This window comes from Pongo abelii, chromosome 17 (genome assembly GCF_028885655.2).
Source record: "Pongo abelii isolate AG06213 chromosome 17, NHGRI_mPonAbe1-v2.0_pri, whole genome shotgun sequence".
Classification (NCBI taxonomy): domain Eukaryota; kingdom Metazoa; phylum Chordata; class Mammalia; order Primates; family Hominidae; genus Pongo; species Pongo abelii.
Window position 1 is genome coordinate 69,108,727 of NC_072002.2, and position 57,427 is coordinate 69,166,153.

General features: G+C 36.8%; 1 protein-coding gene across 6 annotated transcripts; it reads left to right on the plus strand.

Moving 5' to 3' along the window:
- The first annotated feature begins 2,571 nt into the window (after window positions 1-2,571).
- On the plus strand, window positions 2,572-28,600 carry POLI (DNA polymerase iota). Of its 6 annotated transcripts, XM_024236045.3 has the most exons (10): window positions 2,572-2,824; window positions 4,518-4,643; window positions 7,115-7,279; window positions 11,624-11,776; window positions 14,540-14,776; window positions 16,717-16,895; window positions 17,800-17,891; window positions 21,158-21,288; window positions 25,713-25,918; window positions 27,525-28,600. In XM_024236045.3, exons 1-10 carry the CDS (start codon window positions 2,710-2,712, stop codon window positions 28,341-28,343), a joined length of 2,223 nt encoding a protein of 740 aa, XP_024091813.2. In that variant the 5' UTR covers window positions 2,572-2,709; the 3' UTR covers window positions 28,344-28,600. The 6 variants fall into 6 exon arrangements, with proteins under 6 accessions (XP_024091813.2, XP_024091816.2, XP_024091818.2 ...); XM_024236048.3 differs by lacking the exons at window positions 4,518-4,643; window positions 7,115-7,279 and having other exon boundaries at window positions 2,659-2,824; XM_024236050.2 differs by lacking the exons at window positions 2,572-2,824; window positions 4,518-4,643; window positions 7,115-7,279 and adding an exon at window positions 2,869-3,195.
- The last annotated feature ends 28,827 nt before the right edge of the window (window positions 28,601-57,427 follow it).

The following is a 57,427-nucleotide window of genomic DNA, read 5'->3' on the forward strand; positions in this document are numbered from 1 at the left end:
ATGTGACTGCCTACGTCACACACTCATAAAGCCAGCCCTGCTTGCTCCCCTAGGATTTCCAAGGGTCTACTTTTCTATCCTTCCACAAAATTAAAAGCCACTCTTCAAATTAAACAACGGACGGGGAAATAAATGCAACTAACTAAAGAGGGCTTGATTATGTGCATTGTTTTTTAACACTGTCTCACTTAAGCAACATGTTGAATGTTAGTGAGCCTAGGACTCTTCTAGAGAGACCGTTTTCATCTGCCATAGTATTTTAGTGTTTATATCATTTTCTATCTGGAAGAATGAAAAGAAAAACAAACTTTGGTTGTCTATTAGTAATCGGACCCCTGAATGTTGTGCAAGAAGCACTTAGTGGACAAAGAGACACTCAATTCAAAAGCTCTCTATGTAGGCTGGGTCGCAGTGGCTCATGCCTGTAGTCCTAACACTTTGGGAGGCCAAGGCGGGCGGATCACTTGAGGTCAGGAGTTCAAAACCAGCCTGGCAAACATGGTGAAACCCTGTCTCTACTGAAAATACAAAAATTAGCTGGGTATGGTGGCACACACCTGCAATCACAGCTACTCAGGTGGCTGAGGCAGGAGAATTGTCTGAACCCAGGAGGCAGAGGTTGCAGTGAGCCCAGATCGCACCACTGCACTCCAACCTGGGAGACAGACTGAGACTCTGTCTCAAAATAAGTAAATAAATAAATAAAATGAAAAACCACCAAACAACTACCTAGACTTATCAAACAGCATTCACAAAGATAGCAGCATAGCTCTCTGAACAGGTAATTTATAACCTAGATAGCAGACTTTGAAAGAACTGGTCCAGATGTCTAAGAATTAAATATGCAAAGAGGAAGATTTTGTTTCCAAACCACTGAGACCCAGCTCTGTTTGTTATTCCTTTCTCTTTATGGACGCATCAACATATCCTTTAAAGCAGGGGTCCCCAATCCCCAGGCCATGGACCAGAACCAGTCCCTGGCCTGTTAAGAACCATGCCACACAGCAGGAGGTGAGTAGCGGGCCCGGGAGTGCAGCTTCATCTGTATTTACAGCCACTCTCCATTGCTGGCATGACTGCCTGAGCACTGCTTCTTGTCGGATCAGCAGCAGCATTAGATTCTCACAGGAGCCTGAACACTACTGTGAACTCGGCATGCGAGGGATCTAGGTTGCATGCTTCTTATGAGAATCTAATGCCTGATGATCTATCACTGTCTCCCATCACCCCAGATGGGAGAGTCTAGTTGCAGGAAAACACGCTCAGGGCTCCCACTGATTCTACTTCATTATCTATTAAAATGTAATAATAATAGAAATAAAGTGCACAACAAATGTAATGCACTTGAATCATCCCAAAACCATCCCCCTCCCTTCTGTCTGTGGAAAAATTGTCTTCCATGAAACCAGCCCCTGGTGCCAAAAAGGTTGGGAATGGCTGCTTTAAAGGGTTTCTCAAGGTGCTAATATTTTATTTGATAAGAAGTAGAATCATATAAAAAACAAAATATATGTGTTAATTTGGGTATTTATACAGATATAGTGTATATACATACATACAGGCAGGGAGGAATTTCCAAATTTCCTCTATTGTAAAACATACACATACACACACCAACACACACGTGCACAAATGGTATCCTAAAAGAAGGCAAGGAGAATAGACATTTACTGAGCACTTCCTATGTGCCACATGTTTTATATACATTAGGATATTACAGTATATGGTAGCTTTTATCCATTCATTCAATCTCAATACTTTTTTTTTTTTTAACAGTAGAGCAACTGAGGCTCACAGCAGTTATGTAACCTGCCCAAAGTCACACAGCATGATGGAGGGTCTGGATTGGAGACTTTGTCTGATTGCAACACTCATGTATCAAATCCTATTCAGTTTTGATGTTAAAAATTCTGTGGTTGAATTCGTCACAGTGTCTTTAAATAAAACAACAACAAACAAAACACAGCAAACCTTAACATAGTTGCTAATCATACCAGTTTACAAGGCCACCTTTCTCTTTACTATCAGTTACACTCTTTCCCACCCCATCATATTAATCACTCAGGTCTAGGGATTTGCAATTTTGCTAACAGCCGAACGGAACAAAGATAAAAAGCTAAAATTTGTGATGTGGGCCTCACTCCAAAGCCTTCAAGAAAAGAAAAAAAAGTTAGGACAGGCGCAGTGGCTCATGCCTGTGATCTCAACACTTTGGGAGGCCTAAGAGGGTGGATCACCTGAGGACAGGAGTTTGAAACCAGCCTGAACAACATGGTGAAACCTCGTCTCTACTAAATACAAAAAAATTAGCTGGGCGTGATGGCGCATGCCTGTTAATCCCAGCTACTTGGGAGGCTGAGGCAGGAGAATCGCTTGAATCCGGGAGGCAGAGGTTGCAGTGAGCCGGTATTGCGTCACTGTTGCCCACTCCAGCCTGAGCAACAAGAACGAAACTCCGTCTCAAAAAAAAAAAAAAAAAATTGCCATTTGTGCTTTCAATCTTTCCGCTTCCGGCCTCCACCCGGCGGGAAAAACTCCTGCACGTGGGCCTCCACGATTCCCTGGCATGCGCGTCACTCTGGGCAACAGGCTGGTCGGCCACGACTGCGCAGGCGAGAGGTACGGAGCGGCTGGAGACTGTCGTCCCCCGGTTTCCCTGGAGACCAGGCGGAAGCGGCCGGAAGTAGCGCTGCGGTTGGCAGCGGCAGGATGGAGAAGCTGGGGGTGGAGCCAGAGGAGGAAGGCGGCGGCGGCGACGACGAGGAAGACGCCGAGGCCTGGGCCATGGAACTGGCGGACGTGGGGGCGGCAGCCAGCTCGCAGGGTGCGCCGCAGCCAGAGGAGCCAGCGGCCTCCTTGGGTGTAAATGAGAAGGGAGGGGCAGGCGGACGCTCGGGGCGGCGGCCACTGGGGCGCGACCGTCCTCGCCCCACTCGGCTCCTCTAAGAGAGGGCTGCCTCCCTCTGCCTTGTGTTACGCGGCGGGTGCCTCTAGAGGAATGGCTTCACCCAGTAGGAGTAGGGTGGGGCGCGTCCACACTACAAATACGTGTCGAGGGTGCATCTGCACCGTCGTTTCCTCTGTGAGGGGCGAGGTGGGGCGGGAATCCCTCAGCCAGACCGACGAAAACTGCAGAGGCTTCCGGGCCTTTTAACTTTGGAGAAGTTGAGGACCTTGTCGCTCATTTGGCAGAAGGTGGGACCCGGTTCTCAGTCCTGGCAGGAAGGGATGGCTCAGAACCTCCGCTGTGGTCACGTCTCCGGTGACCCACTTCCAGCTCTGGTCTTTACCTTGTACCGCCCACCTCAGGGCCTGGATGCAAAGGCACCGGTTCTCATTTCCTGCTGGTTTTCTTTCATTCATTAATTTAGAGACAAGGTCTCCCTGCAGCCTCGAACCCCTGGGCTCAAGTGATCCTCCGCCCCAGCCTCTCCCTCCCGAGTAGCTGGGACGACAGGCACGTGCCACCACACCTGGCTGATTTTCAGATTTTTTTAGATCAGGTGTAGCTGTGTTGTCCAGGCTGGTCTCAAACTCCAGCCACAAGCGATCCTTCCACCTCAGCTTCGAAAGTGTTGGGATTACAGCAGTTAGCCATCGTGCCTGGCCTTTTAAATATTGGAACAACTTTAGGTTTACCTGAAAGTTGCAGAGCTAGATTCCCCCTAGTGTTAACATAAACTCAGTACATTTGTCAAAACTAGGAAATTAACATTGGTATAATACTATTAATTGAACTACACGCTTTATTAATATTTTACCAGTTTTTCTGCTAATGTTCATTTTCTGTTCCAGGATCCCAACCAGAATATTGTATTGTATTTTGCCTGTCTTGTTTTTAGCCAGTGTTGACAGAAGGAGTCGCCTGTGTCGTTCCCTCCCCCACAAATAATGACCTAACAACTTTTTAAAATCAAAGAACTATTCAGTCTTCCAATTTAGTGTGTATTTATTGGTGGTCTGTTATGTCCTAGACACTGTTTTAGGCACTGGTGATTTAGCATTAAACCAGATAATCCTGCTGTCATGGGAGCTAAAAATAGCCCACACTTGTACCCACTGGTTGTCTTTTGCCATTTTGTATTTCAGTTTTTGTTTGTTTGTTTGTTTTAAATGTAAGGGCATGCTGCTTAGAATAATTTTCAAGTTGTGTGAAAATCAACGTCATTTCAACTTTTCTGCCCCTTCTGGTTTACACTAAGAGCTACTATAAACTTCCAGGTGATAGTATTAGCTCTTGCATCATCCATTATTTATCACATTTTTTCCCTTCAAACTTATTACTATTCTGAGAAAAACGCAGTGCACAAAGAAACAGTAATTAAGAGGACTGAAGACCCTACTCTAAGTGGAGTTTCATGTCTTTGTAATTTTTCGATGCTTTTACACATAATCCAGATGAAAACTAACGTCACTCTGCATTCTTCCTTCACAGGTACCATGTTTTAAGCAACTGTCAGTTGCTCAGAAATAATAAGCAGCCTGAATTTCTTTTTATTTCTTTGCATATTACGCAGGAATTCATGATCAGGTGTTGCCTACACGAAATTCTTCATCCAGAGTCATAGTACATGTGGATCTGGATTGCTTTTATGCACAAGTAGAAATGATCTCAAATCCAGAGCTAAAAGACAAACCTTTAGGTAACTGTACATTTATAATATTTTTAATTGCATAATGATTAGATTAGCAACTCATTATGCTCATTATATACTGATTTTTTAACCTTATTAAGAAAGATTTTGGAAGCAGTTCTTACAGTGCTTTATAGCTGGTCATTTTTGCTTCACTACCAAGTGTAAATTTTACAAGCCTCATTTAATAAGTGGTGAATCTGAGAATAGTGTAGTCGGCAGAACAAATGAAGAGAAAGCAGAATAAATTTTCCTTTTCTGTGCTGGTTAGTAGCTTAGTTTGCTGGTCAGATTTCTTTTTCTCAGTATTTGAAATTTTACAGGTTTTGTTCTCAAAAACAACCTCTTATTACATTTTAGTGGAAGTGTTCATCTGTCCTCCCCTTTCTGAAATTAACTCTTAAAGTGTGTAACATCTAACAAACTAGTTGGATTTTGAACATAAACCTAAGTATTAAGACAGCAAACTTTCCATAAAAACATAAGCATCATTTTAAATAAAAGCCAAAATAAATTTTATATAGGATATTTGTTGATATGCTGGCTTGTTTTATCATTTTTATTATTCATATTTTAAATTGAGAAAGATAAAGAGATTTTCTTTCATGCATGCAGGAAAGATTCCTCTTTTAGCGTAAGCATAAAGAACATTTTTGGTTCACTTGCTGCTACCCTCTTGTGCCCACTTTGGCTTAATAAATCCCAATCTGGCGTAGCTGATTTACTGAAGAACAAAGGGATGACTAGTTTTTGCTATGCCAAGGTGAGTCTAGGATCTTAAAACTTATTCTAAGGGTGCCAAGGAGTTAGAATCAGGGGACCTAAGTTTTTTCTCCTGAAGGCATTTCTGAGTAGTAGCCCTGTGTTATAAGATGTTCTGTAGATAATGCTTAATAAAAAAAGTGTGATTAAGTACAAATGAATGATTATTGGGAAGTGAGGGATATGAATGCTTCACGTTTTTTGGGGAAAACTAAAGTAGTCTTTCGTTTTGTTGTTGTTGTTGAGATGGGGGTCTCACTCTGTAGCCCAAGTTGGAGTGCAGTGGTGTGATCTTGGCTCACTGCAAGCTTTGCGTTTGGGGCTCAGGTGATTCTCCTGCCTCAGCCTTCCAAGTAGCTAGGACTAGAGGTGTGCGCCACCACACTCGGTTAATTTTTTTGTATTTTTAGTAGAGACGGTTTCACCATGTTGCCCTGGGTGGTCTTGTACGCCTGAATTCAGGCGATCCACCTGCCTTGGCCTCCCAAAGTTCGGAGACTACAGACATGAGCCACCGTGCCCGACCAGTAGTCTTTCATTTATACTCAACAAATACATGACAAACTCAGGCTGGTGACATGCAGTGATGAGGCCGTATAATGTAATGCTCTATAAAAAGACTGCTTTTTTAGTTAAGAAACCTACCAATCTGATTTTTTATGTAGTTCACTGAGGAATCTCAAATTATTATTACCTTTGGTTCCACGATTATATTTTTGGGCATTACCTGATATATGAAAAAACTTTATAAAAAAATAACGTTTCTTTGCCTTGTTTATGATATTAAAATTTTAGAAACTGTCTAATAGAGAAGTGGACATAACCTTTTTTTTCCTACGTTTGTATTTTACATATTTTAGGTGAACATTTACAGTGGTAGGCAAGTAGTCAACTTGTATAAAAAAAGAGCAAATAATTTTTAGCAATCTTGAGTCACCAATAAACTAGAATTTTTATGCAGTCTGTAAATGATCATAATTTAATTATTTTTGATAGAACAGTTCAATAAGTAGTACATAACTATTAGATCCCTAAAAATTGCTGTAGCCCAGCACTTGTTTTATATATTTTATATGCATATTATATTTTATATTGCTTTATATTAGCAAGTTACGCGGAAGAGAAGTTGAGTTTTTCTAGCAGCAACCAGTATGTAGTTGTACTCAATTATTTTCATCTGGTTTTTTTTTTTTTTGGTGGAACATGCCCTATTATATGGCAGTATAAATTAATCTGCTTTTATATTGTCTGGAAAAAATTCCTAGAGAGATTTGATTTGTATCTTATCACTGAAGATTCCATAGAATATATTGATTTAGGTTCATTTTTATTAAATTTTAGAAATGTAATACACAGATTGCCTTTTGTGTATGAATAATTGATCTATTGTCTAACTTGTAATTCTGTTATTCAGTGTTTTGTTATTTAATAATAACTTTCCTTCTTCAAGGAGACAAAACAACCAGAGATTAAAAGTGGGGTATGGAAAAATAATACATTGGTATATTGTAATTCATAATTAGGAGATAGCTTGAAAACCTAATGTTTCTGCATTATAGAAATTTGATATATGGAGGCTATGTTTTTTAATTGAGAGAGGGCTTTTGATTCTTATCAAAACTGATTGTCTTACAACTTAGACAAATGTAATATGGAATTAATAATATCTTTAAATGTTTCTTCAATTGTGCTTGGGTTTCTCAAAATATTTTTTATAGGGGTTCAACAGAAATATTTGGTGGTTACCTGCAACTATGAAGCTAGGAAACTTGGAGTTAAGAAACTTATGAATGTCAGAGATGCAAAAGAAAAGTGTCCACAGCTGGTATTAGTTAATGGAGAAGACCTGACCCGCTACAGAGAAATGTCTTATAAGGTTACAGGTACAAATGATAAGCCATGTACTTTTAGCATTAATTTTTATGTAGGATGCCAGTTCATTACATGAATTTTTTAATAAATGTAAAATAACATAAGTCAAGGTGCTTTTTCCTAATAACTTCTTATTTTGGGTCTTGTCAACTTTAAAAATTGTATAAAAGGATAACTATGCTATGAATAGTATTTTTAAGAAGATGTATAGTTGGAAGTAATTTTAACTCTGTTATTATTGATGTTTATATAACAGGGAAAAATGGAAAACAAAGTTTAAAAGTGAGAAGATGGGAAACCGTACTGTAAAAGATGCCAGGTCTTTAAAATTTTAAGTTTAAATGAATTATGAAGGAATATGTTGTTTTCTAATGCACTAATGATAATTGAAAGAGGCCTAACATTTGATCAACATAATTAAAAACTGATTTCTTAAATATTAATAAAAATAATGGATATATTAATATTTTCTTAGGTTTTATATATATACTAAATATTACAATGTAGCTAAACTTTCCTATGCTAAAGTTTGGGTTTAAATCTTATAGTAAATTACAGGAAAAATGAAAATGAGTGTGCACTGGCACATTGCAAATATAGTAGGTTGGTGCAAAGTAATTGTGGCTTTCACAATTACTTTTAATTGCGAAAACTGCAATTACTTAATATATAGTGTAAAAATGTATAATGATCAGCTTTGCAATTATTTGTCTTTTTTACTTTTTTTTGTTTTTCTTTTATCATAGCAATTTTCAGATGACTGGATTAAATGTCTTTAATATACAAAGAGTTCTTAGAAATTAACAGGAAAAATAAACCTAATAAAAAAGGACAAAGGATATGAATAGGCAGTTGACAAGAAGAGCCTAACCCAGTGTCTAACAATTACAGAGAAAAAATGCTCAAATTCATTAGTGGCCAAGGAAATTTGAATTAGTAAGATATTTTGTATCTATCATACTTGCCCAAAATTAAAAGGAATGTGAGAAAAAAGTATCAAGAACACTTACTGAGTTTAAAGATGAATGTTCTTCAATCCAGTGATACCATTGCTGGGAGTTTATCAAATATAAATAAAATCATAAGGCTGGGTATTGTGGCTCATACCTGTAATCCCAGCACTTTTGGAGCTGAGGTAGGAAGATTGCTTGAGCCCAGGAGCTCGAGGCTGCAGTGAGCCATGATTGTGTCACTGCATTCCAGCCTGCATGCACATGACAGAGTGAGACTCTTGTCTCTAAAAAAAGAAAGAGAACTACAAGTACGTAAAGACATATGTACAACAATGTTTATTGTAGCATCGTTTATGATTGTCAAAAGTATGGAAGGAAAAATGCCCATCAAGAGGAATAGCCAAATAAACTAAGACATCTGTATAATGGATATTATATAATCATTAAAAAGAATGCATTGGTGCAATACTATTTGACTGATGGAGATAGGCCTTGTTGAGTGCATAAAAGGCAAGGTACAAAATCATGTATCATGTTTTTCCAAATGTGTAAAATGATGGCCTAAATGCCTCCTCTCATATATATGTGTATATCTATTTATGAACAAGAAGAGAAACACGAGAGGGTATATTACAGGTTTTTAAGTTTGGTTAACTTGTGGCGGGAAAGGCGCAGTGCTGAAATGGGAGGAAAGAAGAAGGGATATTGAAGCAGAAAAGACAAGATTATACTCCCAGATATCACTTATTTTGTTATGCAAAATTGTGTGTGTCTTAAATATTAAAACTTTAGTTTTTAGAACTTTCCCTTTGGAGAAAAAATAAAAGCTTGAGTTTCATTGTACACAGAAGTGATTATATAATACATACAATTCTGTATCTTGCCTTTGAGCTCAGTGATCTTCCTTATCATTCACAGAGATCTTCCTCACTCTTTTTAATGCCTGCACAGTATTTCATTGTATTTATTCCATATTTATTTAACCAGTTCTTCAGGGATACGAAGACAATATGTCCAACTTTATGCCTGTTGTTGCTACATAATTAATAATTGCAACTTCTTTCACTCAAAAAATGCCTTGTTTTGGATGATAAGTTATGTGGTTTCCCTACATAGTGTTGGATTATTAGGCTGTTACCAGATTTTTGCTCTTGGACATTTTCATATAGAAATGTTGGCATACTTTTAAGGGGATTTCCATAAGGTAAGTTCCTAGAGGTGAATTGTTGGATCAAACATGATTTGCATTTAAAAGTTTGGATACTGTTATATGTTACACTTGAGATTGCCCCAACATATTGCTAGTATATATGAGAGTGTTAGATAAAAAATCTTTGCCTGATAGACGAAGAAGAGTAAGTCATTGTTTTGATTTGCAGTTTTCCATGAGTAAGGTTGAGTATTTTTTCATATATTTTTGGTAATTTATGTATTTTTTTCTGTTAACGTATTCACTTGCGCCTGTTTTTAATTTGGGTTGCTCATCTTTTTCTAAGTACTAAGTACTTAGTACTTTTTGTGTTATGTATTTTTTGAAAAAAGTTTTTTTGAAAACAGTTACTTTATCAATTTTTCTCACAGTATTTTTCTGAGTTGAAGTAGGAGCATAGCCAATTAGTCCTTTACTGTATTTATCTCTGACCTGTTTATAACCTTATTATTTCATATTTTGATGCTACTGCGTATATACCTTTCTTCAAGGTAGTTTTTTTTCTCTAATTACAAACTCCTCTTTTGGGCCCTATATAATTATATGTTTAATAAATGTGTCTTGCTTATGAAGTTGATACCAAGAAAGAGGTTAACTTCAGGAATGGAGGCTGGGCATGGTGGCTTATGCCTGTAATCCCAACACTTTGGGAGGCTGTGGTGGGGGATCATTTGAGGCCAGTCTGGGCAACATAACATAGCAAGACCCTGTCTCTACAAAAGTAAAAAAAAAAAAAAAAAAGAAGTTAGCTGGTAGCATGTGCCTGTAGTCCCAGACGCCAAGGTAGGAGGATTTCTTGGGCCCAGGAGGTCAAGACTGTAGTGAGCTGTGGTGTGCTACTCCAGCCTGGGCAACAGAGTGACACCCTGCCTCATTAAAACTACAGCAACAACAAAAACCTTCAGGAATGGGATAATTAGGGATTTGTCCTGTGACCTAAAATCAGTCAATATTTAGTGATCCACCAGCTTCCTGCATGATTCTGTATTTAACTTGCTTTTCTATTTAGTACTTAAAGCCTTATCCTTTATTTTTCTTATGTAGTATTCTTTTGATAAACTCTTTTGTTTTCTACATGTTACTTTGCGTATCAGGTGTGTACTTTTGAAAATAAATTGCCGAAATTGATGAAGGAAATGCAAAACAATCATTTTCTATGATCAGACATATTGTCAGTCTGTCCTGAAAGGAGGTAATAGTTTTCTCTAGGTAATAGTTTTCTTAGGAGTGATTTTTGGTGTTCACCATGTCACGTTGTTACCTTTATTGGTTTCCCCTTACATTGTCAATGTTGACATCAACAAAACAAAAAAGCATTTTTGGTATTTGTGAAAAAACATGATCTATGTGGAATGAGATAGTCCTTTTTATTTCTGAGCTTCAGATTATATGACCTTAAGAATCTATGCGTTTGTTTTCTCTTATCCAGCTGGTGTCAGTAGAAGGTGATTCAGAGGGAAGTGAAAAACTTTCTCAATGATTTTAAAGTTATTAGTCTCAATGTTAATATATGAAAATTGATAGTTTTTTGAATTTATTTTGAATTTTGGTTCAGCTTAATCTGGTAAACATTTGACTTGAGGGCTAGATATTGTGCTAGACGCTGGGCATTTGAATACCTGTAAGTTGTGGTTCATCTCTGCTTCTCTGTCCTAAGGAATATGCTTGGGAATGGCTAATAAAAATACTGCGTTACAGTATATTTTGAAAGTTGACTGACTTTCTGTTTTATTCAGTAATAATTGGACATTTTAAATGTTATTTTGTTTTGCCTCTTTTAAACTCTTGGGGAAAATATAGCTAAAATATACTATTACTTGTTTTTAACTTTCCTGAGCAGCCTATAGTTTATTCTTTGACACATTTCTTCAAGGTCACCAATTTACTATAAGCATTGATATTTAATGTACTACAGATATAAAAATTATAGGTGTAGAAGATTGAGCTAAATATATTGCCATGAATAACTGCCCTAGGAATGTCATTTTTAGACTTTTTGGAAAATATTGCCTCTATTCAAGATGTGGTACAGAAAAAAAGTCAGTTAACTGAGGGCTTTATTAAAGATATTATGGAACTATGAATGTATATAAAAACTTTAACAATAAATTTGATAAATTTTTAAGCACTAGATAAATTTATCCTAGTTATAACTTCATTTACATCTGTGCTCCAATATTATTTCAATTTAGAATTACTGGAAGAATTTAGTCCAGTTGTTGAGAGACTTGGATTTGATGAAAATTTTGTGGATCTAACAGAAATGGTTGAGAAGAGACTACAGCAGCTGCAAAGTGATGAACTTTCTGTGATGACTGTGTCGGGTCATGTATACAATAATCAGTGTGAGTGGGTTCTTATTCATTCTACCTACTAACTAAAAGTACATACATTTCTTAATGTTCAGTGAGTTTGCTGTGTGATTCTGAAAGATTCATAACTTTTGTTGGAGGTATAGTTATATTTAGTCAGTAATCTGTCTAGGACAGCTAAAATTAGGTGCTGCTATTCCATAATAAGTATTAAGATTTTGGTGACATGTAGCTCAATGCTCTGTGCACTTTTCATTTGCACAGAGCGTTGTTCCTGTTCATCTGCACAGAGCATTCATCTGTGCAGTTTTCATCTGACATAGTTCATCGGTTCCCATTTTAGAAAGCCATACCCAGCTGGGCACAGTGGAACGCCCCTGTAGTCCCAGCTATTTGGGAGACTGAGCTGAGAAGATTGCTTGAACCCAGGAGTTTGAGTCCAGCCTAGGCAACAGAGCAAGATCCCATCTCTTAAAGAAACAAAAAGCCATACCTCTTTAGGTCATTCTTAAGTTACAAGAGTTGGCTTCTTAATATGCTTTTTGGAATAATTTTTTATTATTCTAAAACAATCTCTAAGCAGAGTTTTCAGGTAGGCTAGATTTGCCTTTGACGTGTCTTTTACATGTTTCCTTCGATTCCCCTGAGACCCTCATGTTGCTCTCTGAATTCCCAAGTTAGCACTTTTGGAATGTGTCCAGGCCTATCTGCCATGTGCTGGAATCTTCTCCAAGCTCCTATTTAATCTGTTCAAGTAATCTTTTTCAAAGTTAGCAAGAAAGCAGAATGGTTTGTCTCCTTCGTGTATTGAGATATGAATGACTGATGTTGTTTCCAGGAATATTTACATTTGAAAATAAGCTGCAGTAAGCACCAGTGAATATCTAATTAGGCTTTCAGACATCTTATGACTCTGCTGGTGACTCCCTTATCATACCACATACAAGACAAGGTACTCTGCTGCTGTGTAAGACTTGTCTGACCCTTTTGCTCTTAAGCCTCCCCATGCATTTCCTCTTATCCTCTTTTTTGAGAACTAGACATCGGTCTACAGAATAGTTCTCCACTGAAGAAAAGCGGCAGAACCACAGTTTCTAGAATACGTGGAGCTTTTCATGTATCTTTTGTACTTGTGCTCATTTGTAACTTAAAAGGGCTAACTAGCAAGAATATTTCAAATATATTTCTATATAATTTTTAAGGCAAACTTGGATTTTATTGGTTAGAGTACTTTATAGAGAGCTAGGTTTTATATCCCAAAAAAGAAATGTGGAATTACTGCTTAATTCTTCCTCTTTCACAAAGATTTTATTAAAATTTTTTTCAAACCTACAAAAAAGTTGACAGAATAGTACAACAAATACCCATTATGTCCTTTCTTTTTTTTTTTTTTTTTGTTTTTTTTTGTTTTTGAGAGAGTCTCACTCCGTTGCCCAGGCCGGAGTGCAGTGATGAGATCTCGGCTCACTGCAACCTCCACCTCCTGGGTTCAAGCAGTTCTGCTTCAGCTTCCTGACTAGCTGGGACTACAGGCACGTGCCACTACACCGGCTAATTTTTTTATTTTTAGTAGAGATGGGGTTTCACCATGTTGGCCAGGCTGGTCTTAAACTCAACCTCAGATGATCCGCTTGCCTTGGCCTCCCAAAGTGCTGGGATTGCAGGCGTGAGCCACTGCTCCCGGCCCATTATGTCCTTTCTTGTAGATAAACCAGTTATCATTTTGCCACATTTGCTTTCTCTTGTTCTCTCTATGGATTGCTTGGTTGGTTGATGAGCTATTTGGAAGTAGATTGCAGACATCCTGACATTTCATCTCTGAATACTTTTAGTGTGAGTCTCTTTGAGGTTAGGATGGTTTCATGTAATTCCAATCCTGTTTTACACCTAAAGCAAATTTATTTTTATATAATTTTCTTACACTTTTCATAAAAGAGCTCTAAAACTGTGTACAGGTCAGAGATTGTTTCTAGCAGCATATACAGCTAGTGTGTAGTTAAGATTTAGATCTTTAAAGTATAATGTTAGCTTTCTTGTTATATAATAATACTTTTATGCTTACTTACGGGTAAATATGAGTAAAAGTTTTGCTAATGTCAGTAGGAATTTTTTTATGAGATCAGTTTTCATAATGTGTTAATTATTAAGCACTCCCAGTATGCAGTCACTATCACAGGACCTTGGAATTTGCTTATTGAATTTGTTTACAGTATTCCTATGAAGCATGAAAGAGATTAGTCAAGTGGATAACAGGGTGGCAGTGATCTCTTAGTCCATTTAGTGTTGCTTTAACAGAATACCTGAGACTGGGTAGTTTATAAAGAAAAAAAGGTTTATTTGGTTCATGATTCTTGTGGCTGGAAAAGTCAAGGTTAGGCCTCTGGTGAGGGCCTCAGGCTGTTTCCACTCATGGTGCAAGGCAAAGGGGAGCCAGTGTGTGCAGAGATCACATGGTGAGAGAGGAAGCAAGGGCTGGGGGAGGTGCCGAGCTCTTAACAACTGGCTGTCTCTGGAACTAATACAGTGAGAAACTTACCCCTGAGGGAGGGCTTTAATCTGTTCATGAGGGATCCACCCCTGTGATCCCAACACCTCCCATTTGGCCCCCCCTCCAACATTGGGGATCAAATTACAACATGAGGTTTGGAGGGGACAAACATTGCAACTGTACCAGGTGATGGTGGTGGTGGTGGGGGTGGTTGGATATAGACTAAGCCCTCTACCTTTTAAAAATTATTTTGTAAAAAAGAAAAAGGTTTTTCTTGTGACTTTGAATGACGTTTGTTGTTTTTAAAGCTATCAACCTGCATGACATCTTGCACATCAGACTACTTGTTGGATCTCAGATTGCAGCAGAGATGCGGGAAGCCATGTATAATCAGTTGGGGCTCACTGGCTGTGCTGGAGTGGCTTCTAATAAACTGTTGGCAAAATTAGTTTCTGGTGTCTTTAAACCAAATCAACAAACAGTCTTATTACCTGAAAGTTGTCAACATCTTATTCATAGTTTGAATCACATAAAGGAAATACCTGGTAAGACAAATATATTTGAAAAGTACATATACGTCTTATTGTATTTCTTTTAATTTAAAAAATTGTAGATACAATGTAATTAATTCCTAGGTAGAGGTGTCTGTGAGTTTGTGTGCATGTGTGTGTGTGTGTGTACTTGGTTCCTGGAAAAAACTAAGAAAACCTGCAATGTTTTCTGAAGCAAATTTGGATTAAGAAATATGTGAAGGCACTTTTCTTATTTTATCTACTTTTGTATGGTTAGAATATGGTCATGAAAATTATAGCCTAGAAACATATGGTCCTTTATTTCCAGTCTCTGGGTCATACTCTTATACTGTACATTGCCTCTAGAGAAGGGAGTTCGTCTTTTACTAACTCTCTTTTGGGATTACATATAACATATTAAGGCTACAATGGACTTTCCAAAACATCTAGGCCAAGGTCCTCATTTTAAAGATGAGGAAACTGATTTCCGTGAGTTCGGTGACCTATTTAGGTCATGGGGCAAGTTTGTATCTTTGAAAATTAAATACCCAAGTTTTTATAGGCCATCAATATGTTGAACTACATTTCTGTGGTATTGCTAGGGAATAAGATGTTATAAAAGAGTTCTCTGGAAGTGAATTTCTAATACCACTGAAACTTAGATGTCATACTTCACATTTTTAACTGATACTTGTGTGATTCCAAAATGTATTATACACTGCCTTGCCTTCCTTAGTATAGTATAACTATAATTTGAAGTTTTTTGGATGACTTTGGTTCTGCATTCTGAAGAACAATGGTCAGTTTGTAATAAATTGAGGACTATATACTGGTGCAAAACATTCTTACTTGGCTTTACTTTTGAGTTCTTGTATCTTTTTTTTTTTTTTTTTTTTTTAACAGGCTTTCTGCTTTCTCACTTATTGCCAAATTGCCAACCTTCTTTTATTTTTGCTGTGAAAAATCTGTCACTCTACTTTAATAATTCCCCCTACACAGCCATCTCCTCCAACTTAAGTGCTTTTACTGTGCAAGAAAACCAGATAACTGTGGAATTATTATTTTTGAATGAAAAGAATAAGGAGACACTAAATGGCCTATTTTCTCTTGTAAATAAAGTATGACTGAATTTTAGTGCAAGAACTTTGTGACAGTTTTGCTAGCAAGATTTTTTGTTTGTTTGCTTTCTGGCTCATAGTTGTATTCTGGATGGTAAATGTTAGATATGACTTATGGATAAATGTGTGGTGGTGCGTATAGGAATCAGTTAGGTTACCTAATATGTACACTTAATTTATTTTAATTGCTCTAGTGGCAGCCTTTTTGTATATTAATAATAATCATGATTTCTGAATATTTCTGGAATATTACATAACAGGTGGTAAAATTTTTATTTTAGTAAGACAGCATTTATTGGCTGTCTCTGTATTCATTTTATTTTACTGCATTTTGTGAGGACTTCAAAGAGGTGCATATAATTCAGGAGCCCTGAGTGGAAGAACAGCAACCTAGTTTGCAATGGGGTTTGATCTTTGCAAAATACAGTAGTCCCCCATTATCTGCAGTTTCACTTTTCACAGTTTCTATTACCTGCAGTCAGCTGTGGTCTGAAAATAATAAGATATTTTGAGAGAGAGAGGCAGAGACCACATTCACGTAACTTGTATATTGTATATTGTTATAGTTCTATTTTATTATTATTGTTAGTCTCTTACTGTGCCTAATTTATAAATTAAACTTTATCATAGTTATATATGTAATGGGAAAAACAGTACTGTATATATAGGGTTTGATACTGTCCGTGGTTTCAGGCATCCACTGAAGGTCTTAGAATGTATCCCCTGTGGATAAGGGGGGACTACTGTATAAATTATAGAACTTAAAGATATGATTGATATATTTATAATATTTTAATTAGCTTTATTTTAAGGAGAAAAGCTATTTTAACATTGTATGCATTTCTTTTTATTTAGGTATTGGCTATAAAACTGCCAAATGTCTTGAAGTACTGGGTATCAGTAGTGTGCATGATCTCCAAACCTTTTCACCCAAAATTTTAGAAAAAGAATTAGGAATTTCAGTTGCTCAGCGTATCCAGAAGCTCAGTTTTGGAGAGGATAACTCCCCTGTGATACCCTCAGGACCACCTCAGGTACATGATGATATTTATTTTAATTAAGTACTGGTTATCACATTATTTGAGATAAAGATTTCTAGTTTTAGTACCATGTTCTTACTATTCTAGTTTGCTTAGTATGTGATCCCTTTCCTATTAGAAGGCTGATTTATTATTAATAGATTGGATTAATAAGTATTCTTAAATGGAATCTTAAGCATTGATATTTTGATATCTTAAGTTAGCTACTATGATTGAAGACAGTGCAACTTAATTTTAATAGCCTATAATGCATATATGAGGCAAAATATTTTAATCTTTTAAAAATCTTGTTTTCAGAGTAGTCCAGTGATTTAGCAAATGGGAAAGGTATAATCACCCAGTTAACACTGATTTTTTTGCTATGGGACAAGCACTTTACTGAGTGCTTTAAATACATTAGTCCATTTAATCTTCACAACAGAGCATCAAGGTAGGTAGTACTGTTGTTTGTCCATTCCTTCTTACCTCTCTTCTTTCCTTCCTTCCTTCCATTCTCTCTCTCTCAAGATGAGGATACCGTACTTTAGAAAGGTTAAATAACTTGTCCAAGGATAAACTTAGATTCAAGTCCTAGGTGATTAAGAACTCTTGCCATAATCATACAATAAAGTTTGGAGTTGGTACTAGAGCTTTAGAAGTTTTCTTAACTTTGAACTATTTTATATTAACTGTTTTATATTAACTGTTAATACAGTAATATTTTATATTAACTTTCTATTGCACTCAACAATAGCTTGCAGATAAAAAACAGTTAATATAAAAGTGAACTAAATGGCTCAAACTAAGGACAAGAGATAAGTTAGTGAAGAATGTATTGAATATTTATTTGACTATACACTGATAATAATTAGATAGTTATTTGAGTTTACGCTAATCCTTATTTATGCTTCTTTGATAGTCCTTTAGTGAAGAAGATTCATTTAAAAAATGTTCATCTGAAGTTGAAGCTAAAAATAAGATTGAAGAACTACTTGCTAGTCTTTTAAACAGGTGATTTTCAATCCATTTTGCCAAGTCATCCTATGTATTCATTCTATATACGGTGTGTGGAAAGAATATTTGATGTTCCATCTTGGAACTGACGGATTATCTGGAGACTAAACAATGTAAAAATAATTTATCATGGGATTTCTCTGCATTATAAAACATTGTAAAGATGGTAATAGGGGCTCTTACCTAAATTGAATTCATTGGTCTTAATTCTGTTAACACTGTGATTATACTATGGATCTAAAGCTGCAGATAGTTACCTAAAGGGGTTTTACAGATATTTCTAACATTTCTGGACTTACTCTAGTCTTCAGGTGAGAAGAAGAAGTTTTAATTTTTCCCTGTGGCAATTGCAAAGCCTTTGCCCTCAACCTAATAGTTACTTGCATTTCATTAAGTTAGTACTATGCTAAATACAAATACATGCAAAATACAAAACCTGTGAAATTAACCATTTATCTGTGTCTCTGCTAATAGTTACTTGCATTTCATTAAGGAGAAAAAAATGCGAAGAGGAATAATACTGTCATAATTCTAAAACCCCTGATACAGGAACAGCTATATAAATTTGTGATTGCTGAGGATAGGAAATTATTAAAATAACAGTGATGGAAGAAGCAGAAGAACCCTTGTATCTCTTTTGCCTCAGACTGTAAAATAAAATGGAGTCGAAGGAAAGAATGGCTAGCTGGGGCTATGTGTGAGTAGGGTGAGTGACTGCAGGTGTGTGCAGGGTTTCTGATCTGTGTGTAAGGAGTATCAACTGGGGTTATAAATATATGAGTAGCACAAGATAAACTGAAAAGGAAATTTAATTTTGTGGTGCTCTTTGTCATTATACATGTATTTCTCAATATTCCGTATTCCACAGATGAGTATTATTTGTTTTCGTCCCATTTCTTTGTTTCTCCTTTTCTTGTTAGAAATTTCTCAAATTGTGGTTTCAGGGCTCTAACAGTTTAGAGTAGTTGTGCTTCTCTAATGCTTCTAGGAGTACTAACAGTATTTAGAGAAAATGGCTTTTGGATGGTTCTAAGTCTGAGAAAACTGATGAAGTGAAATTTCCTCCAACTTTGCTGTCGTGTGCAACGTGGCACTCAAATATCTTGAGCAGAGCCATGCAGCTTATTGTTGGCTGCGTGCAGCCGGGGCTGGCTGTATGACTGGGCTCCAGTGATATGACTCAGGCTCGGCCTGCGAGTACGCTAGTGAAACTGGGTCATTTGCTTCAGCTAAATTGAAGACTACTCTGAAATGCCTAACCTTTGGAGACAGTTCTTCACATAGAAAAACCACAAGAAGTATAAGTTTTACAGATTCTTTTATTTGAAGAGTCAACCCAGAAGTGAGACCAGGTGCTCTAAACCTGCAAAATACAAAACCTGTGAAATCAACCATTTATCTATATCTCTGCTTGCCGGCTCCTTTTCACCCACACCACGGGCCCTTATTTCAGTGACTGAATTATAACACCATCTAAGTGACTTGCAAAAAAAAAATTACAGGAGTGAGTGTGTGTGTGTGTGTGTGTGTGTGTGTATTTGTGTATAATTACTTTTGTTTTCTCTAGAGTATGTTACGATTAATACTGTAGGTATGTAAGAAATGTAAAACCATATTTTTAATCCATCTTCTAGGCACTAGTTTAAGATTGCTTATGATACAGCTTTTTTCTAATGTGTCTTAATTAGCATATCATACTCTTTGAATTGCATAATTAATAGAACATGTTTAACTGGAAGATATTTAAACTAGTAACCATTTAAGGTATTTTATTATCCTAGTTAAGCAGCCATCGAGAAGTTTTGTCACAAAGCAATAAGAGATAGAAAAAAATTATTTACTACAGAACTATTTTTTTTTTTTTTTTTTGCGATAGGGTCTTGCTCTGTCACCCAGGCTGGATGGCAGTAGTGCAGTTACGGCTCACTGCAGCCTCAGCCTCCTGGGCTCAAGCAGTCCTCCCACCTCAGCCGCCAGAGTAGCTGGGAAGGCACCTGCCATCAAGCCTAGCTAATTTTTAAGTTTTTGTAGATGAGGTCTTGCTATGTTGCCCAGGCTGGTCTTGAACTCCTGGGCTCAAGTGATTCTCCCACCTCAGCTTCCCAAAGTGTTGGGATTACAGGTATAAGCCACCATGCCTGGCCCAAAACTATTTTTTTCAGATCAGAATCTTCAAGTTGAGTGTGTTTAACAATGTGCAATATTTGCATTTTATGTTTGACATTTGGTTTTATATGTATTGCCATGTGTATGAAAAGGGAAATGTTATCCTTTAATGACATTTTTCCAGTACTTCTTAAGTGAATTTGTCATATCATTAAAACCTTTGTTTCAACACCAAAACCAAGACATTTGCATGGAACTTTTTTTAAAAATGCATGTACACATATTGTATATTAATTACATACTAAATATAGTATATGATCTTTCAAGATATTGCTGTAATAAGCTGTCATATAATGGTAATAGTGATTACTCTTTAACAAAAGTAATATCATTTTGTAAAAAAAAATCTTTTTTGGTAATCTCGTTTTGTAAGAAAAAAGTTTGAAAAAAAATTCTTTTGTTATTTTTCACTTATTTGCTTTTGTCAGTGAATGATTCAGTTTCTTAAATTTCCTGCTGATTTTAATTTGTTGCCTTTTGGTTAGGTGTGGTGGCTTACGTCTGTAATCCCAGCATTTTGGGAGGCTGAGGTGGGGGATCACATGAGGTCAGGAGTTCGAGACCAGCCTGGCCAACATGGCAAAACCACCTCTCTACTAAAAATACAAAAATTAGCTGGATGTGGTAACACATGCCTGTAGTCCCAGCTACTCAGGAGGTTGAGGCAGGAGAATTGCTTGAACCTGGGAGGTGAAGGTTGCAGTGAGCTGAGATTGTGCCACCGCACTTCAGCCTGGGCAACAGAGCGAGACTCCATCTCAAAAAAAAAAAAATTGGTTGCTTTTAGTTTTGTTTTGGATTTGTATTATAAAACAGCTTGTTATGATTGTATCTTATATCTCTTCTGTTTCTGAAAGCACTCAATTCTGAGTGAGGCCTGAGAGCTTGACATCTAAACATTCAGAGTTTTAGTGCATAGACTTTGCAATGATTATTTGGATGCTCAGGGACCTTTATTGCTTACTATTTTGTTATCTGCTATATGTATAATTGTTATATTTAACAAAATCTGGCACCTTTAGATAAATGAGGTGTTACATAATTTAAAAAGATAATACTTTTCTAATTCCTTATTTCCACTTTCTCTTTATTTTTAGAGTATGCCAAGATGGAAGGAAGCCTCATACAGTGAGATTAATAATCCGTCGGTATTCCTCTGAGAAGCACTATGGTCGTGAGAGTCGTCAGTGCCCTATTCCTTCACATGTAATTCAGAAGTTAGGGACAGGTATGGACTAGTTTTCCAACAGTTTCATTAGCAGGTTGAACTTTTAAATAAGCCAACTTTGAACGAGAAATATGCTCCAAAAATGGAGGGTCTTCACCGGGAATTAGCAAGCAATTAAATGCTTTTATTCTATCATGAATTTTCACTGGAAAACTTTGTTGTTTGTTTGTTTATTTATTTATTTATTTATTTTTTGAGACAGGGTCTTGCTCTGCACCAAGGCTGAAGTGCAGTGGTGCTGTGATAGCTCACTGCAGCCTTTGTCTCCCAGGCTCAAACAATTCTTCTGCCCCAGCCTCCCGAGTAGCTGGGACAGTAGGTGCGTGCTACCAGACCTGGCTAACTTTTTTGATACTTAGGATAGACAAGGTCTCAAACTCCTGAGCTCAAGCAATCCTTCTGCCTCAGCCTCCGAAAGTGCTGGGATTATGGGCATGAGCCACTGCACCTGGCCTTGTTTTTAAATAGGTAATTAAGTAAAGAGTCATTTAAGAATGTTTTCCAAGTTCAAAGAAAACAAAACTGTGATAACTATATAGCATGAGATAACTTCTTTATGGGCATTTAGATTGTTTCCATTTTGAAGAACATTTAAGTGCAAGTCATTGGATGGGCATATGCATATGTTTTCATTTATGTTGGGTAGATTTCAAGGAGTGGAATTGCTGGATCATATGGTAACATGAACTGTTTAAGACACTGCCAACTTTTTTCCAAAGTTTGTGTAATTACATTTTCATCAACAATATTTGAAGATTCCAGTTTTTCATATTTTTGCCAATATTTGTATTATCAGTCTCTTTGATTATAGTTGTTCTAGCGGTATATAGTAGCGTGGTTTTTCTTTTATGGATAGTGTTTTTGGTGTTATATGTAAAAATTCTTTGCCTAACTCAAAGGTCACAGATATTTTCTTCTGTTTTCTGTTAGAAGTTTTATAGTTTTTAAGCTTTATGTTTAGGTCCATTTTGAGTTAATTTTTTATGTGTGGTATGTGGTAAGGGTCTTCATTCTTTGCTTTGCATGTGGGTATCCATTTGTTCCTGCATCATTTGTTGAAGACTACTCTTCACCCACTGAATTACCATGGCATCTTTGTCAAAAATTAATTGACCATAAATATAAGAGTTTATTTCCTGACTTTCTTGATTCATTGGTCTATATGTTTATCCTTACGCTGATTCCACCCTGTGGTGGTCTCTGCTGCTCTGTTTATTTTTCTGCAGTCTTTTTTTTCCCGTTCTTTCTTACAAAGTGGTTAACTTGTATTGAGCTGCCTTTAAGTTCTCTGATTCATCTGTCATCTCATAACTGCTGTTGCCCCTGTAGTGATTTGTTGGTTTTGGTTACTGTACTTTTTAACTCTAGAATTTCTGTTTGTCTTTTGTTTGTATGTTTGGTTTTGTTTCTTTATCGAGATTCTCCTTTTTTTGCAGTCATTATATTTTACTTTAATTCTTTAAACATGGTTGTCCTTAATTCTTTGGACATATCTATAATAATGAATTTGAAGTCTTTGCTAAGTCCAACTCAAAGTCAATTTATGTTAACTGCTTTTTCCCCCAAATATGTATCACACTTTGCTGTTTCTTTGCATATTTTGAACTATTTTATTGAAAACTGAACCTCATAGATAATGTATTGTAGCAACTCTGGATTTAAAATTTTTCTTGTAGGGTTTTTTCTTTTTTCTTTCTTGTACTTTTTTTTAGGTAACTTGTCTGAACGTAATCTGCAGAATTTACCTCCCCTGTGCTGTGTAGCCACTGATTTCTCTGCTCAGTGTTTTGTTTTGTTTTTTTTTTCCATTCAAATTTTTATTTTAATGCTGGCTTCTGGGAAGTTGGCCATGTCTGTATAGTTTCATGGTTAGCCAGTGATTGGCAAAGGTTTTGCTCAAACACTAGAGCCTGGAAGCCGTCTACCTCTGCCAGTGGATAAGTGTATGGGTTGGAGAGGGTTTAAAAAATTTAGGCCATTTTCTCATACTGCCCAAAGTAATTTATAGGTTCAATGCTATCCCCAACAAGCTACCACTAACTTTCTTCACAGAATTGGAAAAAAATACTTTAAATTGCATATGGAACCAAAAAAGAGCCCCTATAGCCAAGACAATCCTAAATAAAAAGAACAAAGCTGGAGGCATCACGCTACCTGACTTCAAACTATATTACAAGGCTACAGTAACCAAAACAGTATAGTACTGGTACCAAAACAGATATATAGACCAATGGAACAGAACAGAGCCCTCAGAAATAACACCACACGTCTACAACCATCTGATCTTTGACAAACCTGACAAAAACAAGCAATGGGGAAAGGATTCCCTATATAATAAATGGTGCTGGGAAAACTGGCTAGCCATATGTAGAAAGTTGAAACTGGATCCCTTCCTTATATCTTATACAAAAATTAACTCAAGATGGATTAAAGACTTAAGTGTTACACCTGAAATCATAAAAACCCTAGAAGAAAGCCTTAGGCAATAGCGTTTAGTACATAAGCATGGGCAAAGACCTCATGATTAAAACACCAAAAGCAATGGCAACAAAAGCCAAAATTGACAGATGGGACCTAATTAAACTAAAGAGCTTCTGCACAGCAAAAGAAACTTATCAGCAGAATGAACAGGCAACCTACAGAATGGGAGGAAATTTTTGCAATCTACCCATCTGACAAAGGGCTAATATCCAGAATCTACAAAGAAGTTAAACAAATTTACAAGAAAAAAGCAAACAACCCCATCAAAAAGTGGGTGAAGGATATGAACAGACACTTTTCAAAAGAAGACATTTATGCATCCAACAGACATAATGAAAAAATGCTCATCATCACTGGTCATTAGAGAAATGCAAATCAAAACCACAATGAGATACCAGCTCATGCCAGTTAGAATGGCGATCATTAAAAAGTCAGGAAACAACAGATGCTGGAGAGGATGTGGAGAAATAGGAACACTTTTACACTGTTGGTGGGAGTGTAAATTAGTTCAACCATTGTGGAAGACAGTGTGGCGATTCCTCAAGGATCTAGAACTAGAAGTACCATTTGACCCAGTGATCCCATTACTGGGTATATACCCAAAGGATTATAAATCATGCTGCTATAAAGACACATGCACAAATATGTTTATTGTGGCACTATTCACAATAGCAAAGACTTGGAACCAACCCAAATGTCCGTCAGTAATAGACTGGATAAAGAAAATGTGGCACATATACACCATGGAATCCTATGCAGCCATAAAAAAGGATGAGTTCATGTCCTTTGCAAGGACATGGATGAAGCTGGAAACCATCATTCTCAGCAAACTATGACGAGGATAGAAAACCAAACACCACATATTCTCACTCATAAGTGGGAGTTGAACAATGAGGACACATGGACACAGGGAGGGGAACATCAAACACCGGGGCCTATCAGGGGATGGAGGGCTGAGAGAGGGATAGCATTAGGAGAAATACCTAATGTAAATGAAGAGTTGATAGGTGTAGCAAACTAACACGGTACATGTATAGGTATGTAACAGAGCTGCACATTGTGCACATGTACCCCAGAACTTTAAAAGAAAAAAAATTAGGACATTTTCAAGTTTTTCTTGAATTTTAATTTCTGCTAGGCCCTCTTTATCTCCCCATGATGTGCATGTAGCCCTTTCAATAAGGAGTGTATGGAGAACTTGGGTCCTCTGTGGCCTTCCATTTATTTGCATGTAGCCTCCTAGTCAACTAGGGTTGTAAGGGGAGCCTATGTAGTCCCTCTTTGATTCTCTCATTTCCAAATCTCCTGGTGACATTTCTGGCTGGTCCACTGATCTGTCATTCACCCGAACCACGACTGAAGCTTCAGACTAGCAGAGCTGTGGGATCTTTCCATTCGTTTCCTATCAAGTTTGCCCATTTTACTGGCAACACTGCTGAGTGTGGGCTTTTGCTCGCTGCCTCAAATCAGGTCTGTCCCCTCTGGAAGTGAAACTGCTGGCTTTTGCAGCCTTCACCCTGTACCAGGTGAGCTATGTAAAGGGGCATTCGAACAGTCCCAGACAATGAAGCTGCTATCTCCTACTTTCTTAGCTAACATAGCAGCTCTTCATAAATCAGTAATTCTCACTTTGTTTGCCTTTGATTCATTTCCAGATTTCCACCAAAATGATTGTTTTTGAAAATGTTGTTCAGTTTTATAGTAGCTTTTTGAGAGAGGATTTTCTGACTGTATCAGTGTAGTATAACTAGAAATCCCATATTTCAAATCTTTTGAAAATTTTTAACCATTTAGTATTAATGTTGAAATGTCTTAAATTTGGTATATAATGTCAAGATACTCAGTGATACTTACTTAGGATTTTAATTTCTTAATCTCAGCAATATAAAAATATTATGCTCTTAATATTAATTATAATGTTTATTCTTAAACATTTTATTTAGGAAATTATGATGTGATGACCCCAATGGTTGATATACTTATGAAACTTTTTCGAAATATGGTGAATGTGAAGATGCCATTTCACCTTACCCTTCTAAGTGTATGCTTCTGCAACCTTAAAGCACTAAATACTGCTAAGAAAGGGCTTATTGATTATTATTTAACACCATCATTATCAACAACTTCACGCTCTGGCAAGCACAGTTTTGTAAGTACACTCTTTTTTGTTCAGTTTCCTAAGTATACTCTTACGGGACTTGTGTGGTTAAATTACAAATCTAAGTGCTCGTCTTTTTGATATAGTTTAGAGATTCTTTTGGGTGATACTGTTTAGGTGATTAACTTGTTTATAATACCTATCTTATGGTTTCTGGCCTTAAATATACTGTGATCTAAGAAGAAAACATAAGCATCACTGGATAAAAGACAGAACCATTATGGAGGTTCTCTATTTTGGAATTGTTAACCCATTTTATAGTATATAAAAATTTGATGGATTAGCTCATAAGTATTAAAATATTTTCAGATATTAGAAGTCACATCTTTTTGTCTTTTAGCTGACACATGAGCTACCAGTACCTTTCCCACAATTCTTTTGTTAAAGTATTTACATTTTCTTGGTTTTGAAATAGTATTGAATTTTGATAGCAATATTGATAGATTTGACTACTGATTTTATAGTTGTAAAGTTAACAGTGTGGCAATAGAAAGGCAGAGGCCAGTCACATTTTCAGAAGACTAAAACAAAACCCTTTTACTAATAGACAAACCACTATTTAGTAAATGTGGGTTGCCTTAAAAATAATTATTTTTTACTAAATTGTTCATGCCTATAATTAATTTAAAATACTTTTTTGTTTGTTTAGTCAGTATAATTTTAGTAACCTTTTCATTTTCATTTAAGTTTAAAGTGAGAACAGGATAGTGTATGGAAATAGTGAATTAATGCTCTCCTCAAATTACTTTTTTCTGTGACCCTTTTTATTCCATTTATTAAATTTAAAAAAGTGTTTTCTTTTTACATTTTAATTAATCTGTGAAATTGGAATTAAAAGTACACATTTATAGTGGCATTAGAAAAGTAAATATAAGTGAAAGTACCTTGTATGTATTTGTCACACAGTAGGTATTCAATAAATATAAGGGCCTGAATCTTTTCTACTCCTTTTACTTTTTTGGAGTTCATATTGTATTGATGTTTACAGAGTTATATTTGACTATGTTTGTATTTTTATGGTGCTTAAAACTAAAGGAGACATTTAAATGAAAAACTATAGAAAAATTACGCAAGTTAGAGTTGAAAGTGACTTTAAATTTTTATTTTATATAAATATAAACTAGTACTATATCTTGATGATGTTGGGTTTTGTTATAGGCTTTTATTTTTCTTTTTGTTAAAAGTTACCCTTTAAAATAGTAATTTTTGGAAAACTAGCCTTTGATGCTATATATGTATGTTTTTTTGAAAAATACCCTTAGGTGAACTTGCTTTTTCTAGGCTGCCATTCTTTTATTTATAGAATTGAAAGTTTGGTTGCATGATTGTTACAATCTTCCCAGGTCTCCAAATGCATATTTACCTCTGTCTCAGTACTATCTAGGAAGGAAACCTCTTCCTGGAATAGTGGGTAAAGATTCACAAAATAGTGTGACTAATTGTAGTGGATCTCTAGTTGTTTGGAACTGGCCACAAAGAGTTGTATTTGTTGAGTAGGTTAGAAACATGTCAGATAATAGCTACAGGCACACAGCAGCAGCAGCGATATTTAAAAGATATCAGATATCTAAATTAGTCTGTTATTCTTGTGTTCTAGAAAATGAAAGACACTCATATGGAAGATTTTCCCAAAGACAAAGAAACAAACCGGGATTTTCTACCAAGTGGAAGAATTGAAAGTACAAGAACTAGGGAGTCTCCACTAGATACCACAAATTTTTCTAAAGAAAAAGACATTAATGATTTCCCACTCTGTTCACTTCCTGAAGGTGTTGATCAAGAAGTCTTTAAGCAGCTTCCAGTAGATATTCAAGAAGAAATCCTTTCTGGAAAATCTAGGGAAAAATTTCAAGGGAAAGGAAGTGTGAGTTGTCCATTACATGCCTCTAGAGGAGTATTATCTTTCTTTTCTAAAAAACAAATGCAAGATATTCCCATAAATCCTGGAGATCATTTATCCAGTAGCAAACAGGTATCTTCTGTATCTCCTTGTGAACCGGGAACATCAGGCTTAAATAGCAGTAGTTCTTCTAACATGTCTAGCCAAAAGGATTATTCATATTATTTAGATAATAGATTAAAAGATGAACGAATGAGTCAAGGACCTAAAGAACCTCAAGGATTCCACTTTACAAATTCAAACCCTGCTGTGTCTGCTTTTCATTCATTTCCAAACTTGCAGAGTGAGCAACTTTTCTCCAAAAACCACACTACAGATAGCCATAAGCAAACAGTAGCAACAGACTCTCATGAAGGACTTACAGAAAATAGAGAGCCAGATTCTGTTGATGAGAAAATTACTTTCCCTTCTGACATTGATCCTCAAGTTTTCTATGAACTACCAGAAGTAGTACAAAAGGAACTGCTGGCAGAGTGGAAGAGAACAGGATCAGATTTCCACATTGGACATAGATAAGCATATTCAGCAAAAAGATCTGAAAAGCAAGGGAATACCATTATTTTCGGGTTAGCAGTTTATTAAGCTCTTCTATATTAAACACTAATAGATATTCAATAATGGAGTATATGGTTCCAGATAAAGCAAGAATAGTTGCAAGAAGTAAATTCTGGCACAAAGCATAAAAATATAACAGAAGAAATAATGTAAAATACTATCTTTTATGTCTAAAGTCATTTTATATTACTTTTCAATAAAAAGAATATCATGGTCAACATAGAATATTTTTCATTAATTGGTGGGGAGATGTATATGTTTGCATATAACAAATAGCCAAATCATTGCAATGATATGGTAAAGGACACTTTTTTTTTTTTTTCCTGTGAAATGTGGAGTATTTCAAATTCAGCCTGTTAGGCTGAATAGCAAATCCTACTGCCAACTAACCTATTAAAAATATAGTAGTTTTGACTGAAGTACTACATTACATTTAGTATGTTGACTTTTAAAATACCAAAGCAATTTATATTCAATTAATGCTTCTTCATACACCAAGAATCTACCACAATACACAGCACACAAAGGCCGTTCAATAAACATTGAATGAATGAATGGTTTGGCTAGGGCCAGGGTGAGGAGTTAAAGTGAGAGGAGGGTATATGTTGTAGAGAACAGTGGTAGAAGGAACTCTCCGTGCAAGTAAATTAAGGGAAAGATGTACACCAGAAATGCAAGGTGATGGGCCTATAAGCATACTGGGTAATGGAAGAAGTCCATTTCTTTCTGGCTAGTTTGAAGGGCCTAAAAGCACTGAGATGTTTTTGTATCTTCCCTACATTTGGAGATGATATTAGGTTGTCATAACAACCACAAATATAGACCATTACTAAATTGGTGGATGTCCTCTTTCTTCCATTGTTATTGCCTTCCTCTTTTGCCTGCTAAACTAAAAATTGGATGTAAGATTGAGAATGTATTATATAATTTGCAAGACATAGAGGATGTTTATACTGAAGTATCCCTCAGCACCAATATGGGAGTATCCTGGTCTCAAGTTTATAATTTTTGCACCTATAATCTAAAGAAGAGACTTTAAAAATAAGGTACACAAATATAAACCAAAGAGTAGCTTAAAAATTCTTCTAGGTCTGAAATTTTCTTTTCTTTCTTTTTTTTTTTTTTTGGAGACAGAGTCTCACTCTGTCACCCAGGGTGGAGTACAGTGGCGCGATCCCAGCTCACTGCAACCTCCGCCTACCAGGTTCAAGCAATTCTGCCTCAGCCTCCTGAGTAGCTGGGATTACAGGCGTGCCCTACCACACCCAGCAAATTTTTGTATTTTTAGTAGAGATGGCGTTTCACCATATTGGCCAGGCTGGTCTTGAACTCCTGGTCTCAGGTGATCCTTCACCTCGGCCTCCCAAAGTGCTGGGATTACAGGTGTGAGCCATTGCTCCCAGCCCCAGGTCTGAAATTTTAACTTAGTTTTGGATTCCTTGGAATTTGAAAATATGCTAACATGAAGGATTTTAAATAGGTAGTTTGAGGTTATCAAGAATAGTAACTTGGAGCAAGAACATCAGAAATTGTTCACCATGCAAATATTTAGTACTCTGAATCAAGGAACATAGTATTTTTTACATGGAGTATTCCAGTAAGGTAATTAAACTTATGAAAAGGATATATAACTTTTTGTAAATAATTCATTAAAACATTTTATAATCCTTGTAATGATTTCAGGACCTTGGACAGCTAGAAGGGTCTTAAGAAAAAATGGCCAAGAAAAGAAAGTAAATGGTTTTTGCCAGCTTAAAAAGAGAAGGTAAAATAGTTAAAAATACATTTCATAGATTGAGAATGTAGGGGCTGTGTCACAGTTATGCTACTTATTTTGTGGTTTTAAGTTAGTCTCAACATCTTTGGGCCTCAGAATCAACTTTTTTATGGGATCTTTTTTCTGTTTTTAAGATTATCTCTTTTTTCTTTGGTGTTTTGCAGGTTTACTGTATTATTTGGAAGTGTGAATTTCTTTTTATTCTTAGTATATACTGGCTTCTTCCTGTATCTTTTAATTCATGGTCTGTAAAATTCTCAACCACTAGCTCTTCAAATATTTCTTCTGTATTCTAGGACTATATACAAATGATAAACTTTCTTACTGTATCCTTCATGTCTCTTAATTTCTCATATTTTTCATCCTCTTATTTCTCTTTACTGCATTTTGGGTAATTTCATCAGCTCTATCTTTCTGTTTACTAGTTCATTTTTCAGTAGCATCTCACCTGCTATTTAAAACAATGATGGTTTTAATTTCAATAAATATATTTTTCATATAATTCTTTTTAACTTCCTGTTTACTCATTACAGTCCCTTGTAAGTCTATTTCTAATTTTTAAAAGTCAAATATTTGATATTTTTGATAATTTCAATATTTTAAGTCTTTATAAGTCTACATTTAAGGTTATTATTGCATATCATTGTGACTCATTTCCTTGAGTATGTGTTAATCTGCGAGAAGACAGAGGGCCTAAATTGTGTATGTTTTCCTTCAGTATGATTTGAGTTCGTTGCTTCTCTGGGTGAGGTGGTACAAACTCCTTGGCATACTCTATTCACCTCTGAGGATCCTGATTGAATGCCTTGTCTTAAGTTTAAGCTCCCTGACCCTTACTACTAGCCGAAGGTTTTGTCTCTGCAGGTCAATTCCAAACTAACAGGCAGATGCTGTTAGCTATCTGCCTTCAGGGATAAACCCCATGTTTCAAGCTTGCTTCTTGCTTGATGCTTCCTGCTGCTTTCTTGCTTTTGTTTCAGCTCAAGTTTTTTTGTTTTTTTTTTTCTGTTTCTGCCTTGAATGTAGCGGGTATTTTTATTTTTATTTTTTCTGTTTCTTTCTTGAGTGTATAGTGTAGAGGGGGTTTCTGTCTTGAGTGTAGGCCTGGAGATTTCCCTTATATGGTACAAACCAGCAATGAATTAAGAGGTCTGTTTTCTCCAAGATCTAGTGTTTTGTACTAGGAGAACTCCTTTAAAAAGTATCTATTCCACTGTAGTGCCAAAGTACAAATTTATTTGGATCTATTTTTTGCCATCTTATTTTTTAACGTATTTCTTTGTGTATGTTATGCTTCTTTCCCACCTTTATCTCTCCTCCTGTCTTTTGGGATCAGTTGGGTTTTCTATTTAATCATATATTTTCCCTTTACTGATTTGGAATGTCAATGTTACAAGTCCTTTTGATTATCCTTAAACATCTAAAAATGCTACCCTCTTTCCAAACAACACAAAGGTATTGAAATAACATTAATTCTAATTAAATTCCACAAGTTCTTTATTAAATCTCTGAATTGGATATTATTAGTATTTTATATAGTCAATGCTTATCTTTTTTGATGGGACATGGTGGGGGCTTACCTTTTTTCTTGTGTGTCAGATGTTCCTTCTAGGTAGAATTCTTTATACTTTCTGAAATTGTCCTTAGAGCTGTAGATTTAGAACTGACATCTCTTGAGCTGTTCTAAGATAATATCTTTTACTTTGGAGATATGCAGTTTTTATTATATGTCTAGCTATAGATTTATCATGGATTTAGGTTCATTCTGAATCTGCAGATTTGTGTCTTCCATCAAATCTGGATTGTTTTCAATATTAAAAAAACTTCTATTTTAAAATCTGTATATAGAAAGGTACATAAACATAAATGAACATGTTAATGAGTAATTGTTAACAACTATGTAACTATCCAAGTCAAGAAATAAAACATCAAGTAATCAAGAAGTCCAGAGTTTTCTTTGGGGTTTCATTACGTAGGCATGATTTATTAAAACCTTTACTGTGTGATTGAACTTAATCTCCAGTTTCCCTCCTCTGTCTGGACATCAGGCTGGCTCAAAGTCTCAACACCCTAATCATGGTTTTTTTGATGTGAGCTACCTCCATCCTAAATCATCTTGTTAGCATTAGCTGTCTAGGGCCCACTGTGGGTCACATCATTAGCATACACTGTCAGGGCTTACCATGAATAATGAAGGCACTCCTGTTGTTTAGGAAATTCCATAGGTTTTAGGAGCTTGGTGTCCAGGAACCTTGAACGAAGACCAGACCAGTTATACTACAGAATGTTTTTTTTTTTTTGAGATGGGGTCTCGCTCTGTTGCCCAGGCTGGAGTGTAAAGGTGTGATCTTGACTTACTGCAACCTCCATCTCCAGGGTTCAAGTGATTCTCCTGCCTCAGCCTCGAGTAGCTGGGATTACAGGCACCTACCACCATGCCCAGCTAATTTTTGTATTTTTAGTAGAGATGGCATTTCACCATGTTGGTCAGGCTGATCTTGAACTCCTGACCTTGTGATCTGCCCGCCTCGGCCTCCCAAAGGGCTGAGATACAGGCGTGAGTCACCACCCCTGGCCCTACTACAGAACCTTTTAAAATAAGTTTTGAGATGTATTATGGCCCCAAAAGTGATCTACTTTAGTAAATATAGGTATGACTTGACTGACAATGTGACTGTGCTCAGATAAGCCCATTGTAAATTGAAAATATCATGAGTGAAATACATTTAATACATCTATGAAACATAGCTTAGCCAGGCCTACCTCAGACATGCTCAGAGCAACTCACATTGGCCTACAGTTGGGCAAAATCATCTAACACAAAGCCTGTTGACAGAGCCTGGGCCAGGCGTGGTGGCTCATGCTTGTAATCCTAGCACTTTGGGAGGCCGAGGCGGGTGGATTGCCTGAGCTCGGGAGTTTGAGACCAACCTGGGCAACATGGTGAAACCCTGTCTCTACTAAAATACAAAAAGTTAACTGGGCGTGGTGGCGCACGCCTGTAGTCCCACCTACTTGGGAGGCTGAGACAGAAGACTCGCTTGAACCTGGGAGGTGGAGGTTGCAGTGAACCAAGATCGCACCATTGCACTCCAGCCTGAGTGACAGAGCAAGACTCCATCTCAAACAAAACAAAACAAAAACAAAAATAAAGCCTGTTTTATAATAAAATGTTGAATCATGTAAGAGTATCATGCTGCATATCAGTCACAGAATAGAATTAACAGCAGATACTACTGAAGAAAAAATTAGTACACTTGAAGTCAGAGCAATAAATTATTCAGAAGGAAACAGAAAAAAATAATAAACAGAGCATCTGTGAGCTATGAGACAACTTCAGGCAGGCTAATATATGTCTTATTCAAGTCCCCGAAGAAGAGAAGAGGGTGGGAGATGTAAAAAATATTTGAAGAAACAATGGAGAAATTTTTCCAAATGTGAGGATAACTATAAACCCACAGGTCCAAAGAGCTTGGCAAATCCCAGGTACAATAAACATGAAGGAAACTATACCAAGGAGTATCCTAATCAGAGCTCTTAAAACCAGTGATAAACACCATCCCTTCAAAAAGACATACTATTGCAGAAAAACAAGCAAACCCAACAATTTTGAAAATATTGGAAGCCAGAAGACAGTGGTCTAACATCCTCAAATAAAGTAAAGAAGTGGGGGAAAAGTCTGTTAACTTAGAATTCCAAACCCAGTAAAAATGTATTAAAAAAAAAAAGAAGTAAAATAAGAACATAAGGCATACATATGAAAGAACTCATGCCCAGTAGACCTACATTACCCATAAAATTAGAGGAAGTCCAACAGGCAGGAAGAGCACACCAGATGGAAATACAGATCTACACACAGAAATGAGGCACATCAGAAATGTGGGTATATTTAAAAGCTTTTTTTGTTTCTTATTTCTAAGTGTCTTTTTAAAAGTTAGCTATATAAAACAAAAATAAAAATTATTAAAAATATATTGTAGGGTTACAATATATGTGGGAGTAAAATGTAACAGTACAAAGGCCAGGAGGGGAAGTATATAATTTTAAGTATATAAATGGTAGTATATTATTGTAAGGCCCTTAAACTAAACATGAAGTGGTGGGTTACAGCTTGAAGACAGACTGTGGTAAGTTAGAGACGTATAATATAAACCCTAAAATAACCACTGAAATAGCAAAATAAGTTTTAATTAATAAGCCAGTAAAGAAGATAAGAAATAGAATGACTTTAATAAAAAGCCACAAAATTCAAATCCCAAAAAAAGCTTAAAAGGAGAGAAAAGGGGAATAAGACACATGGGTAAAATAGAAAACAAATAGTAGGTTGGTACGTTTAAGTCATATCAAAATCATGTTAAATATAAATGATCTAAAAACCTGAATTAAAGGGCAGAGATTATCAGATTGCACGAAAAAGTAGGACCCAACTGTCTGCTATGTATATAAAATTTTTTAAAAAATAAAAAATATGTTAAAAGTAAAAATTGAATAAAAGACACGAGTCTAACATTAATCAAAAGAAAGATGTAATGGCTTTCAACAGGAAAACTGCTTGTTAGAGCAAAGGAATTTATCAGAAAATCATTTCAAAATGATAAACGGGTCAATTCATCAGGAGAATGCAATAGTCCTAAATGTTAATGCATCCTCAAAATACATAAAGCAAAAGCTGATAAAACTGCAAGGGGGAAAAATATCCACAGTTGTAGTTAAGAGATTTGAGGCTGGGTGCGGTGGCTCACACCTGTAATGCCAACACTGTGGGAGGCCAGGGCGGGCAGATCACAAGGTCAGGAGTTCAAGACCAGCCTGGCCAACATACTGAAACCCCGTCTCTACTAAAAATACCAAAAATTAGCTGGGCGTGGTGGCGGGCACCTGTAATCTCAGCTACTCGGGAGGCTGATACAGGAGAATCACTTGAACCTGGGAGATGGAGGTTGCAGTGAGCTGAGATTGTGCCATTGCACTCCAGCCCAGGCAACAGTGCGAAACTCCCATCACACACACACACACACACACACACACACACACACACACAAAGATTTGAATACTTTTTTCTCAATAATTGCTAAAATGAACATACAAAAAAAATCAGTAAGGATACAGAAGACTTGAACAATTGACGTTTATACAGAAGTCCACACAACAGCAAAACATTTTGTTAAAGTGCACACAGAATACAGATGTTCCCTGACTTACAATAGTTCAACTTAAAAATTTTCAACTTCATAATGGTGCAAAAACAATGTACATTCAGGAGAAACCATATATTGGATTTTACATTGTGATGCTCCTTCTGCTTCTTTCAGGTGCTTCCTTTCTCAGCGTTCATATGCACATAATAATCAATACTCAACTGAGGACTTAAGGGGTATTTTCTGCAGATTTCTGCAGCTATCTGAATTCTGAACTCTAGCTGTTCGTGTCTCCAGACTCCCAGGTCCTTAATTCACAGAGACTGCTAGGCTCTCTCTGGCTTCTCTCCTCCAGGGCTGCACCCTGGAAACTTCAGGCAGTAAGCTAAGGCAATTTTAGGGCTCACCTCATTTGCTGACTTTTCATTTCTGTTATTTTGTTTTTATTATACTTTTTAAAAAAGTTCTTCCTTATTCTCTAACTGTTCATTTCCATAGCATCCTGTTCTTGTTCATTTTTTCTCAGATACAGTATCTTCTCATCTCTAAAGATGTGATAGAACTTCCAAAGATTTCCTTATACTGTATAGTCTCTCTTGAAGTTGCTTTTATTTGTTTGATTAAGAATGTGGGACTAAAAGTATGACTGGAAGCTCTGATAGCTTGGGTAGGACTTGTCAACTTTGAGTTACATACAGGATGATCTGGCTAGGCCATTGTTGGGGGAACTCCTGATGTCCGTATCATTGGATCTTTCCTTTGGGGCTGGTTATGTTTATCAAATATGATGATTAAAATATCTTACTTAGATTACGGATGTCTGGCTGGCTGGCTGTGTTATAGGAACAATGTGGGGAAAGGGACTAGAAATCTCAGCATTCAATATGTATACTCATTTAATCTTCCTGTTCTTAGTATACTTCCTAGGTTCTCAACTGAACCAAACATTCTCTAGTTCAGAGACCATTTGTTTTACTGTGCTCTAGAGGAGAGTAAAAAAAGAGTTTTACTCTTTTACAATTCTCTAGAAAAAAAACTCCAGCCTTCTGTTGGATTTGAGGAGATAATTTCTCAAATTTTTTATCTTTAATTTTTGTTGGTACATAGTAGGTATGTATATTTATAGGGGTACATGAGATACTTTGATACAGGCATGCAATGCATAATAATCACATCATGGTAAATGGGGTATCCATCCCCTCAAGCATTTATGTTTTGTGTTTACAAACAATCAACTTATAATCTTTTAGTCATTTAAAAATATACAATTAAATTATTATTAACTATAATCACCCTGTTGTGCTATCAAATACTAGGTCTTACTCATTCTCTCTAATTATTTTTTGTACCCATTAACTATCCCCACTTCTCCCAACCCACCTCCACTACCCTTCCCAGCCTCTGGTAACCATCTTTCTACTCTATCTTCACGAGTTCAATTGTTTTCATTTTTAGCTCCCACAAATAAGTGAGAACACGGAAAGTTTGTCTTTCTGTGCCTGGCTAATTTCACTTAACATAACAACCTCCAGTCCCATCCATGTTGTTGTAAATGTTTCTCAATTAGTTTTCACCCACTTCTCCTTACCAAGTCCCATTAGCATCACATCATTGATGTGGAATTAGCCCTGTGGGTTATCAGCTTGGGGATGTCCAGTATTTGTGAAAGCAAAAGTAATGATGTATTGCTATTTGAATTACAGCTGTGATATATAGTCTTGCATTTAATGGTTCCAATTTAGACTTAAAGGTAGAAGCTCTCACGGTAGGACACCTACATAATATACTTGGAGGCATCCCCAAGAGCCTAGAATCTGCCCTTCCCACTTTTCCAACAATGCCCTAAGTACCTAATTAGCTGTACTAAATTCACCCCTTTCTGCCTAAACTACCTAGATTGTTCTGCATTATTCCTAGAATGAAAGAATGATAGAAAACTCTGTTCTTTTAAAAATCTGCTTGAACTTTTTCTTATACTGTCTGTGTTAAAGCTGTCATGTTTTAATTACTATTTTCAACAAAGTCATTTTTATTCTGTATGAGGTAATACAAATATTTGAATTATTTGGTGGGGGACTATAATTCTTTGTCTTATTTATTATTTCTGCTGACAACTCACACATGCTGGCATTTTTCCTCATGTGCTCTGTGATTTTGGAGTGTGTGTTCATGTTTGCTAGCCTTTATTTGTGGAACTCCTGTAAGGTCTGGATGAGGATGTGTCACTCCAGGAAATATTTGCACTTGCTTCTGCTGGCACTTAGACTATTTTGTTAATTTCTTATCTTGCAAATTAAACCTCAGATCTTGGCAGACTGCAAGCATGCATTCTCAAATGATACTTCCACCTCTCTCCCAGTTCATTTTTCTTTTCTTTTCTTTTTATTATACTTTAAGTTCTAGGGTACATGTGCACAACGTGCAGGTTTGTTACATGTGTATACATGTGCTGTGTTGGTTTGCTGCACCCATTAACTAGTCATTTACATTAGGCATTTCTCCTAATGCCATCCTTACCCCATCCCCCCACCCCACAACAGGCCCTGGTGTGTGATGTTCCCCGCCCTGTGTCCAAGTGTTCTCATTGTTCAATTCCCACCTATGAGTGAGAACATGTGGTGTTTGGTTTTCTGTCCTTGCGATAGTTTGCTGAGAATGATGGTTTCCAGCTTCATCCATGTCCCTACAAAGGACATGAACTCATCCTTTTTTATGGCTGCATAGTATTCCATGGTGTATATGTGACACATTTTCTTAATCCAGTCTATCATTGATGGACATTTGGGTTGGTTCCAAGTTTTTGCTATTGTGAATAGTGACGCAATAAACATACATGTGCATGTGTCTTTATAGTAGTGTGATTTATAATCATTTGGATATATACCCTGTAATGGGATTGCTGGGTCAAATGGTATTTCTAGTTCTAGATCCTTGAGGAATTCCCACACTGTCATCCACAGTGGTTGAACTAATTTACACTGCCACGAACAGTGTGAAAGCATTCCTATTTCTCCACATCCTCTCCAGCAGCTGTTGTTTCCTGACTTTTTAATGATCGCCATTCTAACTGGTGTGAGCTGGTATCTCATTGTGGTTTTGATTTGCATTTCTCTGATGACCAGTGATGATGAGCATTTTTTCATATGTCTGTTGGCTGCATAAATGTCTTCTTTTGAAAAGTGTCTGTTCATATCCTTTGCCCACTTTTTGATGGGGTTGCTTGCTTTTTTCTTGTAAATTTAACTTCTTTATAGATTCTGGATATTAGCCCTTTGTCAGATGGGTAGATTGCAAAAATTTTCTGTCATTCTGTAGGTTGCTTGTTCACTCTGATGGTAGTTTCTTTTGCTGTGCAGAAGCTCTTTAGTTTAATTATATCTCATTTGTCAATTTTGGCTTTTGTTGCCATTGCTTTGGTGTTTTAGTCATGAAGTCCTTGCCCATGCCTATGTCCTGAATGATATTACCTAGGTTTTCTTCTAGGGTTTTTATGGTTTTAGGTCTAACATTTACGTCTTTAGTCCATCTTGAATTAATTTTTGTATAAGGTGTAAGGAAGGGATCCAGTTTCAGCTTTCTCCATATGGCTAGCCAGTTTTCCCAGCACCATTTATTAAACAGGAGATCCTTTTCCCATTGCTTGTTTTTGTCAAGTTTGTCAAAGGTCAGATGGTTGTAGATGTGTGGTGTTATTTCTGAGGGCTCTGTTCTGTTCCATTGGTCTATATCACTGTTTTGGTATCAGTACCATGCTGTTTTGGTTACTGTAGGCTTGTAGTATAGTTTGAAGTCAGGTAGCATGATGCCTCCAGCTTTGTTCTTTTTGCTTAGGATTGTCTTGACTATACGGGCTCTTTTTTGGTTCCATATGCAAGTTAAAGTATTTTTTTCCAATTCTGTGAAGAAAGTCATTGGTAGCTTGACGGGGATGGCATTGAATCTATAAATTACCTTGGGCAGTATGGCCATTTTCACGATATTGATTCTTCCTACCCATGAGCATGAATGTTCTTCCATTTGTTTGTGTCCTGTTTTATTTCGTTGAGCAGTGGTTTGTAGTTCTCCTTGAAGAGGTCCTTCGCTTCCCTTGTAAGTTGAATTCCTAGGTATTTTATTCTTTTTGAAGCAGTTGTGAATGGGAGTTCACTCATGATTTGACTCTCTGTTTGTCTGTTATTGGTGTATAGGAGTGCTTGTGATTTTTGCACATTGATTTTGTATCCTGAGACTTTGCTGAAGTTGCCTATCAGCTTAAGGAGATTTTGGGCTGAGATGATGGGGTTTTCTAAATATACAATCATGTCATCTGCAAACAGGGACAATTTGACTTCCTCTTTTCCTAATTGAATACCCTGTATTTTTTTTTTTTTAATTTCTTTTTTGAGACAGAGTCTCGCTCTGTCACCCAGGCTGGAGTGCAGTGGTGCTATCTCCGCTCACTGCAAACTCCGCCTCCTGGGTTCACGCCATTCTCCTGCCTCAGCCTCCTGAGTAGCTGGGACTACAGACGCCTGCCACTACGCCTGGCTAATTTTTTGTATTTTTAGTAGATACAGGGGTTTCACCATGTTAGCCAGGATGGTCTCGATCTCCTGACCTCATGATCCACCCGCCTCAGCCTCCCAAAGTGCTGGGATTACAGGCATGAGCCACTGCACCCAGCACCCTTTATTTCTTTCTCTTGCCTGATTGCCCTGGTCAGAACTTCCAACACTATGTTGAATAGGAGTGGTGAGAGAGGGCATCCCTGTCTTGTGCCAGTTTTCAAAGGGAATGCTTCCAGTTTTTGCCCATTCAGTATGATATTGGCTGTGGGTCTCTCATAAATAGCTCTTATTATTTTGAGATACATGCCATCAATATCTAGTTTATTGAGAGTTTTTAGCATAAAGAGCTGTTGAATTTTGTCAAAGGCCTTTTCTGCATCTATTGAGATAATCATGTGGTTTTTGTCATTGGTTCTGTTTGTGTGATGGATTACGTTTATTGATTTGTGTATGTTGAACCAGCCTTGCATCCCAAGGATGAAGCCAACTTGATTGTGGTGGATAAGCTTTTTGATGTGCTGCTGGATTCGGTTTGCCAGTATTTTATTGAGGATTTTCGCATCGATGTTCATCAAGGATATTGGTCTAAAATTCTCTTTTTTGTGTGTATTTCTGCTAGGCTTTGGTATCAGGATGATACTGGCCTCCTAAAATGAGTTAGGAAGGATTCTTTCTTTTTCTGTTGTTTGGAATCGTTTCTGAAGGAATGGTACCAGCTCCTCTTTGTACCTCTGGTAGAATTCGGCTGTGAATTCATCTGGTCCTGGACTTTTTTTGGTTGGTAGGCTATTAATTGTTGCCTCAATTTCAGAGCCTGTTATTGGTCTATTCAGCAATTCAACTTCTTCCTGATTTAGTCTTGGGAGGGTGTATGTGTCCAGGAATTTATCCATTTCTTCTAGATTTTCTAGTTTATTTGTGTAGAGGTGTTTATAGTATTCTCTGATGGTAGTTTGTATTTCTGTGGGATCGTTGGTGATATCCCCTTTATCATTTTTTATTGCGTCTATTTGATTCTTCTCTCTTTTCTTCTTTATTAGTCTTGCTAGCAGTCTAGCTAGCAAGAAAAGATCAACAAAATTGATCTTTTCAAAAAACCAGCTCCTGGATTCATTGATTTTTTTGAAGGGTTTTTTGTGTCTCTATCTCCTTCAGTTCTGCTCTGATCTTAGTTATTTCTTGCCTTCTGCTAGCTTTTGAATTTGTTTGCTCTTGCTTCTCTAGTTCTTTTAATTGTGATGTTAGGGTGTCGATTTTAGATCTTTCCTGCTTTCTCTTGTGGGCATTTAGTGCTATAAATTTCCCTCTACACACTGCTTTAAATGTGTCCCAGAGATTCTGGTACATTGTGTCTTTGTTTCAAAGAACATCTTTATTTCTGACTTCATTTCGTTATTTACCCAGTAGTCATTCAGGAGCAGGTTGTTCGGTTTCCTGGTAGTTGTGTGGTTTTGAGTGAGTTTCTTAATCCTGAGTTCTAATTTGATTTCACTGTGGTCTGAGAGACAGTTTGTTGTGATTTCTGTTCTTTTACATTTGCTGAGGAGTGCTTTACCTCCAACTATGTGGTCAGTTTTGGAATAAGTGCAATGTGGTGCTGAGAAGAACGTATATTCTGTTAATTTGGGGTGGAGAATTCTGTAGATGTCTGTTAGGTCTGCTTGGTGCAGAGCTGAGTTCAAGTCCTGGATATCCTTGTTAACCTTCTGTCTCGTTGATCTGTCTAATATTGACAGTGGGGTGTTAAAGTCTCCCATTATTATTGTGTGGGAGTCTAAGTCTCTTTGTAGGTCTCTATGGACTTGCTTTATGAATCTGGGTGCTCCTGTGTTGGGTGCATATATATTTAGGATAGTTAGCTCTTCTTGTTGAATTGATCCCTTTACCATTATGTAATGGCCTTCTTTGTCTCTTTTGATCTTTGTTGGTTTAAAGTCTGTTTTATGAGACTAGGATTGCAACCCCTGCTTTTTTTTTGCTTTCCATTTACTTGGTAGATTTTCCTCCATCCCTTTATTTTGAGCTTTTGTGTGTCTCTGCACATGAGATGGGTCTCCTCAGTATGGCACACTGATGGGTCTTGACTCTTTATCCAATTTGCCAGTCTATGTCTTTTAATTGGGGCATTTAGCCATTTACATTTAAGGTTAATATTGTTATGTGTGAATTTGATCCTGTCATTATGATGTCAGCTGGCTGTTTTACTCGTTAGTTGATGCAGCTTCTTCCTAGCCTTGATGGTCTTTACAATTTGGCATGATTTTGCAGTGGCTGGTACCGGTTGTTCCTTTCCATGTTTAGTGCTTCCTTCAGGAGCTCTTGTAAGGCAGGCCTGGTGGTGACAACATATCTCAGCATTTGCTTGTCTGTAAAGGATTTTATTTCTCCTTCACTTATGAAGCTTAGTTTGGCTGGATATGAAATTCTGGGTTGAATATTCTTTTCTTTAAGGATGTTGAATATTGGCCCCCACTCACTTCTTGCTTGTAGGGTTTCTGCCCAGAGATCCACTGTTAGTCTGATGGGCTTCCCTTTGTGGGTAACCTGACCTTTCTCTCTGGCTGCCCTTAACATTTTTTCCTTCATTTCAACCTTGGTGAATCTGACAATTATGCGTCTTGGGGTTGCTCTTCTCGAGGAGTATCTTTGTGGTGTTCTCTGTATTTCCTGAATTTGAATGTTGGCCTGCCTTGCTAGGTTGGAGAAGTTCTCCTGGATAATATCCTGAAGAGTGTTTTCCAGCTAGATTTCATTCTCCCTGTCACTTTCAAGTACACCAATCAGACGTAGGTTTGGTCTTTTCATATAGTCCCATATTTCTTGGGGGCTTTGTTCATTTCTTTTAACTCTTTTTTCTCTATACTTTTCTTTTCACTTCATTTCATTAATTTGATCTTCAATCACTGATACCCTTTCTTCCACTTGATCGAATCATCTACTGAAGCTTGTGCATGCATCACGTAGTTCTTGTGCCATGGTTTTCAGCTCCTTCAGGTAACTTAAGGTCCTCTCTACACTGTTTATTCTAGTTAGCCATTCATCTAATCTTTTTTAAGGTTTTTAGCTTCTTTGCAATGGGTTTGAATATCCTCCTTTAGGTCGGAGAAATTTTCTATTACCGACTATCTGAGGCCTACTTCTGTCAACTCGTCAAAGTCATTCTCCGTCCAGCTTTGTTCCGTTGCTGGCGAGGAGCTGTGATCCTTTGGAGGAGAAGGGGCACCCTGGTTTTTAGAATTTTCAGCTTTTCTGCTCTGGTTTCTCCCCATCTTTGTGGTTTTATCTACCTTTGGTCTTTGATAATTGTGACCTACAGATGGGGTTTTGGTGTGGATGTCTTTTTTGTTGATGTTGATGCTATTCCTTTCTGTTTGTTAGTTTTCCTTCTAACAGATCCCTCAGCTGCAGGTCTGTTGGAATTTCCTGGGCGTCCACTCCAGACCCCATTTGCCTGGATATCACCAGTGGAGACTGCAGAACAGCAGATATTGCTGTCTGATCCTTCCTCTGGAAGCTTCGTCTCAGAGGGGCACCTGGCTGTATGAGGTGTCAGTTGGCCCCTACTGGGAGGTGTCTCCAAGTTAGGCTACATGGGTGTCAGGGACCCACCTGAAGAGGCAGTCAGTTCATTCTCAGAGCTCAAACACTGTGCTGGGAGAACCACTGCTCTCTTCAGAGCTGTCAGACAGGGATGTTTAAGTCTACAGAAGTTTCTGCTGCCTTTTGTTCAGCTATGCCCTGCCCTCAGAGATGGGGTCTACAGAGGCAGGCAGGCCTCATTGAGCTGCGGTGGGCTTCACCCAGTTCGAGCTTCCAGGTCGCTTTGTTTACGTAGTCAAGCCTCAGTAATGGCGGATGCCCCTCCCCCAGCCAGGCCTGCCAAGCCACCTCACAGTTCCATCTCAGACTGCTGCACTAGCAGTGAGCAAGGCTCCATGGGCATGGGGCCCGCTGAGCCTGGTGTGGGATATAATCTCCTGGTGTGCCGTTTGCTAAGACCATTGGAAAACCACAATATTTGAGCGGGAGTGTCCCGTTTTTCCACGTACAGTCTGTCACGGCTTCCCTTGGCTAGGAAAGGGAAATTCCCTGACCCCTTGTGCTTCCCGGGTGAGGCGATGCCCCGCCCTATTTTGGCTCACCGTCTGTGGGCTGCACCCACTATCCGACCAGTCCCAGTGAGATGAACCAGGTACCTCAGTTGGAAATGCAGAAATCACCCGTCTTCTGCATCAATCATGCTGGGAGCTGCAGACCAGAGCTGTTCCTATTCGGCCATCTTGGAACGGACCCCCATTTTCTTTTATTTTTATGGTTGGATTATTTTTTTCTAGTTCACCATTTTACTGAGAATATAGTCCTTCAAGCTTCCTGAGCTGTCACATTCTAGTTACTCACCTTCTGTGGGTCCAAAGTCTTATCTCCTGTCTTCAAACTTAGATTTAATCATTTTTTGTTTTCTTATTTGCATACTACCACCACTTGTAAATAAGTTATAAGGATAGTGTGGAATTCTCTCTTATCCTGTTACCTCACAGTATTACCTACTATTTTTTTTGTTTTTTCTGGGAGAAAGGTATGCTCTGCATTTGCCTTGTTTTATAAAGTTGATTCATGTTAACAATTTTAGTTAACAAAGAGAGTTATGCTTTTGATACATAGTGGTCAGGTTCTCACAATTTGGTGATATTTGGGTATCCACCCTTTCTTTTCTAAGTTGTATTTATTATATGTTAGATATACTGAAGTCTTCAAATATTGAAAAAAATGTTTTCAAAATATGTTACAATCTTTTGAGACAACTATAAGCTTTTTCTCAAATGTATTGGTCAGGAAAATGGAACTGGTGTACATATTTTAAGCAAGAAGGAATTTAGTATAGTGAATTAAATGCTTACAAAATAATTGAGAAGCTGAAGGAGTGAGTTCTAGGTTTGACCTCCAGAAATGAATCTGAGAACTATACAGAATCAACCACCAGATAAGCTGTCTCTTTTGATTAAAAAAAGTAGAGATGGGATCTCGTTATGTTGCTCAGGCTGGTCTCGAATGCCTGGCCTCAAGTGATCCTCCTACCTTTGCTTCCTGAAGTGCTGGGAAGGATTACATGCATGAGCCACTGTGCCCGGTCTAGCTATTTCTTTTGGATCCATTGTAGAACTATGAATTCAAGAAAGTGGACTCAGTATGCTGCCACCCTGCCACTGCTTCTTGACATCTGGAAAGCTGGAGAAGTTACTGACAATTGTGACCCGGTGATAAGGAACCAGGAATTGAGAAGCTGCTGTTGCCTTTGCTGTTGATGCACCTACCTCTTGGCACACAAGAATCTGGTAGTTGGACACTGGAACACAGAAAAGAAGACTCACATATCCTTGTTTTTCCTAGCCATCAGAAACGGCAATAAAATAATAATAATAATGAAGAAACATGGCTTCCGCTTCACTAAGAAATTACTGTTGAATTACTATTGAAATTACTATTGAATTTTAAAAAGTGGTCAGTATAGTATATTTGTGTCATAGTGGTCATTCCTTTTTGTTTCAAATTACAAACTTGTATTCTAATAAAGTTTAGCCGATAGTTGATTGATCTAAACCAAACTTATGTAGATACATGTATATTGAGACAGAACAATTTGTGATGTTGACAGAAGAATATTTCATCTATTTAGGCTTAGCCAGACTATAGTGTTCTACTTCAATGTCATCAACTTTTTTGATACAACACCCTAGCAGTGAAAAAAACTTGGAGGTACACACTCACCGTATCTGTATATTTACTAAAGATGCACCAAAGTTTAGGTTTAGCCTTGGTATTCACTTACTTGGTTTTTGGGTGGCCAAATAATCAAATAACTACATCAGCATCAATTTGTAGTATCCCATGAAATTGTGCACAAAATTATCATGTTCGTCACATAGTTTACATCATATCTAATCAGCATTAATGATTCTAGCCATAAAAATAGGGCATCACATTTAGATTTATTATTAACATCTGAAAATTCACTTTCTTTTTTTAACTTTTATTTTAGAATTGAGGGATACATGTGCAGGTTTGTTACAGAGATGTATTGGATGATGCTGATATTTGGAGTACAAATGAATCCATCACCCAGATAGTGAGCATAGTACCCAATAGATAGTTTTTCAACCCTTGCTCCCCTCTCTCCTCCTCCCTTATATTCCCCACAGTGTCTGTTGTTTCTATCTTTACATTCGTGTATACCCAATGTTTAGCTCCTACTTATAAGTGAGAAAACGCAGTATTTGGTTTTCTGTTTCTACATTTTTTGCTTAGGATAATGGTTTCCAGTAGCATCCATGTTGCTGCAAAGGACATGACTTTGTTCTTTTTTATGGCTGTGTAGTATTCCACGGTGTATATATGCCATATTATCTTTATCCAGTGTATCATTGATGGGCACCTGGGTTGATTCCCAGGTGTTCATATGTCTTTGCTCTTGTGAATAGCGCTGCAGTGAACGTATGAGTGCATGTGTCTTTTTGGTGGAATGATTTATTTTCCTTTGGCTATATACCCAGGAGTGGGATTTCTGGGTTGAATGATTGTTCAGTTCTTTGAGGAATCTCCAAACCGCTTTCCACAGTGGCTGAACTAATTTACATTCTCACCAACAGTGTATAAGTATTTGCTTTTCTCTATAGCCTCACCAGCACCTGTTATTTTTTGACTTTTTAACAAAAGCCATTCTGACTGGTGTGAGATGGTATTTCATTGTGATTTTGGATTGCATTTCTCTGATAATTAGTGATAAGCACTTTTTTCATATGTTTATTAGCTGCTTGTATGTCTTCTTTTGAGAAGTGTCTGTTTATGTCCTTTGCCCACTTTTTAATGGGGTTATTTGTTGTTTGCTTGTTGATTTAAATTGCTTATAGATGCTGGATATTAGGCCTTTGTTGGATGCATAGTTTGGGGATATTTTCTCCCATTCTGTAGCTTGTCTGTTTACACCTTTGATAGTTTCTCTTGCTGTGCAGAAGCTCTTTAGTTTAATTAGGTCCCACTTGTCAATTTTTGTTTTCATTGTAATTGCTTTTGAGGACTTAGCCATAAACTCTTTGCCAATGCCAATATCGAGATGGGTGTTTCTTAGATTTTCTTCTAAGAATTTTGTAGTTTGATGGCTTGCATTTAAGTCTAATCCATCTTGAGTTAATTTTGTATATGGTGATAGGTGGGGGTCCAGTTGCGTTTTTCTGCATATGGATAGCCAGTTATCCCAGCATCATGTATTGAATAGGCAGTCCTTTCTGCATTGCTTATATTTATAACTTTGACAAAGATCAGATGGTTGTAGGTATGTGGCTTTATTTCTGAGTTCTTTACTCTGCTCCATTGGTGTATATGTCTGTTTTTTAACTACTAACATCCTATTTTCGTTTCTGTAACCTTATAATATATTATACTTCAAAGTCAAGTAATATGATGTTCCCAGCTTTGTTCTTTTTGCTTAGGATTACTCTGGCTATTTGGGCTCTTTTTTGGTTTTGTGTCAATTTTAGAATAGTTTTTCTAATTCTGTAAAAAGTGACATTGGTAGTTTGATAGGAATGTCATTGAATCTGTAAATTACTGTGGGCACTATTACCATTTTAATGATATTCATTCATCCAATCAATGAGCATGGAATGTGTTTCCATTTATTTGTGTTATCTCTGATTTCTTTGAACAGTGTTTTGTAATTCTCATCGTAGGAATTTTTCACCTCCCTGCTTATGTGTATTCCTAGGCATTTTATTCTTTTTGTAGCTATTGTGAATGGGATTGTGTTCTTGATTTGGCTGTCAGTTTGGATGTTGTTGGTATGTAGGAATACTACTGATTTTTGTACATTGATTTTGTATCCTGAAACTTTGCTGAAGTTATCAGATACAGGAACTTTTTGGCAGAGATTATAGGGGTTTCTAGATATATAATCATATTGTCTGCAAACAGGGATAGTTTGACTTCCTCTCTGGCTATTTGGATACCCTTTATTCCTTTCTCTTCCTTGATTGCTGTGGCCAGGATTTCTAGTACTGTTGAGTAGAAGTGGTGAGAGAGGGCATCCTTGCCTTGTTCTGGTTTTCAAAGGTAATGCTTCCAGCTTTTGCCCATTCAGTATGATGTTGGCTGTGTGTTTCTCATAGATGGTTTTTATTATTTTGAGGTATATTCCTTTGATGCCTAGTTTGTTGAGGGTTTTTATCATGAGGGGATGTTGAATTTTGTCAAAAGCCTCTTCTGGATCTATTGAGATGATCATGTAGCTTTTGTTTATAATTCTTCCTGGGATGCAAAGTTGGTTCAACATAATAATTTATTCACATTTATTGATTTGTGTATGTTGAACCAACCTTGCATCCCAGAAAGAAAGCCTATTTGATTGTGGTTAATTAACTTTTTGATGTGCTGCTGGATTCAGATTGTTATGTTTATGGTTTTTGCATCAATGTCATCAGCAATATTGGCCCGAAGTTTTCTTTTTTTGTTGTGTCTTTGCCAGTTTTTGGTATCAGGATAATGTTTGTTTCATAGAACAAGTTAGTGGGGAGTCCCTCCTCCTCAGTTTTCTTTAGAATAGTTTCAGTAGGATTGGTGCCAGCACTTCTTTATATGTCTTATAGAATTCAGCTGTCAATCCTTGTGGTCCAGGGCTTTTTAAAAAAATTATTACTGACTCAATTTTGGACTCGTTCGTGGTCAGTTCAGGGTTTCAGTTTCTTCCTGGTTCAATCTTGAGATGTTGCATGCTTCCAGGAATTTATTCATTTCCTCTAGATTTTCTAGTTTGTGCGCATAGAGGTGTTCGTAATGGTCACTGGGGATCTTCTGTATTTCTGTGGGATCAGTTGTAATGTCATCTTTGTTTATTTCTGATTGTGTTTATTTGGATCTTCTTTTTTTCTTTGTTAATCTGGTTAGTGGCCTATCAATCTTGTTTATTCTTTCAAAGAACCAACTTTTGATTTCGTTGATCTTTTTGTATGGATTTTTGGGTCTCAGTGTTATTCTGTTATGCTCTGATTTTGGTAATTTGTTTTTTTATGCTAGCTTTGTGGTCAGTTTGCTTTTGTTTTTCTAGTTCCTCTTCATGTAATGTTAGATTATTAATTTGAGATCTTTCTAACTTATTGATGTAGGTATCTAGTGCTATAAACTTTACTCTTATAACATTGCTTCAGCTGCATCCAAATATTTTGGTATGTTATGTCTGTATTTTTATTAATTTCAAAGATTTTTTGATATCTGCTTTACTTTCATTGTTTACCTAAAAGCCATTCAGGAGCAAGTTGTTTAATTTCCATGTAATTTTATGGTTTTGAGAGATTTTTTTGGTATTGATTTCTGTTTTTATTGCACTGTGGTCTGAGAGTGTACTTGGTGATTTCAATTTTTTTAAAATTTCTTGAGACTTGCTTTATGTATGGCCAAGTATGTGGTTGATCTTAGAGTATGTTTTGTGTGTGGATGAGAAGAATGTATATTCTGTGGTTGCTGGGTGGAATATTCTATAGATCTCTATTAGGTCCAATTGGTCAAGTATTTGTTTTAAGTCCAGAATTTCTTTGTTAGTTTCTACCTTAATGTACTGTCTAACACTGTCAGTGGGGTGGTGAAGTCGCTATTATTATGTGACTAAGTCTTTTTGTAGGTCTAGAAGTAGTTGTTTTATGAATCTGGGTGCTCCAATGTTGGGTACATATATATTTAGGATTGTTAAGTTTTCTTGTTGAATTGAACCCTTTATCATTATATAATGCCCTTCTTTGTTCTTTTTGACTGTTTTTGATTTAAAGTCTGTTTTATCTGATACAAAAATAATGACCCCTGTTCTTTTTTGTTTTCCATTTGCATGATGGATCTTTCTCCACCTCTTTTCTTTGAGCCTCTGTGTGTCATTACATGTGAGATGGGTTTCTTGAAGACAGCAGACAGTTGGGTCTTGATTTTTTATCCAACTTGCCATTTTATGCATTTTTTTTTTTTGAGACAGGATCTTCCTTTGTTGCCTAGGCTGGAATGCAGTGCTGTGCTTATAGCTCACTGCAGCCTTAAACTCCTAGGCTCAAGCAATCTTCCTGCCTCAGCCTCCTGAGTAGCTGGGACTACAGGCATGTACCACCATGCCTGGCTAATTTGCTATTTTTTGTAGAGACAGGATCTCACTATGTTGCCCAGACTGGTTTCAAAATCCTGGGCTCAAGTGATCTTCCTGCCTTGGCTTCCCAGAAAGTTGGGATTGTAGGTGTGAGCCACTGCACCAGACATCTATGCCTTTTAAGTTGGGCATTTAGACTGTTGACATTCAAAGTTAATATTGGTATGGGACATTTTGATCCTGTCATCGTGAATATTTACTTTCAAATATAGGTAAACATTCTAGATGTTACCTCATAAAATCTCATAAGCTTTTCTTGTGATTTCATCAGAGTCTAAATTTGTGATTATTATTGCAAAGAAAAATGTTGATACCATTGAAGATTGTGAAGCTTATTTTATGTACAAAACAATTATTAACAGCTTACAAATTATTGAGAGAGTGGATTAGCTTGGTCGTTTTATGATGTAACATATTCTTTTTGAGTCAACAGAATAAAATGTGTGGTTATTTGTTTTGTGGTGTTATTTCAGTAATAGATAATAGCTACAAAAGTTGGTACATAAAAGTGGAGGGCTATACAACAAAACCCCAAATATGTGGTATTTAGGCTTTTGGGCAGTAGAGGGCTCAGAAAACTGTTAGCAGAGGCTGGAGTAACAATGAGGAAACTGCTTTAAGAAGTTGTTATGAAATGTTTGGTAAAAGGAAAAAAAAGCTGCTTATGCTATATCGGAAAACAAAAAAATGTACCTCATGAACTTTTGGCTTAGAATATCTTCAGGCAGAATGTAGAAAGCACCACCTTGTGCACTTAACTGCATTGGATTAAAGTACTATAAGGAAGTTGATTGAGGGTTGCTATTTGCATGTGGAAGTTGAAGGTAATATATAGGAGTCCGAAATTACGAAATTGGAGAGTAGAACTGTTGTCTCATCTCCAGCTTTTGGTTATACTATCTGAGATGTCCTCGTTTTTCCATCATTATCTTTTCACAATTCTTTCTAAGAAATGATCATTTTTGGCAGCTTATTGATTATGAGTTTAGACATGTGATTTTGCTAATGGAATGTTAGACTTTAGAAAGTGCTTACAATGTTTCCACTTCCTCCCTTGCTCCCTTGCCTTCTTATAAGAACGTACAAAGGCTAGGCTGCTAGTGGATGAAATTCATGAAGCAGAGCTAAGTCACCCCAGTTAGGTCAGCGCACCTCATCCTTTCTCGGGTAACCCACACCCAATTGCCAAGCATGTGAGTGAGCCCAGACTTAAGAAATAAAGTTAGATTTGTATGTCACTGAGATTTTGTGATTGTCTGTTACACATAATTGTGGCAGTTGATATTCATACAAGTGTGTACAATAATATGCACAATAAAGCATCTTCATTATTAGAAAAAGATGAAGTATATTAAGAAAGTGTTAGCAAAAAAATGTTAGTGAAAAACAAACTAATTTTGTTCTGATGAATTGAGTCCCAAAACAATCTTTAAATGGTGGATAAATTTTAAAGCAGAACATATTAAAATTATTTATTGGGCTGGATGCAGTAGCTTGTGCCTGTAATCCCAGTGCTTTGGGAGGCTGAAGCAGGAGAATTGCTTGAGGCTAGGAGTTGGGAGACCAGCCTAGGCAATACAGCAAGACCCTGTCTTTACAAAAATTAAAAAAAATTAATCCAGTGTGGTGGCATATGCCTGTAGTCCCAGCTACTTGGGAGGGTGAGGCAAGAGGATCCCTTAAGCCTAGGACGTCAAAGCTGCAGTGAGCTATGATCATACCACTACACTCAAGCCTGGGCGACAGGCTTTAATAAACAAAAAGGATTTATTATAAATTGCTATCTTTGGTAGTTGAAGACTAAGAATTTTTTAGATTTGCCAAAGCTATTAATCCTAAATCAAAGTTGATTCTGAAAATCATATAACTTAAAACCTATTCTGAGATTTAATGTCCAAAAAAATTAGTAATATAATTATGCATACCACTTGAACTTGAGTGTTTTATAATATTGAAGAAGTGCAATATAGCATATGCCTTGTAGCTAGCTCACAGTTCTGAGAGGTTTTTCTTGTACTCTAATGGCAAATTTTAAAATGTTGACTATTTTTAAAAACAAAGTTGTAATAAATATTTTTGGATAAAATTTCAGATTTATCTTTATATTGTAGTTTATTCTAAGATAGTAGTAATAATAGGAGCTGGGTTTAGTTTGACCAAATACTGATTTAAATACTCAGCTCTTTGTCCAAAGTGTGCTTTTAATTCAATGTACATCTATTTTTACTTATTTTAAAAGTATAAACATGAACCACTGTCATTGGATAACATCTCAAGATATGAAAGATATTTCTGGTGAAGTTCGTTTTCATTGATAATAGATATAATTTCATATTTCAAATAGTCCTGATAATTTCTATTTTTTGCTAGCTTCTTCCGAGGTCTAAACTATATTGTCATTGTTGTTTACTTTTAATATTGCAAAGATCTCATATTAGTAAAATTTCAGCTGCATTCATGTTTGTATTATTAGTATTTTCAATCCTTAGTTTCTTTGTAGAAGTCTTTTAAACCCATTCACAATTTTCTGATGATTTTTTTCATTAAAAGTATATCTGCTTAACTGTACCCATATAAAATGTAATTTGTCAAAATATGCTGAAAGTCAACAACCAGTTTCAAACCTTCCACACTGTGGAACTCATCCTTATTTCTCAGAATATCTTTTATGCTCATGAATGGCTAGGTGAGGCACCAGCCTCACCTATTATATTATATTATATTATATATATTATATTATATTAAATAAATATAAATATAAGTTGTACTATTTTATTTCTGCACTCTGGTGGAGCTTCTTTGCTTTTTTACTATAGATACTGGAATACCTTTCCAGATGCCTTTGCAGCCAGGTGTGAACAGTGTTCCATTTCTGGCTAATGAGATGTAAGCATCTTTCTTGGGCTTCCCAAGAAAGCTATGAAATAGGGCTAAACTCAGCTAAAATATCTTTTGCCTTTCACTCTTTTTCTTCCTGCTTAGAACATTGGGACAATGCCACCAGAAAGACAAATGCTATAAGCTAAGTATGGGAGAGCTGAGTGCTGTAAAGAGCCTTGGTCCCTAATGACATTTTTAGGCCATCATATCAGATCTCTACTGCAGACTTCCAGACTTCTTGTGTGAGATCAATAAACCTCTCAACATTTGTGTCCTCTATAAATCGTATTTTTGTTGTTTGCAGCCAAACATTTTCTTAACTGATATAATAATGTTGCACTCCCCTCTATGGAAACCACAGTTCTGATTCATTAATATTATGTGTCCAAAATCATAGTAGAGACGGGACATTGAAAAGGGACATGGGGCATGGGGCATAAATAGTCTTGATAATTTCTTTTAAGACTATTTATGACTATTTATATTTAGTTAAATATAAACATTTTTGTTTTGGTAAGTCCAGTAATGTCTGAATATCTGAAAGTATTGGAGGAGTTATATGGTAAGAAAGATAAGATTTATAGAAAAATCTAAGTTCAGAATTGTTAAATTATTTTTATTTGTCATGTTATTTGGATACCAGTATTACTTACCTTTAAACCTTTCTGTTTTGTGGGATTGTTATTATTATATATGGTACCTTCTGCAATACCTAGCTATTTAGAAGTAACCGAAGTGACAAAATACCATAATATATGGAGATGATGACAGGGCAAGGAGAAGGAATCAAACATACAGTACCTGGTATTATTTCCTTTTAATTTGTTTGCTATTATTATTTACATTTTACCTTAAATAGGAGACAAGTTAATTAAATATCCAATTTTCCTATTTGTAAGACAAATAAAAAACTTATGTTTGGCTTTCTGATTTCAAGATTTTTGTCTTTCTTGGGATATATATTTTATTAAAATGTGCAATTTGGTGATTTGTATGTTTATGAAGTTTAGGGGTGGCTAAAAGGCTCACATTCTTCTAAGAGTAAAGTCTAAATTGGAAAATAGTAAAAGTTGCATACTCACAAAATTAGGCATATTCTAAATCATAGTATAACCACATCTTTAATTATGTCTCCTGGACATTCAGTAGAAAAGGGAAAATAAATCTCAGAATCCCAGTAGATTTAGGAAGAGAGTTGGGAACAGAAGACAGTCTCCCTTTAGTTTTGCTGCTCTTTTAAATTGTAGTGGTTTTTTATGTGCCTTCCAGCTTCTCCCCCACTGTGCCCTTCTTCTTCCCAGAGGTCCCCCGTCCCCAGATTTCTGTGCATCCTCTCTCATGCAAAGAAGGCTGGAAGACAACCTTGTGAAGCTAGAGGGTGATTACTAAAGGAGTTTGAAGTGAGTGCCATGAAAAGACCTAATTATTCTTAACGAGAATGGTATTTCTGTATGTTCCTACACTTGAATTTTGACACTATTTTTCTATGAAGCATCAGAGCTGTTCAAGCCACAATTCCAAAAAGGTGTGTGCTTTTTTAGATTTGATACATAATATTTTTGAATAAAAGTAGGCTTTTTGCTGGGGCTAAATATTAATATTCTTTAACAATCATTCCAATCCATAGAGTGAGATTACAAAATCTTTACTAAGGAAATTGCTTGTAAAGTGTAATGTCAAACAAATATTAATAATGTAAACACATTAACTATATATTGGTAAATAATGAGTGATATGGTAGATAAATGAAAAAACAAATGCTATCGCTTATGATATAGTTTTTAATGACATTCTTTTTTGACTTGGATAGGCTTTTCTATTTTTTTTAAAAAAACTTATTTTGAGATAATTGTAAATTTGCATGCAGTTTTGAAAAATAATACATAATACATAATAATAATACCATATTCCCTTTATCCAGTTTCTCCCCATGGTGATATCTTGCATACCTACAGTACCGTATCACAACTAGGAAAATGACATTGATACTACCCGCTGCCATTATTTAGATACCACCAGTTTTACATGCACTCATTTATGCATGTGTGTTAATTCTATGCAGTTTTATTGTGTATATAGAGTCATGTGACCACACCACAGTCAACGCACAGAACAGGTTTATCACAAGGATCCCTCTTGCTACCCTTTCAAAGCGAAAGCCACTTTCTTTCTTCTCCTCCCCCATCTCCCTAACCCCAGAAACCACTAATTCTGTTCATCTCTATCATTTTGTCATTTCAAAAATGTTAAATAAGTGGAAGAATGCACTATTTAACCTTATGAGATTGGCTTTTTCATTCAGTATGATTCCCCTGAGACAATTCCAGTTGTTGTGTGCATCAGTAGTTTGTTCCTTTTCATTACTTAGTAGTATTCCGTTTATGGATTACCACAGTTTAACTATTCACCCATGTGGCTTGTTTCTAGTTTTTGGCTATTTGGAATAAAGCTACTATCAACATTTGTGTACATGTTTTTGTGTAAATGCTTTCATTTCTATGGGATGAAGAGTACAATTGCTGAGTTGTACAGTAAGTATTTGATTGATTTGCAAGACACTGCCGCACTTTTCAAGAGAGGCAGTTACTGTTTCACATTTCCAGATGCAATGTCTGAGTGATCCACTTTCTCCAAATCCTTGCCAACACCTGATGTTATCACTATTTAAAAAAAAATTTAGCAATTCTGGTAAGCTTGTACTGATATGTACCCTTACCTAATAGCCAATGATGCTGAACATCTTTTGATATATGGATATCTTAGTGAAATGTCCATGTCTTTGTCCCTAATTAGATTGTTTCTTACACAGTTGAGTTTTGAAAGCTCTTTATATATTTTAGTTACAAGTATTTTGTTGGAAATGTCTTGCAAATATTTTTTTTCCAGTCTGTCACTTATCTTTCCATCCTCCTCACAGGTCTTTCACATAGCATACATTTTTTTAACTTTGATAAAGGTCAATTTATCATTTTTTCTTTTAAGAATCATGCTTTTGGTGTCAAGTGTAATAACTCTGCCTAGTTGTAGGTTCTGAAAATTTTATCCTGTGTTTTTCTTCTAAATATTTTATAGTTTTATATTTTGCATGTAACTCCATATTCCATTTTAAGTAAATTTTCATACTTAGTGTAAGGTTAGATCAAGGCCTATGAATGTCCAGCTGCTCTAACACCATTTTCTGAAAGGCTGTTCCACTGAATTGTTTTTAAACCTTTGTCACCCATCAAATGTGTTTTAATATACTCACGAGAACACTTTATTTTTACCCATTACAATGTTCTTTCCTTTCTGAAGACCTCTGGATCCTATTTAATCTTCATTTTTGGCAGGCAGTCCTGCTGTTCAGGTGTAGTATAAGGACCGGGTGCATATGTTGGTTCAGCCTTCCACTGGGCCCTGCCATCACCACTCTGGCAAAAGTAGAGCATAGACTGCCTCTCATTGCAGATGGGTGAGGTGGCAGTTCAGCTCCCTTTCTGGCTGTGCTGACATCCTCCTGGCAAAGGTGGGGCACTGATTTGCACATCCTTTTTGCTTTCCAGTGGGACTGGAAGCTTACCTCCCCAGTGGAACCTGATGACGACAGGGGAGGTGACAAGGAAGTGGAGTGCTGCCTAGGCCCGTGTCCTGCCTCTTTGTTTCACCTTGTTGATACCCAGGTGGGAATGGAGGCTCAGATCCCTGCTGAACCCTGCTAACACCAGAGAGGGTATATTAGTTTCCTTTGGCAACTATAACAAATTTCCACAAATTCAGTGGCTTAAAAAAACAAATTTGTTGTCTCATAACTCTGGAGGCCAGAAGTCTGAGGGCAGGGCCACACTCCCAGTGAAAGCTCTAGGGGAGAATCCTTTTTCACTTCTTCCAGCTTCTGGTGGTTCCAAGTGTTCCTGGGCTGTGGCTGTAAAGCTCCAGCCTCTACCTCTGTCTTCACATGGCTTTCTCCTCTTCTCCATGTCTCTATCCTCTATGTATCTCTTATAAGGACATTTGTTTTTGGATTTAGGGCCACCAGGATACTCCAGGGTGATCTCATCTTGAGGTCTTTAATTATCTTTGCAAAGACCCTTTTTCCAAATTAGGTCAGATTCACAAGTTCCAGGGATGTGACATGGACATTTTTTTGGTGGGTCACTGTTCCCACTACACCCTGATGCAGGGTGGGGATGGCGGCTTAGCATCCTGCTGGGCTTTGGTGACTCCAGGGGTGGGAGTAGGGGTGGGAGAGGGTAGTGAAGCTCCCTGGTCACTAGCCTTTCTTTGCACTACCTAGCTGCTATGGGTTGAATGTCCCTCTGCTTTTATGAATGGATTAATGTTATTATCACAGATTAATGTTATTATCTGTGTTATTAATGTTATTATAATCACAGATTAATGTTATTATCACAGTGGCTTTGTTATAAAAGTGAGCTCTCGCTTGCTCTTACCCTCGTGTCATGTGATGCCCTCCACCATGTTATGATGTAGCAAGAAGGCCCTCACCAGATGTCGGTACCAGGCTCTTGGACTTCTCAGTCTCCAGAATTGTG

Excerpts from the sequence above, each read along its gene's own strand:
- POLI (XM_024236045.3), top strand. The coding sequence starts at position 2,710 with ATGGAGAAGCTGGGGGTGGAGCCAGAGGAGGAAGGCGGCGGCGGCGAC. Across the intron at positions 7,280-11,623 it reads AATGTCTTATAAGGTTACAG|AATTACTGGAAGAATTTAGT; the intron begins GTACAAATGATA and ends ATTTCAATTTAG. Across the intron at positions 14,777-16,716 it reads TCACATAAAGGAAATACCTG|GTATTGGCTATAAAACTGCC; the intron begins GTAAGACAAATA and ends CTTTTTATTTAG.